At 43.0% G+C, this 72,089-nt stretch overlaps 1 protein-coding gene across 2 annotated transcripts; it reads right to left on the bottom strand.

The window, feature by feature from the left end:
* Positions 1–48,894: 48,894 nt before the first annotated feature.
* LOC142767761 (uncharacterized) lies at positions 48,895–54,985 on the bottom strand. 2 transcript variants are annotated; one of them, XM_075869994.1, is made up of 4 exons: positions 54,898–54,985; positions 52,660–52,748; positions 49,341–49,500; positions 48,895–49,243 (listed from the first exon to the last, which is right to left on the bottom strand). In XM_075869994.1, exons 1-4 carry the CDS (start codon positions 54,899–54,901, stop codon positions 48,981–48,983), a joined length of 516 nt encoding a protein of 171 aa, XP_075726109.1. In that variant the 5' UTR covers positions 54,902–54,985; the 3' UTR covers positions 48,895–48,980. The 2 variants fall into 2 exon arrangements, with proteins under 2 accessions (XP_075726109.1, XP_075726114.1); XM_075869999.1 differs by lacking the exon at positions 49,341–49,500 and having other exon boundaries at positions 54,898–54,979.
* Between the last annotated feature and the right edge of the window lie 17,104 nt (positions 54,986–72,089).

Below are 72,089 nucleotides of genomic sequence, written 5' to 3'. Positions count from 1 at the left end.
GGCATTAATGTCTGTTAGAATTCATTCATATGGTGTCAAAACACGAAAAAACGAGCCCTTAGGTATACACCTCTTTCCCTCATTTCATTTAACGAGGGTCTCGTACTGGCAGACTTGGTGTCACTAGGTTCTATACGAGAGCCTATCAATCAGCTGCCCGCTCGTAATAGGTTCACGTGCTACGTGACGCCAAACATGCGCATAAAAGAGTGGTTCACACTCGTCGCTTGGATTATATATGGCGCTGACTGTTAATCCTACTTCTAAATTCACAGATAAACCCAAAAAAGTGGATGGAGGGAAGGCCGCTGTGGTAGCTCAGGGGTTAGGGCAACGAAAGCGTTATTCGAAGGTCGTACGTTCGATTTCTGCTCACGGCTGGTTATTTTTTCATCCACTTTCGTTTCTTCCTCTTTACATCCCATTAGTTCTAATAACTTCCCCTGTACATTCCTTGGCATTACTGTTCGTTAGATCTCATTATTAGTGTGTCAAAACACGGAAAAACGAGCCCTTAGGTACACACTTCTTTCCCTTATTTCATTTAACGGGGGTCTCGTACTGGGAGACTTGGTGTCATTAGGTTGTATACGAGGGACTATTAATCAGCTGCCCGCTCGTAATAAGTTCACGTGCTTATTAGTGACGCCAAACATGCGCATAAAAGTGTGGTTCACACTCGTCGCTCTGCTTATAGAAGGCGCTGACTGTCACTCCTAATTCTAAATTCACATATAAACCCAAAAAAGTGGATGGAGGGAAAGCCGCTTTGGTAGCTCAGTGGTTAGAGCATCGAACGCGTTACTCCAAGGTCGTGGGTTCGATTCCTGTTCACGGCTGTTTAGTTTTTCATCCACTTTTCTTCTTATTTACATTCCATTGGTTCTAATAACTTCCCCTGTACTATCCTTGGCATTAATGTCTGTTAGAATTCATTCATATGGTGTCAAAACACGGAAAAACGAGCCCTTAGGTATACACCTCTTTTCCTCATTTCATTTAACGAGGGTCTCGTACTGGCAGACTTGGTGTCACTAGGTTCTATACGAGAGACTATTAATCAGCTGCCTGCTCGTAATAGGTTCACGTGCTACGTGACGCCAAACATGCGCATAAAAGAGTGGTTGACACTCGTCGCTTGGATTATATATGGCGCTGAGTGTCACTCCTACTTCTAAATTCACATATAAACCCAAAAAAGTGGATGGAGGGAAGGCCGCTGTGGTAGCTCAGGGGTTAGAGCAACGAAAGCGTTATTCGAAGGTCGTAGGTTCGATTTCTGCTCACGGCTGGTTATTTTTTCATCCACTTTTCTGTCTTCTTATTTACAATCCATTGGTTCTAATAACTTCCCCTGTACAATCCCATGCATTAATGTCTTTTAGATCTCATTCATATGGTGTAAAACACGGAAAAACGAGCCCTTAGGTATACACCTCTTTCCTTCATTTCATTTAACGAGGGTCTCGTACTGGCAGACATGGTGTCATTAGGTTCCATACGAGGGACAATTAATCAGCTGCCCGCTCGTAATAAGTTCACGTGCTACGTGACGCCAAACATGCGCATAAAAGAGTGGTTCACACTCGTCGCTTGGAATATATATGGCGCTGACTGTCACTCCTACTTCTATATTCACATATAAACCCAAAAAAGTGGATGGAGCGAAAGCCGCTGTGGTAGCTCAGTGGATAGAGCATCGAAAGCGTTATTCGAAGGTCGTAGGTTCGATACCTGTTCACGGGTGTTTAATATTTCATCCACTTTTCTTCCTATTTACATGTCGTTGGTTCAAATATCTTCCCCTGTAAATTCCTTGGCATTACCGTCTGTTAGATCTCATTAATATTGTGTCGAAACACGGAAACCCGAGCCCTTTGGTATACACTTCTTCGCCTTATTCCATTCAACGAGGGTCTTGTTTTGGCAGACTTTGTGTCATTAGGTTGTATATGAGGGACTAATAATCAGCTGCCCGCTCGTAATAAGTTCTCGTGCGATGTGACGCGAAACATGCGCATGAAATGGTGGTTCACACTCGTCGCTTGGATTATATATGGCGCTGACTGTCACTCCTTCTTCTAAATTCACATATAAACCCAAAAAAGTGGATGGAAGGAAGGCCGCTGTGGTAGCTCAGGGGTTAGAGCAACGACAGCGTTATTCGAAGGTCGTACGTTCGATTTCTGCTCACGGCTGGTTATTTTTTCATCCACTTTCGTTTCTTCCTATTTACATCCCATTAGTTCTAATAACTTCCCCTGTACATTCCTTGGCATTACTGTCTGTTAGATCTCATTAATAGTGTGTCAAAACACAGAAAAACAAGCCCTTAGGTATACACTTCTTTCCCTTATTTCATTCAACGGGGGTCTCGTACTGGGAGACTTGGTGTCATTAGGTTGTATACGAGGGACTATTAATCAGCTGCCCGCTCGTAATAAGTTCACGTGCTAAGTGACGCCAAACATGCGCATAAAAGTGTGGTTAGCACTCGTCGCTCTGCTTATAGAAGGCGCTGACTGTCACTCCTAATTCTAAATTCACATATAAACCCAAAAAAGTGGATGGAGGGAAGGTCGCGGTAGTAGCTCACTGGTTAGAGCATCGAACGTGTTATTCGAAGGTCCTAGGTTTGATTGCGGCTCACGGCTGGTTATTTTTTCATCCACTTTTCTTCTTCTTTACATTCCATTGGTTCTAATAACTTCCCTGTGCATTCGTTGGCATTACTGTCTGTAAGATCTCATTAATATTGTGTCAAAGCACGGGAAAACTAGCCCTTTTGTATACACTTCTTTGCCTTATTCCATTTAACGAGGGTCTCGTACTGGCAGACTTGGTGGCATTAGGTTGTATACGAGGAACTATAATCAGCTGCCCGCTCGTAATAAGTTCACGTGCTAAGTGACGCCAAACATGCGCATAAACGTGTGGTTCGCACTCGCCGCTTGGCTTATACATGGCGCTGACTGTCACTCCTACTTCTAAATTTGCATATAAACCCAAAAAAGTGGATGAAGGGAAAGCCGCTGTGGTAGCTCAATGGTTAGAGATTCGAACGCGTTAATCGAAGGTCGTAGGTTCAATTCCTGCTCACGGCTGGTTATTTTTCATCCACTTTTTTTTATTTACATTCCATTGGTTATAATAACTTCCCTTGTACATTCCATGGCATTACTGTCTGTTAGATCTCATTAACAGTGTGTCAAAACACGGAAAAACGAGCCCATAGGTATACACTTCTTTCCCTTACTTCATTTAACGAGGGTCTCGTACTGGGAGACTTGGTGTCATTAGGTTGTATACGAGGGACAATTATACAGCTGCCCGCTCGTAATAAATTCACGCGCTAAGTGACGCCAAACATGCGCATAAAAGTGTGGTTTACACTCGTCGCTCTGCTTATAGATGGCGCTGACTGTCACTTCTAATTCTAAATTCACATATAAACCCAAAAAAGTGGATGGAGGGAAGGCCGCGGTAGTAGCTCAATGGTTAGAGCATCGAACGCGTTATTCGAAGGTCCTAGGTTTGATTCCGGCTCACGGCTCGTTATTTTTTCATCCACTTTTCTTCTTCTTTACATTCCATTGGTTCTAATAACTTCCCCTGTGCATTCCTTGGCATTACTGCCTGTTAGATCTCATTATTATTGTGTCAAAACACGGAAAAACGAGCCCTTTAATATACACTTCTTTGCCTTATTCCATTTAACGAGGGTCTCGTACTGGCAGACTTGGTGGCATTAGGTTGTATACGAGGGACTATTAATCAGCTGCCCGCTCGTAATAAGTTCACGTGCTATAGGACGCTAAACATGCGCATCAAAGAGTGGTTCACACTCGTCGCTTGGATTATATATGGCGCTGACTGTCACTCCAACTTCTAAATTCACATATAAACCCAAAAAAGTAGATGGAGGGAAGGCCGCTGTATTAGCTCAGGGGTTAGAGCATCGAACGCGTTATTCGAAGGTCGTAGGTTCGATTTCTGCTCACGGCTGTTTAATTTTTCATCCACTTTTCTTCTTATTTACATTCCATTGGTTTCAATAACTTTCCCTGTACATTCCTTGGCATTACTGTCATATCTCAATATTATTCTGTCAAAACACGGAAAAACGAGCCCTTTGGTATACACTCCTTTTCCTTATTTCATTTAACGAGGGTCTCATACTGGCAGACTCGGGTTCATTAGGTTGTATACGTGAGACTATTAATCAGCTGCCCACTCAAAATAGGTTCACATGCTACGTGACGCCACACATGCGCATAAAGTTGTGGTTCGCACTCATTACTTGGCTTATTGACGACGCTGACTGTCACTCCTACTTCTAAATTCACATATAAACTCAAAAAAGTAGATGGAGGGAAGGCCGCTGTATTAGCTCAGGGGTTAGAGCATCGAACGCGTTATTCGAAGGTCGTAGGTTCGATTTCTGCTCACGGCTGTTTAATTTCTCATCCACTATTCTTCTTATCTACATTCCATTGGTTTCAATAACTTTCCCTGTACATTCCTTTGCATTACTGTCATATCTCAATAATATTCTGTCAAAACACGGAAAAACGAGCCCTTAGGTATACACTCCTTTTCCTTATTTCATTTAACGAGGGTCTCGTACTGGCAGACTCGGTGTCATTAGGTTGTATACGTGGGACTATTAATCGGCTGCCCACTCATAATAGGTTCACATGCTACGTGACGCCACACATGCGCATAAAATTGTGGTTCGCACTCGTTACTTGGCTCATTGACGGCGCTGACTGTCACTCCTACTTCTAAATTCACATTTAAACCCAAAAAAGTGGATGGAGGGAAGGCCGCTGTGGTAGCTCAGTGCTTAGAGAATCGAACACGTTATTCGAAGGTCGTAGGTTATTCCTGCTCATGGCTGGTTATTTCTACATCAACATTTCTTTCTTCTTATTTACATTCCATTGGTTCTAATAACTTCCCCTGTACATTCTTTGGCATTACTGTCTGTTAGATCTCAATAATATCTTGTCAAAACACGGCAATACGAGCCCTTAGGTATACACTCCTTTTCCTTATTTCATTTACCGAGGGTCTCGTACTGGCAGACTCGGTGTCACTAGGTTGTATACGAGGGACTATTATTCAGCTGCCCACTCGTAATAAGTTCACATGCTACGTGACGCCAAACATGCGCATAAAAGAGTGGTTCACACTCGTCGCTTCGCTTATAGATGGCGCTTACTGTCACTCCTACTTCTAAATTCACATATAAACCCAAAAAAAGTGGATGGAGGGAAAGCCGCTGTGGTAGCTCAGTGGATAGAGCATCGAAAGCGTTATTCTGAGGTCGTAGGTTCGATACCTGTTCACGGCTGTTAATAATTTCATCCACTTTTCTGCCTATTTAAATTCCATTGTTTCTAATAACTTCCCCTCTAAATTCCTTGGCATTACCGTCTGTTAGATCTCATTATTATTGTGTCAAAACACGGAAAACTGAGCCCTTTGGTATACACTTCTTTCCCTTATTTCATTTAACGAGGGTCTCGTACTGGGAGACTTGGTGTCATTAGGTTGTATAGGAGGGACAATTAATCAGCTGCCCGCTCGTAATAAATTCACGCGCTAAGTGACGCCAAATATGCGCATAAAAGTGTGGTTTACACTCGTCGCTCTGCTTATAGATGGCGCTGACTGTCACTTCTAATTCTAAATTCACATATAAACCCAAAAAAGTGGATGGAGGGAAGGCCGCGGTAGTAGCTCAACGGTTAGAGCATCGAACGCGTTATTCGAAGGTCCTAGGTTTGATTCCAATCTCACGGCTGGTTATTTTTTCATCCACTTTTCTTCTTCTTTACATTCCATTGGTTCTAATAACTTCCCCTGTGCATTCCTTGGCATTACTGCCTGTTAGATCTCATTAATATTGTGTCAAAACACGGAAAAACGAGCCCTTTATTATACACTTCTTTGCCTTATTCCATTTAACGAGGGTCTCGTACTGGCAGACTTGGTGGCATTAGGTTGTATACGAGGGACTATTAATCAGCTGCCCGCTCGTAATAAGTTCACGTGCTATGTGACGATAACATGCGCATCAAAGAGTGGTTCACACTCGTCGCTTGGATTATATATGGCGCTGACTGTAACTCCTGCTTCCAAATTCACATATAAACCCAAAGAAGTAGATGGAGGGAAGGCCGCTGTATTAGCTCAGGGGTTAGAGCACCGAACGCGTTATTCGAAGGTCGTAGGTTCGATTTCTGCTCACGGCTGTTTAATTTTTCATCCACTTTTCTTCTTATTGACATTCCATTGGTTTCAATAACTTTCCCTGTACATTCCTTTGCATTACTGTCATATCTCAATAATATTCTGTCAAAACACGGAAAAACGAGCCCTTAGGTATACACTCCTTTTCCTTATTTCATTTAACGAGGGTCTCGTACTGGCAGACTCGGTGTCATTAGGTTGTATACGTGGGACTATTAATCGGCTGCCCACTCATAATAGGTTCACATGCTACGTGACGCCACACATGCGCATAAAGTTGTGGTTCGCACTCGTTACTTGGCTCATTGATGGCGCTGACTGTCACTCCTACTTCTAAATTCACATATAAACCCAAAAAAGTGGATGGAGGGAAGGCCGCTGTGGTAGCTCAGTGCTTAGAGAATCGAACACGTTATTCGAAGGTCGTAGGTTATTCCTGCTCATGGCTGGTTATTTCTACATCAACATTTCTTTCTTCTTATTTACCTTCCATTGGTTCTAATAACTTCCCCTGTACATTCTTTGGCATTATTGTCTGTTAGATTTCAATAATAGCTTGTCAAAACACGGCAAAACGAGCCCTTAGGTATACACTCCTTTTCCTTATTTCATTTACCGAGGGTCTCGTACTGGCAGACTCGGTGTCACTAGGTTGTATACGAGGGACTATTATTCAGCTGCCCACTCGTAATAAGTTCACATGCTACGTGACGCCAAACATGCGCATAAAAGAGTGGTTCACACTCGTCGCTTCGCTTATAGATGGCGCTTACTGTCACTCCTACTTCTAAATTCACATATAAACCCAAAAAAAAGTGGATGGAGGGAAAGCCGCTGTGGTAGCTCAGTGGATAGAGCATCGAAAGCGTTATTCTGAGGTCGTAGGTTCGATACCTGTTCACGGCTGTTAATTATTTCATCCACTTTTCTGCCTATTTATATTCCATTGGTTCTAATAACTTCCCCTCTAAATTCCTTAGCATTACCGTCTGTTAGATCTCATTAATATTGTGTCAAAACACGGAAAACTGAGCCCTTTTGTATACACTTCTTTGCCTTATTCCATTTAACGAGGGTCTCGTACTGGCAGACTTGGTGGCATTAGGTTGTATACGAGGGACTATTAATCAGCTGCCCGCTCGTAATAAGTTCACGTGCTATGTGACCCCAAACATGCGCAAAAAAGTGTGGTTCGCACTCGTCGCTTGGCCTATGTATGGCGCTGACTGTCACTCCTACTTCTAAATTTGCATATAAACCCAAAAAAGTGGATGAAGGGAAAGCCGCTGTGGTAGCTCAGTGGTTAGAGATTCGAACGCGTTATTCGAAGGTCGTAGGTTCAATTCCTGCTCACGGCTGGTTATTTTTTCATCCACTTTTTTTCTCTTTTACATTCCATTGGTTATAATCACTTCCCTTGTACATTCCATGGCATTACTGTGTGTTAGATCCCATTAATAGTGTGTCAAAACACGGAAAAACGAGCCCTTAGGTATACACTTCTTTTCCTTATTTCATTTAACGAGGGTCTCGTACTGGGAGAGTTGGTCTCATTAGGTTGTATACGAGGGACTATTAATCAGCTGCCCGCTCGTAATAAGTTCACATGCTAAGTGACGCCAAACATGCGCATAAAAGTGTTGTTCACACTCGTCGCTCTGCTTATGAATGGCGCTGACTGTCACTCTTAATTTTAAATTTACATATAAACCCAAAAAAGTGGATGGAGGGAAGGCCGCGGTAGTAGCTCAGTGGTTAGAGCATCGAACGCGTTATTCGAAGGTCCTAGGTTTGATTCCGGCTCACGGCTGGTTATTTTTTCATCCACTTTTCTTCTTCTTTACATTCCATTGGCTCTAATAACTTCCCCTGTGCATTCCTTGGCATTACTGTCTGTTAGATCTCATTATTATTGTGTCAAAACACGGAAAAACGAGCCCTTTATTATACACTTCTTTGCCTTATTCCATTTACCGAGGGTCTCGTACTGGCAGACTAGGTGGCATTAGGTTGTATACGAGGGACTATTAATCAGCTGCCCGCTCGTAATAAGTTCACGTGCTATGTGACGCTAAACATGGGCATCAAAGAGTGGTTCACACTCGTCGCTTGGATTATATATGGCGCTGACTGTCACTCCTACTTCTAAATTCACATATAAACCCAAAAAAGTAGATGGAGGGAAGGCCGCTGTATTAGCTCAGGGGTTAGAGCATCGAACGCGTTATTCGAAGGTCGTAGGTTCGATTTCTGCTCACGGCTGTTTAATTTTTCATCCACTTTTCTTCTTATCTACATTCCATTGGTTTCAATAACTTTCCCTGTACATTCCTTGGCATTACTGTCATATCTCAATAATATTCTGTCAAAACACGGAAAAACGAGCCCTTAGGTATACACTCCTTTTCCTTATTTCATTTAACGAGGGTCTCGTACTGGCAGACTCGGTGTCATTAGGTTGTATACGTGGGACTATTAATCGGCTGCCCACTCATAATAGGTTCACATGCTACGTGACGCCACACATGCGCATAAAGTTGTGGTTCGCACTCGTTACTTGGCTCATTGATGGCGCTGACTGTCACTCCTACTTCTAAATTCACATATAAACCCAAAAAAGTGGATGGAGGGAAGGCCGCTGTGGTAGCTCAGTGCTTAGAGAATCGAACACGTTATTCGAAGGTCGTAGGTTATTCCTGCTCATGGCTGGTTATTTCTACATCAACATTTCTTTCTTCTTATTTACCTTCCATTGGTTCTAATAACTTCCCCTGTACATTCTTTGGCATTATTGTCTGTTAGATTTCAATAATAGCTTGTCAAAACACGGCAAAACGAGCCCTTAGGTATACACTCCTTTTCCTTATTTCATTTACCGAGGGTCTCGTACTGGCAGACTCGGTGTCACTAGGTTGTATACGAGGGACTATTATTCAGCTGCCCACTCGTAATAAGTTCACATGCTACGTGACGCCAAACATGCGCATAAAAGAGTGGTTCACACTCGTCGCTTCGCTTATAGATGGCGCTTACTGTCACTCCTACTTCTAAATTCACATATAAACCCAAAAAAAAGTGGATGGAGGGAAAGCCGCTGTGGTAGCTCAGTGGATAGAGCATCGAAAGCGTTATTCTGAGGTCGTAGGTTCGATACCTGTTCACGGCTGTTAATTATTTCATCCACTTTTCTGCCTATTTAAATTCCATTGGTTCTAATAACTTCCCCTCTAAATTCCTTAGCATTACCGTCTGTTAGATCTCATTAATATTGTGTCAAAACACGGAAAACTGAGCCCTTTGGTATACACTTCTTTGCCTTATTCCATTTAACGAGGGTCTCGTTTTGGCAGACTTTGTGTCATTAGGTTGTGTACAAGGGACTATTAATCAGCTGCCCACTCGTAATAAGTTCTCGTGCTATGTGACGCCAAACATGCGCATGAAAGAGTGGTTCACACTCGTCGCTTGGATTATATATGGCGCTGACTGTCACTCCTACTTCTAAATTCACATATAAACCCAAAAAAGTGGATGGAGGGAAGGCCGCTATGGTAGCTCAGGTGTTAGAGCAACGAAAGCGTTATTCGAAGGTCGTAGGTTTGATTTCTGCTCACGGCTGGTTATTTTTTCATCCACTTTCGTTTCTTCCTATTTACATCCCATAAGTTCTAATAACTTCCCCTGTACATTCCTTGGCATTACTGTCTGTTAGATCTCATTAATATTGTGTCAAAACACGGAAAAACGAGCCCTTTTGTATACACTTCTTTGCCTTATTCCATTTAACGAGGGTCTCGTACTGGCAGACTTGGTGGCATTAGGTTGTATACGAGGGACTATTAATCAGCTGCCCGCTCGTAATAAGTTCACGTGCTATGTGACCCCAAACATGCGCAAAAAAGTGTGGTTCGCACTCGTCGCTTGGCCTATGTATGGCGCTGACTGTCACACCTACTTCTAAATTTGCATATAAACCCAAAAAAGTGGATGAAGGGAAAGCCGCTGTGGTAGCTCAGTGGTTAGAGATTCGAACGCGTTATTCGAAGGTCGTAGGTTCAATTCCTGCTCACGGCTGGTTATTTTTTCATCCACTTTTTTTCTCTTTTACATTCCATTGGTTATAATCACTTCCCTTGTACATTCCATGGCATTACTGTGTGTTAGATCCCATTAATAGTGTGTCAAAACACGGAAAAACGAGCCCTTAGGTATACACTTCTTTCCCTTATTTCATTTAACGAGGGTCTCGTACTGGGAGAGTTGGTCTCATTAGGTTGTATACGAGGGACTATTAATCAGCTGCCCGCTCGTAATAAGTTCACATGCTAAGTGACGCCAAACATGCGCATAAAAGTGTTGTTCACACTCGTCGCTCTGCTTATGAATGGCGCTGACTGTCACTCTTAATTTTAAATTTACATATAAACCCAAAAAAGTGGATGGAGGGAAGGCCGCGGTAGTAGCTCAGTGGTTAGAGCATCGAACGCGTTATTCGAAGGTCCTAGGTTTGATTCCGGCTCACGGCTGGTTATTTTTTCATCCACTTTTCTTCTTCTTTACATTCCATTGGCTCTAATAACTTCCCCTGTGCATTCCTTGGCATTACTGTCTGTTAGATCTCATTATTATTGTGTCAAAACACGGAAAAACGAGCCCTTTATTATACACTTCTTTGCCTTATTCCATTTACCGAGGGTCTCGTACTGGCAGACTAGGTGGCATTAGGTTGTATACGAGGGACTATTAATCAGCTGCCCGCTCGTAATAAGTTCACGTGCTATGTGACGCTAAACATGGGCATCAAAGAGTGGTTCACACTCGTCGCTTGGATTATATATGGCGCTGACTGTCACTCCTACTTCTAAATTCACATATAAACCCAAAAAAGTAGATGGAGGGAAGGCCGCTGTATTAGCTCAGGGGTTAGAGCATCGAACGCGTTATTCGAAGGTCGTAGGTTCGATTTCTGCTCACGGCTGTTTAATTTTTCATCCACTTTTCTTCTTATCTACATTCCATTGGTTTCAATAACTTTCCCTGTACATTCCTTGGCATTACTGTCATATCTCAATAATAATCTGTCAAAACACGGAAAAACGAGCCCTTAGGTATACACTCCTTTTCCTTATTTCATTTAACGAGGGTCTCGTACTGGCAGACTCGGTGTCATTAGGTTGTATACGTGGGACTATTAATCGGCTGCCCACTCATAATAGGTTCACATGCTACGTGACGCCACACATGCGCATAAAATTGTGGTTCGCACTCGTTACTTGGCTCATTGACGGCGCTGACTGTCACTCCTACTTCTAAATTCACATATAAACCCAAAAAAGTGGATGGAGGGAAGGCCGCTGTGGTAGCTCAGTGCTTAGAGAATCGAACACGTTATTCGAAGGTCGTAGGTTATTCCTGCTCATGGCTGGTTATTTCTACATCAACATTTCTTTCTTCTTATTTACATTCCATTGGTTCTAATAACTTCCCCTGTACATTCTTTGGCATTACTGTCTGTTAGATCTCAATAATATCTTGTCAAAACACGGCAAAACGAGCCCTTAGGTATACACTCCTTTTCCTTATTTCATTTACCGAGGGTCTCGTACTGGCAGACTCGGTGTCACTAGGTTGTATACGAGGGACTATTATTCAGCTGCCCACTCGTAATAAGTTCACATGCTACGTGACGCCAAACATGCGCATAAAAGAGTGGTTCACGCTCGTCGCTTCGCTTATAGATGGCGCTTACTGTCACTCCTACTTCTAAATTCACATATAAACCCAAAAAAAAAGTGGATGGAGGGAAAGCCGCTGTGGTAGCTCAGTGGATAGAGCATCGAAAGCGTTATTCTGAGGTCGTAGGTTCGATACCTGTTCACGGCTGTTAATTATTTCATCCACTTTTCTGCCTATTTAAATTCCATTGTTTCTAATAACTTCCCCTCTAAATTCCTTGGCATTACCGTCTGTTAGATCTCATTATTATTGTGTCAAAACACGGAAAACTGAGCCCTTTGGTATACACTTCTTTGCCTTATTCCATTTAACGAGGGTCTCGTTTTGGCAGACTTTGTGTCATTAGGTTGTGTACGAGGGACTATTAATCAGCTGCCCACTCGTAATAAGTTCTCGTGCTATGTGACGCCAAACATGCGCATGAAAGAGTGGTTCACACTCGTCGCTTGGATTATATATGGCGCTGACTGTCACTCCTACTTCTAAATTCACATATAAACCCAAAAAAGTGGATGGAGGGAAGGCCGCTGTGGTAGCTCAGGGGTTAGAGCAACGAAAGCGTTATTCGAAGGTCGTAGGTTTGATTTCTGCTCACGGCTGGTTATTTTTTCATCCACTTTCGTTTCTTCCTATTTACATCCCATAAGTTCTAATAACTTCCCCTGTACATTCCTTGGCATTACTGTCTGTTAGATCTCATTAATATTGTGTCAAAACACGGAAAAACGAGCCCTTTTGTATACACTTCTTTGCCTTATTCCATTTAACGAGGGTCTCGTACTGGCAGACTTGGTGGCATGAGGTTGTATACGAGGGACTATAATCAGCTGCCCGCTCGTAATAAGTTCACGTGGTATGTGACGCCAAACATGCGCATAAACGTGTGGTTCGCACTCGCCGCTTGGCTTATACATGGCGCTGACTGTCACTCCTACTTCTAAATTTGCATATAAACCCAAATAAGTGGATGAAGGGAAAGCCGCTGTGGTAGCTCAGTGGTTTGAGATTCGAACGCGTTAATCGAAGGTCGTAGGTTCAATTCCTGCTCACGGCTGGTTATTTTTCATCCACTTTTTTTCTTATTTACATTCCATTGGTTATAATAACTTCCCTTGTACATTCCATGGCATTACTGTCTGTTAGATCTCATTAACAGTGTGTCAAAACACGGAAAAACGAGCCCTTAGGTATACACTTCTTTCCCTTATTTCATTTAACGAGGGTCTCGTACTGGGAGACTTGGTGTCATTAGGTTGTATAGGAGGGACAATTAATCAGCTGCCCGCTCGTAATAAATTCACGCGCTAAGTGACGCCAAATATGCGCATAAAAGTGTGGTTTACACTCGTCGCTCTGCTTATAGATGGCGCTGACTGTCACTTCTAATTCTAAATTCACATATAAACCCAAAAAAGTGGATGGAGGGAAGGCCGCGGTAGTAGCTCAATGGTTAGAGCATCGAACGCGTTATTCGAAGGTCCTAGGTTTGATTCCGGCTCACGGCTGGTTATTTTTTCATCCACTTTTCTTCTTCTTTACATTCCATTGGTTCTAATAACTTCCCCTGTGCATTCCTTGGCATTACTGCCTGTTAGATCTCATTAATATTGTGTCAAAACACGGAAAAACGAGCCCTTTATTATACACTTCTTTGCCCTATTCCATATAACGAGGGTCTCGTACTGGCAGACTTGGTGGCATTAGGTTGTATACGAGGGACTATTAATCAGCTGCCCGCTCGTAATAAGTTCACGTGCTATGTGACGATAACATGCGCATCAAAGAGTGGTTCACACTCGTCGCTTGGATTATATATGGCGCTGACTGTAACTCCTGCTTCCAAATTCACATATAAACCCAAAAAAGTAGATGGAGGGAAGGCCGCTGTATTAGCTCAGGGGTTAGAGCATCGAACGCGTTATTCGAAGGTCGTAGGTTCGATTTCTGCTCACGGCTGTTTAATTTTTCATCCACTTTTCTTCTTATTTACATTACATTGGTTTCAATAACTTTCCCTGTACATTCCTTTGCATTACTGTCATATCTCAATAATATTCTGTCAAAACACGGAAAAACGAGCCCTTAGGTATACACTCCTTTTCCTTATTTCATTTAACGAGGGTCTCGTACTGGCAGACTCGGTGTCATTAGGATGTATACGTGGGACTATTAATCGGCTGCCCACTCATAATAGGTTCACATGCTACGTGACGCCACACATGCGCATAAAGTTGTGGTTCGCACTCGTTACTTGGCTCATTGATGGCGCCGACTGTTACTCCTACTTCTAAATTCACATATAAACCCAAAAAAGTGGATGGAGGGAAGGCCGCTGTGGTAGCTCAGTGCTTAGAGAATCGAACACGTTATTCGAAGGTCGTAGGTTATTCCTGCTCATGGCTGGTTATTTCTACATCAACATTTCTTTCTTCTTATTTACCTTCCATTGGTTCTAATAACTTCCCCTGTACATTCTTTGGCATTATTGTCTGTTAGATCTCAATCATAGCTTGTCAAAACACGGCAAAACGAGCCCTTAGGTATACACTCCTTTTCCTTATTTCATTTACCGAGGGTCTCGTACTGGCAGACTCGGTGTCACTAGGTTGTATACGAGGGACTATTATTCAGCTGCCCACTCGTAATAAGTTCACATGCTACGTGACGCCAAACATGCGCATAAAAGAGTGGTTCACACTCGTCGCTTCGCTTATAGATGGCGCTTACTGTTACTCCTACTTCTAAATTCACATATAAACCCAAAAAAAAGTGGATGGAGGGAAAGCCGCTGTGGTAGCTCAGTGGATAGAGCATCGAAAGCGTTATTCTGAGGTCGTAGGTTCGATACCTGTTCACGGCTGTTAATTATTTCATCCACTTTTCTGCCTATTTAAATTCCATTGGTTCTAATAACTTCCCCTCTAAATTCCTTAGCATTACCGCCTGTTAGATCTCATTATTATTGTGTCAAAACACGGAAAACTGAGCCCTTTGGTATACGCTTCTTTGCCTTATTCCATTTAACGAGGGTCTCGTTTTGGCAGACTTTGTGTCATTAGGTTGTGTACGAGGGACTATTAATCAGCTGCCCACTCGTAATAAGTTCTCGTGCTATGTGACGCCAAACATGCGCATGAAAGAGTGGTTCACACTCGTCGCTTGGATTATATATGGCGCTGACTGTCACTCCTACTTCTAAATTCACATATAAACCCAAAAAAGTGGATGGAGGGAAGGCCGCTATGGTAGCTCAGGGGTTAGAGCAACGAAAGCGTTATTCGAAGGTCGTAGGTTTGATTTCTGCTCACGGCTGGTTATTTTTTCATCCACTTTCGTTTCTTCCTATTTACATCCCATAAGTTCTAATAACTTCCCCTGTACATTCCTTGGCATTACTGTCTGTTAGATCTCATTAATATTGTGTCAGAACACGGAAAAACGAGCCCTTTTGTATACACTTCTTTGCCTTATTCCATTTAACGAGGGTCTCGTACTGGCAGACTTGGTGGCATTAGGTTGTATACGAGGGACTATTAATCAGCTGCCCGCTCGTAATAAGTTCACGTGCTATGTGACGCCAAACATGCGCAAAAAAGTGTGGTTCGCACTCGTCGCTTGGCCTATCTATGGCGCTGACTGTCACTCCTACTTCTAAATTTGCATATAAACCCAAAAAAGTGGATGAAGGGAAAGCCGCTGTGGTAGCTCAGTGGTTAGAGATTCGAACGCGTTATTCGAAGGTCGTAGGTTCAATTCCTGCTCACGGCTGGTTATTTTTTCATCCACTTTTTTTCTCTTTTACATTCCATTGGTTATAATCACTTCCCTTGTACATTCCATGGCATTACTGTGTGTTAGATCTCATTAATAGTGTGTCAAAACACGGAAAAACGAGCCCTTAGGTATACACTTCTTTCCCTTATTTCATTTAACGAGGGTCTCGTACTGGGAAAGTTGGTCTCATTAGGTTGTATACGAGGGACTATTAATCAGCTGCCCGCTCGTAATAAGTTCACATGCTAAGTGACGCCAAACATGCGCATAAAAGTGTTGTTCACACTCGTCGCTCTGCTTATGAATGGCGCTGACTGTCACTCTTAATTTTAAATTTACATATAAACCCAAAAAAGTGGATGGAGGGAAGGCCGCGGTAGTAGCTCAGTGGTTAGAGCATCGAACGCGTTATTCGAAGGTCCTAGGTTTGATTCCGGCTCACGGCTGGTTATTTTTTCATCCACTTTTCTTCTTCTTTACATTCCATTGGCTCTAATAACTTCCCCTGTGCATTCCTTGGCATTACTGTCTGTTAGATCTCATTATTATTGTGTCAAAACACGGAAAAACGAGCCCTTTATTATACACTTCTTTGCCTTATTCCATTTACCGAGGGTCTCGTACTGGCAGACTAGGTGGCATTAGGTTGTATACGAGGGACTATTAATCAGCTGCCCGCTCGTAATAAGTTCACGTGCTATGTGACGCTAAACATGCGCATCAAAGAGTGGTTCACACTCGTCGCTTGGATTATATATGGCGCTGACTGTCACTCCTACTTCTAAATTCACATATAAACCCAAAAAAGTAGATGGAGGGAAGGCCGCTGTATTAGCTCAGGGGTTAGAGCATCGAACGCGTTATTCGAAGGTCGTAGGTTCGATTTCTGCTCACGGCTGTTAAATTTTTCATCCACTTTTCTTCTTATCTACATTCCATTGGTTTCAATAACTTTCCCTGTACATTCCTTGGCATTACTGTCATATCTCAATAATAATCTGTCAAAACACGGAAAAACGAGCCCTTAGGTATACACTCCTTTTCCTTATTTCATTTACCGAGGGTCTCGTACTGGCAGACTCGGTGTCATTAGGTTGTTTACGTGGGACTATTAATCGGCTGCCCACTCATAATAGGTTCACATGGTACGTGACGCCACACATGCGCATAAAATTGTGGTTCGCACTCGTTACTTGGCTCATTGACGGCGCTGACTGTCACTCCTACTTCTAAATTCACATATAAACCCAAAAAAGTGGATGGAGGGAAGGCCGCTGTGGTAGCTCAGTGCTTAGAGAATCGAACACGTTATTCGAAGGTCGTAGGTTATTCCTGCTCATGGCTGGTTATTTCTACATCAACATTTCTTTCTTCTTATTTACATTCCATTGGTTCTAATAACTTCCCCTGTACATTCTTTGGCATTACTGTCTGTTAGATCTCAATAATATCTTGTCAAAACACGGCAAAACGAGCCCTTAAGTATACACTCCTTTTCGTTATTTCATTTAACGAGGGTCTCGTACTGGCAGGCTCGGTGTCATTAGGTTGTATACGAGGGACTCTTAATCAGCTGCCCACTCGTAATAAGTTCACGTGCTACGTGACGCCAAACATGCGCATAAAAGAGTGGTTCACACTCGTCGCTTCGCTTATAGATGGCGCTTACTGTCACTCCTACTTCTAAATTCACATATAAACCCAAAAAAAGTGGATGGAGGGAAAGCTGCTGTGGTAGCTCAGTGGTTAGAGCAACGAACGCGTTACTCGAAGGTCGTAGGTTCAATTCCTGCTCACGGCTGGTTATTTTTTCATCCACTTTTTTTCTCTTTTACATTCCATTGGTTATAATCACTTCCCTTGTACATTCCATGGCATTACTGTGTGTTAGATCTCATTATAGTGTGTCAAAACACGGAAAAACGAGCCCTTAGGTATACACTTCTTTCCCTTATTTCATTTAACGAGGGTCTCGTACTGGGAGAGTTGGTCTCATTAGGTTGTATACGAGGGACTATTAATCAGCTGCCCGGTCGTAATAAGTTCACATGCTAAGTGACGCCAAACATGCGCATAAAAGTGTTGTTCACACTCGTCGCTCTGCTTATGAATGGCGCTGACTGTCACTTTTAATTTTAAATTTACATATAAACCCAAAAAAGTGGATGGAGGGAAGACCGCGGTAGTAGCTCAGTGGTTAGAGCATCGAACGCGTTATTCGAAGGTCCTAGGTTTGATTCCGGCTCACGGCTGGTTATTTTTTCATCCACGTTTCTTCTTTACATTCCATTGGCTCTAATAACTTCCCCTGTGCATTCCTTGGCATTACTGTCTGTTAGATCTCATTATTAATGTGTCAAAACACGGAAAAACGAGCCCTTTATTATACACTTCTTTCCCTTATTCCATTTACCGAGGGTCTCGTACTGGCTGACTTGGTGGCATTAGGTTGTACACGAGGGACTATTAATCAGCTGCCCGCTCGTAATAAGTTCACGTGCTATGTGACGCTAAACATGCGCATCAAAGAGTGGTTCACACTCGTCACTTGGATTATATATGGCGCTGACTGTCACTCCTACTTCTAAATTCACATATAAACCCAAAAAAGTAGATGGAGGAAAGGCCGCTGTATTAGCTCAGGGGTTAGAGCATCGAACGCGTTATTCGAAGGTCGTAGGTTCGATTTCTGCTCACGGCTGTTTAATTTTTCATCCACTTTTCTTCTTATCTACATTCCATTGGTTTCAATAACTTTCCCTGTACATTCCTTGGCATTACTGTCATATCTCAATAATAATCTGTCAAAACACGGAAAAACGAGCCCTTAGGTATACACTCCTTTTCCTTATTTCATTTAACGAGGGTCTCGTACTGGCAGACTTGGTGGCATTAGGTTGTATACAAGGGACTATTAATCAGCTGCCCACTCATAATAGGTTCACATGCTACGTGACGCCACACATGCGCTCAAAATTGTGGTTCATACTCGTTACTTGGCTTATTGACGGCGCTGACTGTCACTCCTACTTGTAAATTCACATATTAACCCAAAAAAGTGGATGGAGGGAAGGCCGCTGTGGTAGCTCAGTGGTTAGAGCATCGAACGCGTTATTCGAATGCCGTAGCTTCGATCCCTGTTCACGGTTGGTTATTTTTTCATCCACTTTTCTTTCTTCTTATTTACATTCCATTGGTTCTAATAACTTCCCCTGTACATTCTTTGGCATTACTGTCTGTTAGATCTCAAAAATATCTTGTCAAAACACGGCAAAACGAGCCCTTAAGTATACACTCCTTTTCCTTATTTCATTTAACGAGGGTCTCGTACTGGCAGACTCGGTGTCATTAGGTTGTATACGAGGGACTCTTAATCAGCTGCCCAAACGTAATAAGTTCACGTGCTACGTGACGCCAAACATGCGCATAAAAGAGTGGTTCACACTCGTCGCTTCGCTTATAGATGGCGCTTACTGTCACTCCTACTTTTAAATTCACATATAAACCCAAAAAATGTGGATGGAGGGAAAGCCGCTGTGGTAGCTCAGTGGTTAGAGCAACGAACGCGTTACTCCAAGGTCGTGGGTTCGATTCCTGTTCACGGCTGTTTACTTTTTCATCCACTTTTCATCTTATTTACATTCCATTGGTTCTAATAACTTCCCTTGTACTATCCTTGGCATTAATGTCTGTTAGAATTCATTCATATGGTGTCAAAACACGGAAAAACGAGACCATAGGTATACACCTCTTTCCCTCATTTCATTTAACGAGGGTCTCGTACTGGCAGGCTTTGTGTCACTAGGTTCTATACGAGGGACTAATAATCAGCTGGCCGCTCGTATTAAGATCACGTGCTACGTGACGTCAAACATGCGCATAAAAGAGTGGTTCACACTCGTCGCTTGGCATATACATGGCGCTGACTGTCACTCCTACTTCTAAATTCACATATAAACCCATAAAAGTGGATGGAGGGAAGGCAGCTGTGGTAGCTCAGTGGTTAGAGCATCGAACGCATTATTCGAAGGTCGTAGGTTCGATCCCTGTTCACGGTTGGTTATTTTTTCATCCACTTTTCTTTCTTCTTATTTACATTCCATTGGTTCTAATAACTTCCCCTGTACATTCCTTGGCATTATTGTCTGTTAGATCTCATTATTATTGTATCAAAACATGGAAAAACGAGCCCTTAGGTATACACTTCTTTCCCTTATTTCATTTAACGAGGGTCTCGTACTGGCAGACTTGGTGTCACTAGGTTGTATACGAGGGACTATTATTCAGCTGCCCACTCGTAATAAGTTCACATGCTACGTGACGCCAAACATGCGCATAAAAGAGTGGTTCACACTCGTCGCTTCGCTTATAGATGGCGCTTACTGTCACTCCTACTTCTAAATTCACATATAAACCAAAAAAAGTGGATGGAGGGAAAGCCGCTGTGGTAGCTCAGTGGATAGAGCATGGAAAGCGTTATTCTGAGGTCGTAGGTTCGATACCTGTTCAAGGCTGTTAATTATTTCATCCACTTTTCTGCCTATTTAAATTCCATTGGTTCTAATAACTTCCCCTCTAAATTCCTTAGCATTACCGTCTGTTAGATCTCATTAATATTGTGTCAAAACACGGAAAACTGAGCCCTTTGGTATACACTTCTTTGCCTTATTCCATTTAACCAGGGTCTCGTTTTGGCAGACTTTGTGTCATTAGGTTGTGTACGAGGGACTATTAATCAGCTGCCCACTCGTAATAAGTTCTCGTGCTATGTGACGCCAAACATGCGCATGAAAGAGTGGTTCACACTCGTCGCTTGGATTATATATGGCGCTGACTGTCACTCTTACTTCTAAATTCACATATAAACCCAAAAAAGTGGATGGAGGGAAGGCCGCTGTGGTAGCTCAGGGGTTAGAGCAACGAAAGCGTTATTTGAAGGTCGTAGGTTTGATTTCTGCTCACGGCTGGTTATTTTTTCATCCACTTTCGTTTCTTCCTATTTACATCCCATAAGTTCTAATAACTTCCCCTGTACATTCCTTGGCATTACTGTCTGTTAGATCTCATTAATATTGTGTCAAAACACGGAAAAACGAGCCCTTTTGTATACACTTCTTTGCCTTATTCCATTTAACGAGGGTCTCGTACTGGCAGACTTGGTGGCATTAGGTTGTATACGAGGGACTATTAATCAGCTGCCCGCTCGTAATAAGTTCACGTGCTATGTGACGCCAAACATGCGCATAAAAGTGTGGTTCGCACTCGTCGCTTGGCCTATGTATGGCGCTGACTGTCACTCCTACTTCTAAATTTGCATATAAACCCAAAAAAGTGGATGAAGGGAAAGCCGCTGTGGTAGCTCAGTGGTTAGAGATTCGAACGCGTTATTCGAAGGTCGTAGGTTCAATTCCTGCTCACGGCTAGTTATTTTTTCATCCACTTTTTTTCTCTTTTACAATCCATTGGTTATAATCACTTCCCTTGTACATTCCATGGCATTACTGTGTGTTAGATCTCATTAATAGTGTGTCAAAACACGGAAAAACGAGCCCTTAGGTATACACTTCTTTCCCTTATTTCATTTAACGAGGGTCTCGTACTGGGAGAGTTGGTCTCATTAGGTTGTATACGAGAGACTATTAATCAGCTGCCCGCTCGTAATAAGTTCACATGCTAAGTGACGCCAAACATGCGCATAAAAGTGTTGTTCACACTCGTCGCTCTGCTTATGAATGGCGCTGAGTGTCACTCTTAATTTTAAATTTACATATAAACCCAAAAAAGTGGATGGAGGGAAGGCCGCGGTAGTAGCTCAGTGGTTAGAGCATCGAACGCGTTATTCGAAGGTCCTAGGTTTGATTCCGGCTGACGGCTGGTTATTTTTTCATCCACTTTTCTTCTTCTTTACATTCCATTGGTTCTAATAACTTCCCCTGTGCATTCCTTGGCATTACTGTCTGTTAGATCTCATTATTATTGTGTCAAAACACGGAAAAACGAGCCCTTTATTATACACTTCTTTGCCTATTTCCATTTAACGAGGGTCTCGTACTGGCAGACTTGGTGGCATTAGGTTGTATACGAGGGACTATTAATCAGCTGCCCGCTCGAAATAAGTTCACGTGCTATGTGACGCTAAACATGCGCATCAAAGAGTGGTTCACACTCGTCGCTTGGATTATATATGGCGCTGACTGTCACTCCTACTTCTAAATTCACATATAAACCCAAAAAAGTAGATGAAGGGAAGGCCGCTGTATTAGCTCAGGGGTTAGAGCATCGAACGCTTTATTCGAAGGTCGTAGGTTCGATTTCTGCTCACGGCTGTTTAATTTTTCATCCACTTTTCTTCTTATCTACATTCCATTGGTTTCAATAACTTTCCCTGTACATTCCTTGGCATTACTGTCATATCTCAATAATAATCTGTCAAAACACGGAAAAACGAGCCCTTAGGTATACACTCCTTTTCCTTATTTCATTTAACGAGGGTCTCGTACTGGCAGACTCGGTGTCATTAGGTTGTATACGTGGGACTATTAATCGGCTGCCCACTCATAATAGGTTCACATGCTACGTGACGCCACACATGCGCATAAAATTGTGGTTTGCACTCGTTACTTGGCTCATTGATGGCGCTGACTGTCACTCCTACTTCTAAATTCACATATAAACCCAAAAAAGTGGATGGAGGGAAGGCCGCTGTGGTAGCTCAGTGCTTAGAGAATCGAACACGTTATTCGAAGGTCGTAGGTTATTCCTGCTCATGGCTGGTTATTTCTACATCAACATTTCTTTCTTCTTATTTACATTCCATTGGTTCTAATAACTTCCCCTGTACATTCTTTGGCATTACTGTCTGTTAGATCTCAATAATATCTTGTCAAAACACGGCAAAACGAGCCCTTAGGTACACACTCCTTTTCCTTATTTCATTTACCGAGGGTCTCGTACTGGCAGACTCGGTGTCATTAGGTTGTATACGAGGGACTATTAATTAGCTGCCCACTCGTAATAGGTTCACATGCTACGTGACGCCAAACATGCGCATAAAAGAGTGGTTCACACTCGTCGCTTCGCTTATAGATGGCGCTTACTGTCACTCCTACTTCTAAATTCACATATAAACCCAAAAAAAACTGGATGGAGGGAAAGCCGCTGTGGTAGCTCAGTGGTTAGAGCATCGAACGCGTTACTCCAAGGTCGTGGGTTCGATTCCTGTTCACGGCGTTTACTTTTTCATCCACTTTTCTTCTTATTTACATTCCATTGGTTCTAATAACTTCCCCTGTACTATCCTTGGCATTATTGTCTGTTAGAATTCATTCATATGGTGTCAAAACACGGAAAAACGAGCCCTTAGGTATACACCTGTTTCCCTCATTTCATTTAACGAGGGTCTCGTACTGGCAGACTTGGTGTCACTAGGTTCTGTACGAGGGACTATTAATTAGCTGCCCGCTCGTAATAAGTTCACGTGCTACAAGACGCCAAACATGCGCATAAAAGAGTGGTTCACACTTGTCGCTTGGCATATACATGGCGCTGACTCTCACTCCTACTTCTAAATTCACATATAAACCCAAAAAAAGTGGATGGAGGGAAGGCCGCTGTGGTAGCTCAGTGGTTAGAGCATCAAACGCGTTATTCGAAGGTCGTAGGTTCGATCTCTGTTCACGATTGGTTATTTTTTCATCCATTTTTCTTTCTTCTTATTTACATTCCATTGGTTCTAATAACTTCCCCTGTACAATCCCATGCATTAATGTCTTTTAGATCTCATTCATATGGTGTCAAAACACGGGAAAACGAGCCCTTAGGTATACACCTCTTTCCTTCATTTCATTTAACGAGGGTCTCGTACTGGCAGACATGGTGTCATTAGGTTCCATACGAGGAACTATTAATCAGCTGCCCGCTCGTAATAAGTTCACGTGCTACGTGACGCCAAACATGCGCATAAAAGAGTGGTTCACACTTGTCGCTTTGCATATACATGGCGCTGACTGTCACTCCTACTTCTAAATTCACATATAAACCCAAAAAACTGGATGGAGGGAAGGCCGCTGTGGTAGCTCAGTGGTTAGAGCATCGAACGCGTTATTCGAATGCCGTAGCTTCGATCCCTGTTCACGGTTGGTTATTTTTTCATCCACTTTTCTTTCTTCTTATTTACATTCCATTGGTTCTAATAACTTCCGCTGTACAATTCTTGGCATTACCGTCTGTTAGATCTCATTAATATTGTGACAAAACACGGAAAAACGAGCCCTTTGGTATACACTTTTTTGCCTTATTCCATTTAACGAGGGTCTCGTACTGGCAGACTTGGTGGCATTAGGTTGTATACGAGGGACTATTAATCAGCTGCCCGCTCGTAACAAGTTCACGTGCTATGTGACGCCAAACATGCGCATGAAAGAGTGGTTCACACTCGTCGCTTGGATCATATATGGCGCTGACTGTCACTCCTACTTCTTAATTCACATATAAACCCAAAAAAGGGGATGGAGGGAAGGCCGCAGTGGTAGCTCAGGGGTTAGAGCATCGAACGCGTTATTCGAAGGTCGTAGGTTCGATTTCTGCTCACGGCTGGTTATTTTTTCATCCACTTTTGTTTCTTTTCTATTTACATCCCATTAGTTCTAATAACTTCCCCTGTACATTCTTTGGCATTACTGTCTGTTAGATCTCATTATTATTGTGTCAAAACATGGAAAAACAAGCCCTTAAGTATACACTTCTTTCCCTTATTTCATTTAACGAGGGTCTTGTAGTGGCAGACTTGGTGTCACTAGGTTGTATACGAGGGACTATTAATCAGCTGCCCACTCATAATAGGTTCACATGCTACGTGACGCCACACATGCGCTCAAAATTGTGGTTCGCACTCGTTACTTGGCTTATTGACGGCGCTGACTGTCACTCCTACTTGTAAATTCACATATTAACCCAAAAAAGTGGATGGAGGGAAGGCCGCTGTGAAAGCTCAGTGCTTAGAGAATCGAACACGTTATTCGAAGGTCGTAGGTTTGATTCCTGCTCCCGGCTGGTTATTTCTACATCAACATTTCTTTTTTCTTATTTACATTCCATTGGTTTTTATAACTTCCCCTGTACATTCTTTGGCATTACTGTCTGTTAGATCTCAATAATATCTTGTCAAAACACGGCAAAACGAGCCCTTAAGTATACACTCCTTTTCCTTATTTCATTTAACGAGGGTCTCGTACTGGCAGACTCGGTGTCCTTAGGTTGTATACGAGGGACTCTTAATCAGCTGCCCACTCGTAATAAGTTCACGTGCTACGTGACGCCAAACATGCGCATAAAAGAGTGGTTCACACTCGTCGCTTCGCTTATAGATGGCGCTTACTGTCACTCCTACTTCTAAATTCACATATAAACCCCAAAAAAGTGGATGGAGGGAAAGCCGCTGTGGTAGCTCACTGGTTAGAGCAACGAACGCGTTACTCCAAGGTCGTGGGTTCGATTCCTGTTCACGGCTGTTTACTTTTTCATCCACTTTTCATCTTATTTACATTCCATTGGTTCTAATAACTTCCCTTGTACTATCCTTGGCATTAATGTCTGTTAGAATTCATTTATATGGTGTCAAAACACGGAAAAACGAGACCATAGGTATACACCTCTTTCCCTCATTTCATTTAACGAGGGTCTCGTACTGGCAGGCTTTGTGTCACTAGGTTTTATACGAGGGACTAATAATCAGCTGGCCGCTCGTATTAAGTTCACGTGCTACGTGACGTCAAACATGCGCATAAAAGAGTGGTTCACACTCGTCGCTTGGCATATACATGGCGCTGACTGTTACTCCTACTTCTAAATTCACATATAAACCCAAAAAAGTGGATGGAGGGAAGGCCGCTGTGGTAGCTCAGTGGTTAGAGCATCGAACGCATTATTCGAAGGTCGTAGGTTCGATCCCTGTTCACGGTTGGTTATTTTTTCATCCACTTTTCTTTCTTCTTATTTACATTCCATTGGTTCTAATAACTTCCCCTGTACATTCCTTGGCATTATTGTCTGTTAGATCTCATTATTATTGTGTCAAAACATGGAAAAACGAGCCCTTAGGTATACACTTCTTTCCCTTATTTCATTTAACGAGGGTCTCGTACTGGCAGACTTGGTGTCACTAGGTTGTATACGAGGGACTATTATTCAGCTGCCCACTCGTAATAAGTTCACATGCTACGTGACGCCAAACATGCGCATAAAAGAGTGGTTCACACTCGTCGCTTCGCTTATAGATGGCGCTTACTGTCACTCCTACTTCTAAATTCACATATAAACCCAAAAAAGTGGATGGAGGGAAGGCCGCTGTGGTAGCTCAGTGCTTAGAGAATCGAACACGTTATTCGAAGGTGGTAGGTTTGATTCCTGCTCACGGCAGGTTATTTCTACATCAACATTTCTTTCTTCTTATTTACATTCCATTGGTTCTAATAACTTCCCCTGTACCTTCTTTGGCATTACTGTCTGTTAGATTTCAATATTTTTTCTTGTCAAAACACGGCAAAACGAGCCCGTAGGTATACACTCCTTTTCCCTATTTCATTTAACGAGGGTCTCGTACTGGCAGACTCGGTGTCATTAGGTTGTATACGAGGGACTATTAATCAGCTGCCCACTCGTAATACGTTCACGTGCTACGGCACGCCAAACATGCGCATAAAAGAAAGGTTCACACTCGTCGCTTCGCTTATAGATGGCGCTTACTGTCACTCCTACTTCTAAATTCACATATAAACCCAAAAAAAGTGGATGGAGGGAAAGCCGCTGTGGTGGCTCAGTGGTTAGAGCATCGAACGCGTTACTCCAAGGTCGTGGGTTCGATTCCTGTTCACGGCTGTTTACTTTTTCATCCACTTTTCTTCTTATTTACATTCCATTGGTTCTAATAACTTCCCCTGTACAATCTCATGCATTAATGTCTGTTAGATCTCATTCATAAGGTGTCAAAACACGGAAAAACGAGCCCTTAGGTATACACCTCTTTCCTTCATTTCATTTAACGAGGGTCTCGTACTGGGAGACTTGGTGTCATTAGGTTGTATACGAGGGACTATTAATCAGCTGCCTGCTCGTAATAAGTTCACGTGCTAAGTGACGCCAAACATGCGCATAAAAGTGTGGTTCACACTCGTCGCTCTGCTTATAGATGGCGCTGACTGTCACTCCTAATTCTAAATTCACATATAAACCCAAAAAAGTGGATGGAGGGAAGGCCGCAGTGGTAGCTCAGTGGTTAGATCATCGAACGCGTTATTCGAAGGTCCTAGGTTTGATTCCGGCTCACGGCTGGTTATTTTTTCATCAACTTTTCTTTTTCTTTACATTCCATTGGTTCTAATAACTTCCCCTGTGCATTCCTTGGCATTACTGTCTGTTAGATCTCATTATTATTGTGTCAAAACACGGAAAAACGAGCCCTTAGGTATACACCTCTTTCCCTCATTTCATTTAGCGAGGGTCTCGTACTGGCAGACATGGTGTCATTAGGTTCCATACGAGGGACTATTAATCAGCTGCCCGCTCGTAATAAGTTCACGTGCTATGTGACGCTAATTATGCGCATGAAAGAGTGGTTCACACTCGTCGCTTGGATTATATACGGCGCTGACTGTCACTCCTACTTCTAAATTCACATATAAAACCAAAAAAGGGGATGGAGGGAAAGCCGCTGTGGTAGCTCAGTGGATAGAGCATCGAAAGCGTCATTCGAAGGTCGTAGGTTCGATACCTGTTAAAGGCTGTTTAATATTTCATCCACTTTTCTTCCTATTTACATTCCATTGGTTCTAATAACTTCCCCTGGTAATTCCTTGGCATTACCGTCTGTTAGATCTCATTAACATTGTGTCAAAACACGGAAAAACGAGCCCTTTGGTATACACTTCTTTGCCTTATTCCATTTAACGAGGGTCTCGTTTTGGTAGACTTTGTGTCATTAGGTTGTATACGAGGGACTATTAATCAGCTGCCGGCTCGTAATAAGTTCTCGTGCTATGTGACGCCAGACATGTGCATGAAAGAGTGGTTCACACTCGTCGCTTGGATTATATATGGCGCCGATTGCAACTCCTACTTCTAACTTCACATATAAACCCAAAAAAGTGGATGGAGGGAAGGCCGCTGTGGTAGCTCAGGGGTTAGAGCAACGAAAGCGTTATTCGAAGGTCGTAGGTTCGATTTCAGCTCACGGCTGGTTATTTTTTCATCCACTTTTGTTTCTTCCTTTTTACATCCCATTTTTTCTAATAACTTCCCCTGTACATTCCTTGGCATTACTGTCTGTTAGATCTCAATAATAGTGTGTCAAAACAAGGAAAAACGAGCCCTTAGGCATACACTTCTTCCCCTTATTTCATTTAACGAGGGTCTCGTACTGGGAGACTTGGTGTCATTAGGCTGTATACGAGGGACTATTATTAGGCTGCCCGCTCGTAATAAGTTCACGTGCTAAGTGACGCCAAACATGCGCATAAAAGTGTGGTTCACACTCGTCGCTCTGCTTATAGATGGCGCTGACTGTCACTCCTAATTCTAAATTCAAGTATAAACCCAAAAAAGTGGATGGAGGGAAGGCCGCGGTAGTAGCTGAGTGGTTAGAGCATCGAACTCGTTATTCGAAGGTCCTAGGTTTGATTCCGGCTCACGGCTGGTTATTTTTTCATCCACTTTTCTTCTTCTTTACATTCCATTGCTTCTTATAACTTCCCCTGTGCCTTCCTTGGCATTACTGTCTGTTAGATCTCATTAATATTGTGTCAAAACACGGGAAAATGAGCCCTTTGGTATACACTTCTTTGCCTTATTCCATTTAACGAGAATCTCGTACTGGCAGACTTGGTGGCATTAGGTTGTATACGAGGGACTATTAATCAGCTGCCCGCTCGTAACAAGTTCACGTGCTATGTGACTCCAAACATGCGCATGAAAGAGTGGTTCACACTCGTCGCTTGGATTATATATGGCGCTGACTGTCACTCCTACTTCTAAATTCACATATAAACCCAAAAAAGGGGATGGAGGGAAGGCCGCAGTGGTAGCTCAGGGGTTAGACCATCGAACGCGTTATTCGAAGGTCGTAGGTTCGATTTCTGCTCACGGCTGGTTATTTTTTCATCCACTTTTGTTTCTTTTCTATTTACATCCCATTAGTTCTAATAACTTCCCCTGTACATTCCTTGGCATTACTGTCTGTTAGATCTCATTATTATTGTGTCAAAACATGGAAAAACAAGCCCTTAAGTATACACTTCTTTCCCTTATTTCATTTAACGAGGGTCTTGTAGTGGCAGTCTTTGTGTCACTAGGTTGTATACGAGGGACTATTAATCAGCTGCCCACTCATAATAGGTTCACATGCTACGTGACGCCACACATGCGCTCAAAATTGTGGTTCGCACTCGTTACTTGGCTTATTGACGGCGCTGACTATCACTCCTACTTGTAAATTCACATATTAACCCAAAAAAGTGGATGGAGGGAAGGCCGCTGTGGTAGGTCAGTGCTTAGAGAATCGTACACGTTATTCGAAGGTCGTAGGTTTGATTCCTGCTCCCGGCTGGTTATTTCTACATCAACATTTCTTTTTTCTTATTTACATTCCATTGGTTCTAATAACTTCCCCTGTACATTCTTTGGCATTACTGTCTGTTAGATCTCAATAATATCTTGTCAAAACACGGCAAAACGAGCCCTTAAGTATACACTCCTTTTCCTTATTTCATTTAACGAGGGTCTCGTACTGGCAGACTCGGTGTCATTAGGTTGTATACGAGGGACTCTTAATCAGCTGCCCACTCGTAATAAGTTCACGTGCTACGTGACGCCAAACATGCGCATAAAAGAGTGGTTCACACTCGTCGCTTCGCTTATAGATGGCGCTTACTGTCACTCCTACTTCTAAATTCACATATAAACCCAAAAAAAGTGGATGGAGGGAAAGCTGCTGTGGTAGCTCAGTGGTTAGAGCAACGAACGCGTTACTCGAAGGTCGTAGGTTCAATTCCTGCTCACGGCTGGTTATTTTTTCATCCACTTTTTTTCTCTTTTACATTCCATTGGTTATAATCACTTCCCTTGTACATTCCATGGCATTACTGTGTGTTAGATCTCATTATAGTGTGTCAAAACACGGAAAAACGAGCCCTTAGGTATACACTTTTTTCCCTTATTTCATTTAACGAGGGTCTCGTACTGGGAGAGTTGGTCTCATTAGGTTGTATACGAGGGACTATTAATCAGCTGCCCGCTCGTAATAAGTTCACATGCTAAGTGACGCCAAACATGCGCATAAAAGTGTTGTTCACACTCGTCGCTCTGCTTATGAATGGCGCTGACTGTCACTTTTAATTTTAAATTTACATATAAACCCAAAAAAGTGGATGGAGGGAAGGCCGCGGTAGTAGCTCAGTGGTTAGAGCATCGAACGCGTTATTCGAAAGTCCTAGGTTTGATTCCGGCTCACGGCTGGTTATTTTTTCATCCACGTTTCTTCTTTACATTCTATTGGCTCTAATAACTTCCCCTGTGCATTCCTTGGCATTACTGTCTGTTAGATCTCATTATTATTGTGTCAAAACACGGAAAAACGAGCCCTTTATTATACACTTCTTTCCCTTATTCCATTTACCGAGGGTCTCGTACTGGCTGACTTGGTGGCATTAGGTTGTACACGAGGGACTATTAATCAGCTGCCCGCTCGTAATAAGTTCACGTGCTATGTGACGCTAAACATGCGCATCAAAGAGTGGTTCACACTCGTCGCTTGGATTATATATGGCGCTGACTGTCACTCCTACTTCTAAATTCACATATAAACCCAAAAAAGTAGATGGAGGAAAGGCCGCTGTATTAGCTCAGGGGTTAGAGCATCGAACGCGTTATTCGAAGGTCGTAGGTTCGATTTCTGCTCACGGCTGTTTAATTTTTCATCCACTTTTCTTCTTATCTACATTCCATTGGTTTCAATAACTTTCCCTGTACATTCCTTGGCATTACTGTCATATCTCAATAATAATCTGTCAAAACACGGAAAAACGAGCCCTTAGGTATACACTCCTTTTCCTTATTTCATTTAACGAGGGTCTCGTACTGGCAGACTCGGTGTCATTAGGTTGTATACGTGGGACTATTAATCGGCTGCCCACTCATAATAGGTTCACATGCTACGTGACGCCAAACATGCGCATAAAAGAGTGGTTCACACTCGTCGCTTCGCTTATAGATGGCGCTTACTGTCACTCCTACTTCTAAATTCACATATAAACCCAAAAAAAGTGGATGGAGGGAAGGCCGCTGCGGTAGCTCAGTGGTTAGAGCATCGAACGCGTTATTCGAATGCCGTAGCTTCGATCCCTGTTCACGGTTGGTTATTTTTTCATCCACTTTTCTTTCTTCTTATTTACATTCCATTGGTTCTAATAACTTCCGCTGTACAATTCTTGGCATTACCGTCTGTTAGATCTCATTAATATTGGTTCAAAACACGGAAAAACGAGCCCTTTTGTATACACTTTTTTGCCTTATTCCATTTAACGAGGGTCTCGTACTGGCAGACTTGGTGGCATTAGGTTGTATACAAGGGACTATTAATCAGCTGCCCACTCATAATAGGTTCACATGCTACGTGACGCCACACATGCGCTCAAAATTGTGGTTCATACTCGTTACTTGGCTTATTGACGGCGCTGACTGTCACTCCTACTTGTAAATTCACATATTAACCCAAAAAAGTGGATGGAGGGAAGGCCGCTGTGGTAGCTCAGTGGTTAGAGCATCGAACGCGTTATTCGAATGCCCTAGCTTCGATACTGTTCACGGTTGGTTATTTTTTCATCCACTTTTCTTTCTTCTTATTTACATTCCATTGGTTCTAATAACTTCCCCTGTACATTCTTTGGCATTACTGTCTGTTAGATCTCAATAATATCTTGTCAAAACACGGCAAAACGAGCCCTTAAGTATACACTCCTTTTCCTTATTTCATTTAACGAGGGTCTCGTACTGGCAGACTCGGTGTCATTAGGTTGTATACGAGGGACTATTAATCAGCTGCCCGCTCGTAATAAGTTCACATGCTAAGTGACGCCAAACATGCGCATAAAAGTGTTGTTCACACTCGTCGCTCTGCTTATGAATGGCGCTGACTGTCACTTTTAATTTTAAATTTACATATAAACCCAAAAAAGTGGATGGAGGGAAGGCCGCGGTAGTAGCTCAGTGGTTAGAGCATCGAACGCGTTATTCGAAAGTCCTAGGTTTGATTCCGGCTCACGGCTGGTTATTTTTTCATCCACGTTTCTTCTTTACATTCTATTGGCTCTAATAACTTCCCCTGTGCATTCCTTGGCATTACTGTCTGTTAGATCTCATTATTATTGTGTCAAAACACGGAAAAACGAGCCCTTTATTATACACTTCTTTCCCTTATTCCATTTACCGAGGGTCTCGTACTGGCTGACTTGGTGGCATTAGGTTGTACACGAGGGACTATTAATCAGCTGCCCGCTCGTAATAAGTTCACGTGCTATGTGACGCTAAACATGCGCATCAAAGAGTGGTTCACACTCGTCGCTTGGATTATATATGGCGCTGACTGTCACTCCTACTTCTAAATTCACATATAAACCCAAAAAAGTAGATGGAGGAAAGGCCGCTGTATTAGCTCAGGGGTTAGAGCATCGAACGCGTTATTCGAAGGTCGTAGGTTCGATTTCTGCTCACGGCTGTTTAATTTTTCATCCACTTTTCTTCTTATCTACATTCCATTGGTTTCAATAACTTTCCCTGTACATTCCTTGGCATTACTGTCATATCTCAATAATAATCTGTCAAAACACGGAAAAACGAGCCCTTAGGTATACACTCCTTTTCCTTATTTCATTTAACGAGGGTCTCGTACTGGCAGACTCGGTGTCATTAGGTTGTATACGTGGGACTATTAATCGGCTGCCCACTCATAATAGGTTCACATGCTACGTGACGCCAAACATGCGCATAAAAGAGTGGTTCACACTCGTCGCTTCGCTTATAGATGGCGCTTACTGTCACTCCTACTTCTAAATTCACATATAAACCCAAAAAAAGTGGATGGAGGGAAGGCCGCTGCGGTAGCTCAGTGGTTAGAGCATCGAACGCGTTATTCGAATGCCGTAGCTTCGATCCCTGTTCACGGTTGGTTATTTTTTCATCCACTTTTCTTTCTTCTTATTTACATTCCATTGGTTCTAATAACTTCCGCTGTACAATTCTTGGCATTACCGTCTGTTAGATCTCATTAATATTGGTTCAAAACACGGAAAAACGAGCCCTTTTGTATACACTTTTTTGCCTTATTCCATTTAACGAGGGTCTCGTACTGGCAGACTTGGTGGCATTAGGTTGTATACAAGGGACTATTAATCAGCTGCCCACTCATAATAGGTTCACATGCTACGTGACGCCACACATGCGCTCAAAATTGTGGTTCATACTCGTTACTTGGCTTATTGACGGCGCTGACTGTCACTCCTACTTGTAAATTCACATATTAACCCAAAAAAGTGGATGGAGGGAAGGCCGCTGTGGTAGCTCAGTGGTTAGAGCATCGAACGCGTTATTCGAATGCCCTAGCTTCGATACTGTTCACGGTTGGTTATTTTTTCATCCACTTTTCTTTCTTCTTATTTACATTCCATTGGTTCTAATAACTTCCCCTGTACATTCTTTGGCATTACTGTCTGTTAGATCTCAATAATATCTTGTCAAAACACGGCAAAACGAGCCCTTAAGTATACACTCCTTTTCCTTATTTCATTTAACGAGGGTCTCGTACTGGCAGACTCGGTGTCATTAGGTTGTATACGAGGGACTCTTAATCAGCTGCCCAAACGTAATAAGTTCACGTGCTACGTGACGCCAAACATGCTCATAAAAGAGTGGTTCACACTCGTCGCTTCGCTTATAGATGGCGCTTACTGTCACTCCTACTTCTAAATTCACATATAAACCCAAAAAATGTGGATGGAGGGAAAGCCGCTGTGGTAGCTCTGTGGTTAGAGCAACGAACGCGTTACTCCAAGGTCGTGGGTTCGATTCCTGTTCACGGCTGTTTACTTTTTCATCCACTTTTCATCTTATTTACATTCCATTGGTTCTAATAACTTCCCTTGTACTATCCTTGGCATTAATGTCTGTTAGAATTCATTCATATGGTGTCAAAACACGGAAAAACGAGACCATAGGTATACACCTCTTTCCCTCATTTCATTTAACGAGGGTCTCGTACTGGCAGGGTTTGTGTCACTAGGTTCTATACGAGGGACTAATAATCAGCTGGCCGCTCGTATTAAGATCACGTGCTACGTGACGTCAAACATGCGCATAAAAGAGTGGTTCACACTCGTCGCTTGGCATATACATGGCGCTGACTGTCACTCCTACTTCTAAATTCACATATAAACCCAAAAAAGTGGATGGAGGGAAGGCAGCTGTGGTAGCTCAGTGGTTAGAGCATCGAACGCATTATTCGAAGGTCGTAGGTTCGATCCCTGTTCACGGTTGGTTATTTTTTCATCCACTTTTCTTTCTTCTTATTTACATTCCATTGGTTCTAATAACTTCCCCTGTACATTCCTTGGCATTATTGTCTGTTAGATCTCATTATTATTGTATCAAAACATGGAAAAACGAGCGCTTAGGTATACACTTCTTTCCCTTATTTCATTTAACGAGGGTCTCGTACTGGCAGACTCGGTGTCAGGTTGTATACGAGGGACTCTTAATCAGCTGCCCACTCGTAATAAGTTCACGTGCTACGTGACGCCAAACATGCGCATAAAAGAGTGGTTCACACTCGTCGCTTCGCTTATAGATGGCGCTTACTGTCACTCCTACTTCTAAATTCACATATAAACCCAAAAAAAGTGGATGGAGGGAAAGCTGCTGTGGTAGCTCAGTGGTTAGAGCAACGAACGCGTTACTCGAAGGTCGTAGGTTCAATTCCTGCTCACGGCTGGTTATTTTTTCATCCACTTTTTTTCTCTTTTACATTCCATTGGTTATAATCACTTCCCTTGTACATTCCATGGCATTACTGTGTGTTAGATCTCATTATAGTGTGTCAAAACACGGAAAAACGAGCCCTTAGGTATACACTTCTTTCCCTTATTTCATTTAACGAGGGTCTCGTACTGGGAGAGTTGGTCTCATTAGGTTGTATACGAGGGACTATTAATCAGCTGCCCGCTCGTAATAAGTTCACATGCTAAGTGACGCCAAACATGCGCATAAAAGTGTTGTTCACACTCGTCGCTCTGCTTATGAATGGCGCTGACTGTCACTTTTAATTTTAAATTTACATATAAACCCAAAAAAGTGGATGGAGGGAAGGCCGCGGTAGTAGCTCAGTGGTTAGAGCATCGAACGCGTTATTCGAAGGTCCTAGGTTTGATTCCGGCTCACGGCTGGTTATTTTTTCATCCACGTTTCTTCTTTACATTCTATTGGCTCTAATAACGTCCCCTGTGCATTCCTTGGCATTACTGTCTGTTAGATCTCATTATTATTGTGTCAAAACACGGAAAAACGAGCCCTTTATTATACACTTCTTTCCCTTATTCCATTTACCGAGGGTCTCGTACTGGCTGACTTGGTGGCATTAGGTTGCACACGAGGGACTATTAATCAGCTGCCCGCTCGTAATAAGTTCACGTGCTATGTGACGCTAAACATGCGCATCAAAGAGTGGTTCACACTCGTCGCTTGGATTATATATGGCGCTGACTGTCACTCCTACTTCTAAATTCACATATAAACCCAAAAAAGTAGATGGAGGAAAGGCCGCTGTATTAGCTCAGGGGTTAGAGCATCGAACGCGTTATTCGAAGGTCGTATGTTCGATTTCTGCTCACGGCTGTTTAATTTTTCATCCACTTTTCTTCTTATCTACATTCCATTGGTTTCAATAACTTTCCCTGTACATTCCTTGGCATTACTGTCATATCTCAATAATAATCTGTCAAAACACGGAAAAACGAGCCCTTAGGTATACACTCCTTTTCCTTATTTCATTTAACGAGGGTCTCGTACTGGCAGACTCGGTGTCATTAGGTTGTATACGTGGGACTATTAATCGGCTGCCCACTCATAATAGGTTCACATGCTACGTGACGCCAAACATGCGCATAAAAGAGTGGTTCACACTCGTCGCTCCGCTTATAGATGGCGCTTACTGTCACTCCTACTTCTAAATTCACATATAAACCCAAAAAAGTGGATGGAGGGAAGGCCGCTGTGGTAGCTCAGTGGTTAGAGCATCGAATGCGTTATTCGAATGCCGTAGCTTCGATCCCTGTTCACAGTTGGTTATTTTTTCATCCACTTTTCTTTCTTCTTATTTACATTCCATTGGTTCTAATAACTTCCGCTGTACAATTCTTGGCATTACCGTCTGTTAGATCTCATTAATATTGGTTCAAAACACGGAAAAACGAGCCCTTTGGTATACACTTTTTTGCCTTATTCCATTTAACGAGGGTCTCGTACTGGCAGACTTGGTGGCATTAGGTTGTATACAAGGGACTATTAATCAGCTGCCCACTCATAATAGGTTCACATGCTACGTGACGCCACACATGCGCTCAAAATTGTGGTTCATACTCGTTACTTGGCTTATTGACGGCGCTGACTGTCACTCCTACTTGTAAATTCACATATTAACCCAAAAAAGTGGATGGAGGGAAGGCCGCTGTGGTAGCTCAGTGGTTAGAGCATCGAACGCGTTATTCGAATGCCCTAGCTTCGATCCCTGTTCACGGTTGGTTATTTTTTCATCCACTTTTCTTTCTTCTTATTTACAATCCATTGGTTCTAATAACTTCCCCTGTACATTCTTTGGCATTACTGTCTGTTAGATCTCAATAATATCTTGTCAAAACACGGCAAAACGAGCCCTTAAGTATACACTCCTTTTCCTTATTTCATTTAACGAGGGTCTCGTACTGGCAGACTCGGTGTCATTAGGTTGTATACGAGGGACTCTTAATCAGCTGCCCAAACGTAATAAGTTCACGTGCTACGTGACGCCAAACATGCGCATAAAAGAGTGGTTCACACTCGTCGCTTCGCTTATAGATGGCGCTTACTGTCACTCCTACTTCTAAATTCACATATAAACCCAAAAAATGTGGATGGAGGGAAAGCCGCTGTGGTAGCTCAGTGGTTAGAGCAACGAACGCGTTACTCCAAGGTCGTGGGTTCGATTCCTGTTCACGGCTGTTTACTTTTTCATCCACTTTTCATCTTATTTACATTCCATTGGTTCTAATAACTTCCCTTGTACTATCCTTGGCATTAATGTCTGTTAGAATTCATTCATATGGTGTCAAAACACGGAAAAACGAGACCATAGGTATACACCTCTTTCCCTCATTTCATTTAACGAGGGTCTCGTACTGGCAGGCTTTGTGTCACTAGGTTCTATACGAGGGACTAATAATCAGCTGGCCGCTCGTATTAAGATCACGTGCTACGTGCTGTCAAACATGCGCATAAAAGAGTGGTTCACACTCGTCGCTTGGCATATACATGGCGCTGACTGTCACTCCTACTTCTAAATTCACATATAAACCCAAAAAAGTGGATGGAGGGAAGGCAGCTGTGGTAGCTCAGTGGTTAGAGCATCGAACGCATTATTCGAAGGTCGTAGGTTCGATCCCTGTTCACGGTTGGTTATTTTTTCATCCACTTTTCTTTCTTCTTATTTACATTCCATTGGTTCTAATAACTTCCCCTGTACATTCCTTGGCATTATTGTCTGTTAGATCTCATTATTATTGTATCAAAACATGGAAAAACGAGCCCTTAGGTATACACTTCTTTCCCTTATTTCATTTAACGAGGGTCTCGTACTGGCAGACTTGGTGTCACTAGGTTGTATACGAGGGACTATTATTCAGCTGCCCACTCGTAATAAGTTCACATGCTACGTGACGCCAAACATGCGCATAAAAGAGTGGTTCACACTCGTCGCTTCGCTTATAGATGGCGCTTACTGTCACTCCTACTTCTAAATTCACATATAAACCAAAAAAAGTGGATTGAGGGAAAGCCGCTGTGGTAGCTCAGTGGATAGAGCATGGAAAGCGTTATTCTGAGGTCGTAGGTTCGATACCTGTTCAAGGCTGTTAATTATTTCATCCACTTTTCTGCCTATTTAAATTCCATTGGTTCTAATAACTTCCCCTCTAAATTCCTTAGCATTACCGTCTGTTAGATCTCATTAATATTGTGTCAAAACACGGAAAAACGAGCCCTTTTGTATACACTTCTTTGCCTTATTCCATTTAACGAGGGTCTCGTACTGGCAGACTTGGTGGCATTAGGTTGTATACGAGGGACTATTAATCAGCTGCCCGCTCGTAATAAGTTCACTTGCTATGTGACGCCAAACATGCGCATAAAAGTGTGGTTCGCACTCGTCGCTTGGCCTATGTATGGCGCTGACTGTCACTCCTACTTCTAAATTTGCATATAAACCCAAAAAAGTGGATGAAGGGAAAGCCGCTGTGGTAGCTCAGTGGTTAGAGATTCGAACGCGTTATTCGAAGGTCGTAGGTTCAATTCCTGCTCACGGCTGGTTATTTTTTCATCCACTTTTTTTCTCTTTTACAATCCATTGGTTATAATCACTTCCCTTCTACATTCCATGGCATTACTGTGTGTTAGATCTCATTAATAGTGTGTCAAAACACGGAAAAACGAGCCCTTAGGTATACACTTCTTTCCCTTATTTCATTTAACGAGGGTCTCGTACTGGGAGAGTTGGTCTCATTAGGTTGTATACGAGAGACTATTAATCAGCTGCCCGCTCGTAATAAGTTCACATGCTAAGTGACGCCAAACATGCGCATAAAAGTGTTGTTCACACTCGTCGCTCTGCTTATGAATGGCGCTGAGTGTCACTCTTAATTTTAAATTTACATATAAACCCAAAAAAGTGGATGGAGGGAAGGCCGCGGTAGTAGCTCAGTGGTTAGAGCATCGAACGCGTTATTCAAAGGTCCTAGGTTTGATTCCGGCTGACGGCTGGTTATTTTTTCATCCACTTTTCTTCTTCTTTACATTCCATTGGTTCTAATAACTTCCCCTGTGCATTCCTTGGCATTACTGTCTGTTAGATCTCATTATTATTGTGTCAAAACACGGAAAAACGAGCCCTTTATTATACACTTCTTTGCCTATTTCCATTTAACGAGGGTCTCGTACTGGCAGACTTGGTGGCATTAGGTTGTATACGAGGGACTATTAATCAGCTGCCCGCTCGTAATAAGTTCACGTGCTATGTGACGCTAAACATGCGCATCAAAGAGTGGTTCACACTCGTCGCTTGGATTATATATGGCGCTGACTGTCACTCCTACTTCTAAATTCACATATAAACCCAAAAAAGTAGATGAAGGGAAGGCCGCTGTATTAGCTCAGGGGTTAGAGCATCGAACGCGTTATTCGAAGGTCGTAGGTTCGATTTCTGCTCACGGCTGTTTAATTTTTCATCCACTTTTCTTCTTATCTACATTCCATTGGTTTCAATAACTTTCCCTGTACATTCCTTGGCATTACTGTCATATCTCAATAATAATCTGTCAAAACACGGAAAAACGAGCCCTTAGGTATACACTCCTTTTCCTTATTTCATTTAACGAGGGTCTCGTACTGGCAGACTCGGTGTCATTAGGTTGTATACGTGGGACTATTAATCGGCTGCCCACTCATAATAGGTTCACATGCTACGTGACGCCACACATGCGCATAAAATTGTGGTTTGCACTCGTTACTTGGCTCATTGATGGCGCTGACTGTCACTCCTACTTCTAAATTCACATATAAACCCAAAAAAGTGGATGGAGGGAAGGCCGCTGTGGTAGCTCAGTGCTTAGAGAATCGAACACGTTATTCGAAGGTCGTAGGTTATTCCTGCTCATGGCTGGTTATTTCTACATCAACATTTCTTTCTTCTTATTTACATTCCATTGGTTCTAATAACTTCCCCTGTACATTCTTTGGCATTACTGTCTGTTAGATCTCAATAATATCTTGTCAAAACACGGCAAAACGAGCCCTTAAGTATACACTCCTTTTCCTTATTTCATTTAACGAGGGTCTCGTACTGGCAGACTCGGTGTCATTAGGTTGTATACGAGGGACTCTTAATCAGCTGCCCACTCGTAATAAGTTCACGTGCTACGTGACGCCAAACATGCGCATAAAAGAGTGGTTCACACTCGTCGCTTCGCTTATAGATGGCGCTTACTGTCACTCCTACTTCTAAATTCACATATAAACCCAAAAAAAGTGGATGGAGGGAAAGCCGCTGTGGTAGCTCACTGGTTAGAGCAACGAACGCGTTACTCCAAGGTCGTGGGTTCGATTCCTGTTCACGGCTGTTTACTTTTTCATCCACTTTTCATCTTATTTACATTCCATTGGTTCTAATAACTTCCCTTGTACTATCCTTGGCATTAATGTCTGTTAGAATTCATTTATATGGTGTCAAAACACGGAAAAACGAGACCATAGGTATACACCTCTTTCCCTCATTTCATTTAACGAGGGTCTCGTACTGGCAGGCTTTGTGTCACTAGGTTTTATACGAGGGACTAATAATCAGCTGGCCGCTCGTATTAAGTTCACGTGCTACGTGACGTCAAACATGCGCATAAAAGAGTGGTTCACACTCGTCGCTTGGCATATACATGGCGCTGACTGTTACTCCTACTTCTAAATTCACATATAAACCCAAAAAAGTGGATGGAGGGAAGGCCGCTGTGGTAGCTCAGTGGTTAGAGCATCGAACGCATTATTCGAAGGTCGTAGGTTCGATCCCTGTTCACGGTTGGTTATTTTTTCATCCACTTTTCTTTCTTCTTATTTACATTCCATTGGTTCTAATAACTTCCCCTGTACATTCCTTGGCATTATTGTCTGTTAGATCTCATTATTATTGTGTCAAAACATGGAAAAACGAGCCCTTAGGTATACACTTCTTTCCCTTATTTCATTTAACGAGGGTCTCGTACTGGCAGACTTGGTGTCACTAGGTTGTATACGAGGGACTATTATTCAGCTGCCCACTCGTAATAAGTTCACATGCTACGTGACGCCGAACATGCGCATAAAAGAGTGGTTCACACTCGTCGCTTCGCTTATAGATGGCGCTTACTGTCACTCCTACTTCTAAATTCACATATAAACCCAAAAAAGTGGATGGAGGGAAGGCCGCTGTGGTAGCTCAGTGCTTAGAGAATCGAACACGTTATTCGAAGGTGGTAGGTTTGATTCCTGCTCACGGCAGGTTATTTCTACATCAACATTTCTTTCTTCTTATTTACATTCCATTGGTTCTAATAACTTCCCCTGTACCTTCTTTGGCAATACTGTCTGTTAGATTTCAATATTTTTTCTTGTCAAAACACGGCAAAACGAGCCCGTAGGTATACACTCCTTTTCCCTATTTCATTTAACGAGGGTCTCGTACTGGCAGACTCGGTGTCTTTAGATTGTATACGAGGGACTATTAATCAGCTGCCCACTCGTAATACGTTCACGTGCTACGGCACGCCAAACATGCGCATAAAAGAAAGGTTCACACTCGTCGCTTCGCTTATAGATGGCGCTTACTGTCACTCCTACTTCTAAATTCACATATAAACCCAAAAAAAGTGGATGGAGGGAAAGCCGCTGTGGTGGCTCAGTGGTTAGAGCATCGAACGCGTTACTCCAAGGTCGTGGGTTCGATTCCTGTTCACGGCTGTTTACTTTTTCATCCACTTTTCTTCTTATTTACATTCCATTGGTTCTAATAACTTCCCCTGTACAATCTCATGCATTAATGTCTGTTAGATCTCATTCATAAGGTGTCAAAACACGGAAAAACGAGCCCTTAGGTATACACCTCTTTCCTTCATTTCATTTAACGAGGGTCTCGTACTGGGAGACTTGGTGTCATTAGGTTGTATACGAGGGACTATTAATCAGCTGCCTGCTCGTAATAAGTTCACGTGCTAAGTGACGCCAAACATGCGCATAAAAGTGTGGTTCACACTCGTCGCTCTGCTTATAGATGGCGCTGACTGTCACTCCTAATTCTAAATTCACATATAAACCCAAAAAAGTGGATGGAGGGAAGGCCGCAGTGGTAGCTCAGTGGTTAGATCATCGAACGCGTTATTCGAAGGTCCTAGGTTTGATTCCGGCTCACGGCTGGTTATTTTTTCATCAACTTTTCTTCTTCTTTACATTCCATTGGTTCTAATAACTTCCCCTGTGCATTCCTTGGCATTACTGTCTGTTAGATCTCATTATTATTGTGTCAAAACACGGAAAAACGAGCCCTTAGGTATACACTTCTTTCCCTCATTTCATTTAGCGAGGGTCTCGTACTGGCAGACATGGTGTCATTAGGTTCCAAACGAGGGACTATTAATCAGCTGCCCGCTCGTAATAAGTTCACGTGCTATGTGACGCTAATTATGCGCATGAAAGAGTGGTTCACACTCGTCGCTTGGATTATATACGGCGCTGACTGTCACTCCTACTTCTAAATTCACATATAAAACCAAAAAAGGGGATGGAGGGAAAGCCGCTGTGGTAGCTCAGTGGATAGAGCATCGAAAGCGTCATTCGAAGGTCGTAGGTTCGATACCTGTTAAAGGCTGTTTATTATTTCATCCACTTTTCTTCCTATTTACATTCCATTGGTTCTAATAACTTCCCCTGTTAATTCCTTGGCATTACCGTCTGTTAGATCTCATTAACATTGTGTCAAAACACGGAAAAACGAGCCCTTTGGTATACACTTCTTTGCCTTATTCCATTTAACGAGGGTCTCGTTTTGGCAGACTTTGTGTCATTAGGTTGTATACGAGGGACTATTAATCAGCTGCCGGCTCGTAATAAGTTCTCGTGCTATGTGACGCCAGACATGCGCATGAAAGAGTGGTTCACACTCGTCGCTTGGATTATATATGGCGCCGATTGCAACTCCTACTTCTAACTTCACATATAAACCCAAAAAAGTGGATGGAGGGAAGGCCGCTGTGGTAGCTCAGGGGTTAGAGCAACGAAAGCGTTATTCGAAGGTCGTAGGTTCGATTTCAGCTCACGGCTGGTTATTTTTTCATCCACTTTTGTTTCTTCCTTTTTACATCCCATTTTTTCTAATAACTTCCCCTGTACATTCCTTGGCATTACTGTCTGTTAGATCTCAATAATAGTGTGTCAAAACAAGGAAAAACGAGCCCTTAGGCATACACTTCTTCCCCTTATTTCATTTAACGAGGGTCTCGTACTGGGAGACTTGGTGTCATTAGGTTGTATACGAGGGACTATTATTAAGCTGCCCGCTCGTAATAAGTTCACGTGCTAAGTGACGCCAAACATGCGCATAAAAGTGTGGTTCACACTCGTCGCTCTGCTTATAGATGGCGCTGACTGTCACTCCTAATTCTAAATTCAAGTATAAACCCAAAAAAGTGGATGGAGGGAAGGCCGCGGTAGTAGCTGAGTGGTTAGAGCATCGAACTCGTTATTCGAAGGTCCTAGGTTTGATTCCGGCTCACGGCTGGTTATTTTTTCATCCACTTTTCTTCTTCTTTACATTCCATTGCTTCTTATAACTTCCCCTGTGCCTTCCTTGGCATTACTGTCTGTTAGATCTCATTAATATTGTGTCAAAACACGGGAAAATGAGCCCTTTGGTATACACTTCTTTGCCTTATTCCATTTAACGAGAATCTCGTACTGGCAGACTTGGTGGCATTAGGTTGTATACGAGGGACTGTTAATCAGCTGCCCACTCGTAATAAGTTCACGTGCTATGTGACGCCAAACATGCGCATAAAAGTGTGGTTCGCACTCGTCGCTTGGCTTATGTATGGCGCTGACTGTCACTCCTACTTCTAAATTTGCATATACACCCAAAAATGTAGATGAAGGGAAAGCCGCTGTGGTAGCTTAGTGGTTAGAGAATCGAACGCGTTATTCGAAGGTCGTAGGTTCAATTCCTGCTCACGGCTGGTTATTTTTTCATCCACTTTTTTTCTTATTTACATTCAATTGGTTATAATAACTTCCCCTGTACAATCCTTGGCATTATTGTCTGTTAGATCTCATTCATATGGTGTCAAAACACGGAAAAACGAGCCCTTAGGTATACACTCCTTTTCCTTAATTCATTTAACGAGGGTCTCGTACTGGCGGACTCGGTGTCATTAGGTTGTATACGAGGGACTATTAATCTGCTGCCCACTCGTAATAAGTTCAGGTGCTACGTGACACCAAACATGCGCATAAAAGTGTGGTTCACACTCGTCGCTTCGCTTATAGATGGCGCTGACGTTCACTCCTACTTCTAAATTCACATATAAACCCAAAAAAGTGGATGGAGGGAAGGCCGCTCTGGTAGCTCAGTGGTTAGAGCATCGAACGCGTTATTCGAAGGTCGTAGGTTCGATTCTGTTCACGGTTGGTTCTTTTTCCTCCACTAATCTTTCTTCTTAATTACATTCCATTGGTTCTAATAACTTCCCCTGTACAATCTCATGCATTATTGTCTGTTAGATCTCATTCATATCGTGTCAAAACACGGAAAAACGAGCCCTCAGGTATACACCTCTTTCCTTCATTTCATTTAACGAGGGTCTCGTACTGGGAGACTTGGTGTCATTAGGTTGTATACCAGGGACTATTAATCAGCTGCCTGCTCGTAATAAGTTCACGTGGTAAGTGACGCCAAACATGCGCATAGAAGTGTGGTTCACACTCGTCGCTCTGCTTATAGATGGCGCTGACTGTCACTCCTAATTCTAAATTCGCATATAAACCCAAAAAAGTGGATGGAGGAAAGGCCGCGGTGGTAGCTCAGTGGTTAGAGCATCGAACGCGTTATTCGAAGGTCCTAGGTTTGACTACGGCTCACGGCTGGTTATTTTTTCATCCACTTTTCTTCTTCTTTACATTCCATTGGTTCTTATAACTTCCCCTGTGCATTCCTTGGCATTACTGTCTGTTAGATCTCATTAATATTGTGTCAAAACACAGAAAAACGAGCCCTTTGGTATACACTTCTTTGCCTTATTCCATTTAACGAGGGTCTCGTACTGGCAGACTTGGTGGCATTAGGTTGTATACGAGGGACTATTATTCAGCTGCCCGCTCGTAATACGTTCACGTGCTATGTGACGCCAAACATGCGCATAAAAGTGTGGTTCGCACTCGTCGTTTGGCTTACGTATGGCGCTGACTGTCACTCCTACTTCTAAATTTGCATATAAAACCAAAAAAGTGGATGAAGGGAAAGTCGCTGTGGTAGCTCAGTGGTTAGAGAATCGAACGCGTTATTCGAAGGTCGTAGGTTCAATTCCTGCTCACGGCTGGTTATTTTTTCATCCACTTTTTTTTTATTTACATTCCATTGGTTCTAATAACTTCCCCTGTACAATCCTTGGCATTAATGTCTGTTAGATCTCATTCATATGGTGTCAAAACACGGAAAAACGAGCCCTTATGTATACACCTTTTTCCCTCATTTCATTTAACGAGGGTCTCGTACTGGCAGACATGGTGTCATTAGGTCCCATACGAGGGACTATTAATCAGCTGCCCGCTCGTAATAAGTTCACGTGCTATGTGACGCTAAACATGCGCATGTAAGAGTTGTTCACACTCGTCGCTTGGATTATATATGGCGCTGACTGTCACTCCTACTTCTAAATTCACATATAGCCCGAAAAAGTGGATGGAGGGAAGGCCGCTGTGGTAGCTCAGGGGTTAGAGCATCGAACGCGTTATTCGAAGGTCGTAGGTTCGATTTCTACTCACGGCTGTTCAATTTTTCATCCACTTTTCTTCCTATATACATTCTATTGGTTCTAATAACTTCCCCTGTAAATTCCTTGGCATTACCGTCTGTTAGATCTCATTAATATTGTGTCAAAACACGGAAAAACGAGCCCTTTAGTATACACTTCTTTGCCTTATTCCATTTAACGAGTGTCTCGTTTTGGCAGACTTTGTGTCATTATGTTGTATACGAGGGACTATTAATCAGCTGGCCACTCGTAATAAGTTCTCGTGCTATGTGACGCCAGACATGCGCATGAAATAGTGGTTCACACTCGTCGCTTGGAATATATATGGCGCTGACTGTCACTCCTACTTCTAAATTCACATATAAACCCAAAAAAGTGGATGGAGGGAAGGCCGCTGTGGTAGCTCGGGGGTTAGAGCAACGAAAGTGTTATTCGAAGGTCGTAGGTTCGATTTCTGCTCAAGGCTGGTTATTTTTTCATCCGCTTTTGTTTCTTCCTATTTACATCCCATTAGTTTTAATAACTTCCCCTGTACATTCCTTGGCATTACTGTCTGTTAGATCTCATGACTCTGTGTCATTAGGTTATATATGAGGGACTATTAATCAGCTGCCCGCTCGTAATAAGTTCAAGTGCTACGTGACGCCAAACATGCGCATAAAAGTGTGGTTCGCACTCGTCGCTTGGCTTATGTATGGCGCTGACTGTCATTCCTACTCTAAATTTGCATATAAACCCAAAAAAGTGGATGAAGGGAAAGTCGCTGTGGCAACTCAGTGATTAGAGAATCGAACGCGTTATTCGAAGGTCGTAGGTTCAATTCCTGCTCACGGCTGGTTATTTTTTGATCCACTTTTTTTCTTATTTACATTCCATTGGTTATAATAACTTCCCCTGTACATTCCATGGCATTACTGTCTGTTAGATATCATTAAAAGTGTGTCAAAACACGGAAAATCGAGCCCTTAAGTATGCACTTCCTTCCCTTATTTCATTTAACGAGGGTCTCGTACTGGGAGACATAGTGTCATTAGGTTGTATACGAGGGACTCTTAATCAGCTGCCCGCTCGTAATAAGTTCACGTGCTAAGTGACGCCAAACATGCGCATAAAAGTGTGGTTCACACTCGGCGCTCTGCTTATAGATGGCGCTGACTGTCACTTCTAATTCTAAATTCACATATAAACCCGAAAAAGTGGATGGAGGGAAGGCCGCGGTGGTAGCTCAGGGGTTAGAGCATCCAACGCGTTATTCGAAGGTCGTAGGTTCGATTTGTGCTCACGGCTGTTTATTTTTCATCCACTTTTCTTCCTATTTACATTCCATTGGTTTCAATAGCTTCCCCTGTACATTTCTTGGCATTACTGTCATATCTCAATAATATTGTGTCAAAACACGGAAAAATGAGCCCTTAGGTATACACTCCTTTTCCTTATTTCATTTAACGAGGGTCTCGTACTGGCAGACTCGGTGTCATTAGGTTGTATACGAGGGACTATTATTCTGCTGCCCACTCGTAATAGGTTCAGGTGCTACGTGACGCCAAACATGCGCATAAAAGAGTGGTTCGCACTCGTCGCTTCGCTTATAGATGGTGTTGACTGTCACTCCTACTTCTAAATTCACATATAAACCCAAAAAAAGTGGATGGAGAGAAAGTCGCTGTGGTAGCTCAGTGGTTAGATCATCGAACGCGTTATTCGAAGGTCGTGGGTTCGATGCCTGTTCACAGCTGTTTAATTTTTCATCCACTTTTCTTCTTAGTTACATTCAATTGGTTCTAATAACTTCCCCTGTTCAATCCTTGGCATTAATGTCTGTTAGAACTCATTCATATGGTGTCAAAACACGGAAAAACGAGCCCTTAGGTATACACTTCTTTTCCTTATTTCATTTAACGAGGGTATCGTACTGGCAGACTCCGTGTCATTAGGTTGTATACGAGAGACTATTAATCTGCTGCCCACTCGTAATAAGTTCACGTGCAACGTGACGCCAAACATGCGCATAAAATAGTGGTTCACACTCGTCGCTTCGCTTATATGTTGCGCTGACTGTCACTCCTACTTCTAAATTCACATATAAACCAAAAAACAGTGGATGGAGGGAAAGCCGCTGTGGTAGCTCAGTGGTTAGAGCATCGAACGCGTAATTCGAAGGTCGTGGGTTCGATTCCTGTTCACGGCTGTTTAATTTTTCATCCAATTTTCTTCTTATTTACATCCCATTGGTTCCAAGAACTTCCCCTGTACAATCCTTGGCATTAATGTCTGTTAGATCTCATTCATATGGTGTCAAAACACGGAAAAACGAGCCCTTAGGTATACACCTCTTTCCCTCATTTCATTTAACGAGGGTCTCGTACTAGCAGACATGGTGTCATTACCCAGGCAGCACGCCGCCGTTGGACCAATCTTGGACCAACATCGGCTAACATCGGCACCGACGTCGGGCCGACGTCGGAAGTGCAACTTCTTCCAATGTCGGGCCGACGTTCAAGCCAATGATGGGCCGACGTTTTGCCGATGTTTTAGCCAGTATGCAACCAACATTGGGCCGACGAAGGCCCATCGTATTGCCGACAAAGCTGCCAATGTTCGGCCAACATTGGGCCATATTTCAGCCAATCACATGCCATTTTTACGCCGATGTTTGCTGCACGACGAATATTGGCTACGGATGTACGACCGACATTGGACCAATCCAGGGCCACATTGCAGCCAATCAAATGACGTTATTACACCGATGTTTCCTGCACGACGAATATTGGCTACTGATTGGCTTGCCATTATGTAACCATTATTAGTAGGGAATTTTTCTTACCGGAAGATTTAAACAATATGCCTCGATGACCCGCTCTTGTAGCTTTGCAGCCCTGTATACTTGGGGCAACAGAAAATTGAATGCTGAGAACTGAAAGCAGTTACTCGATCTATTTCATCTTTTATACCTCATTCCCTTTGCTAACACTAGAAGTGTAGTTTACTTTTTTACCAATTTATCTTTTGCAATAGCGAGTGCTTTATTTGGTACTGGTATTTGGTACAGCATATCGAAAAAAGTTGTTAGGAAGTAAATGTTGAAAGCTTATGTCCCCCACTTGCAATCCCCACATATGTCCCCCACATGGTAATCGAGAATATTCATAGTTTAGAGCATTTTTTTGTAACTAAAACATGGTGATGGTGCTTCCGAATCAGCATAAGCTAGCCGAACAGTGCACCACCGACAGTCTGCAGACTATTTATTCTTTGTTTTTTTTATTTATTTGGTACAACAAAAAATGTATACATTGAAAAATATATATACACAACTAAAAAAGGCCCGCTCTACTGCAGGTCAGGTTGCGTTGGGGGCACAGTGACAGTGGTGCTGTCAAGGCCCTGGCTGCTGTGGCTGGGCAGGAAGCCAGCTGCCGCGAGCAGCCGATAATCTGCACTCTGAGAGTGGGGATCATCGGGCTGCTCCACAACAAATGCTTCTCTGAAGCGCCGCTTCCTGCCCCCACAGCGATCACCAGACCCTGGCAGCCACCTCTTAATAAAGTTGAGGGCCTCCGCCTGGTCGCACCCTGCTTTTTGGCGGATGACATCTGCATACAAGAACAAAAATACCATAGCACACATGAAGCACTGCAGTACAGAGAATACACAAGGGTACACACACATAAAACAATGAACAAGTCTAACCTGTCACTAATCTACAGAGCCTCAGGTTCACAAAGGCCCTTTTCTCTTTTCTGCCATGAAGGCTGTACAGCACTTGCACGTCATGTGCCAATACAGCCTTCATGGCATTCACACCAATTTCTCGGAGGCCACGTCCCCCAATCTGCAGGAGGTGCTTGCGCTGTAAAAAAATGCAAGAAGCATAGATGGGATAAACGCAACAGCAGATCGAAATGTTTTCATGATAAAAATCTGCAAGAAGAGGACACTGAAAACAACAGCTTGAATTTTTGGGCATCACAACATTTCGTTGTTTTTTTACACTAACTTCAACTCACTTGACCTAAAATGGTTTCCACATCAGCCCTCTCACACTCAGTGTGAGAACCTTTCAGAGTCCTTCTCTGAATGCAGTTTCGCTGTTATGAAATCAAATACAACACTGTTATAACCCTTAATAAATATTGATTCTAGCTATGAAATAGTATATTTACTTTGTACAGTGCTCAAATTCCAATGCACGTTTCTTCGAGGTTACAATGTCTTTGCCTGAATGTTGACCAGGAGTAGCTTCTACAGGTGAAAAACGATAAAATATGTGGAACTCAAAAAGAAGCTTGGACATGTTTTTAATTAATGCGTTGTAAGCAGACTACAACAAGATAAATGAACATGATCAAGGCGTACCATGAGGCAACCTTAGAGCGACCAAATCTTGGTCATAGATGAAACTGATAGAAAAATAAAGGTCGCACTAGATGGTCGCACCATTTGCTGTTTATATTTTTCTGTGATAGCCAACAAAGAGGCATGTCGCTATAGAAATCTCATCACAATAAACAAAGGTGCATTTTCTTCACACTGCGAAATTGGGTGCATGTTAGATTTTTAAAAAAGTAAGAAATCGGCTAACACAAGGCAGGGTGAACTGTAGCTCAAAGTAGAGAGAGCCGCAGCGGACACGAAATAGGGTGATAAATGAACAAAATTACTGAATGTCTGTTTTAAGCAGGCTATTGCTAGCCACTGCCCATCAAACACACGATGCCGCCTACATCGTCTGCTAGCTTAGGACAGTTCACTCGGACTTCACAGACTACAGTAAATACAGTCGAATTTCATCAATTCCAACACACTTAATTCGAACTGACACTGTGGTCCTATCAAAGCTATACCGCGCTCCGAAAATGCTCTCAGCACCCGGCCCAATCCTGCGGTGGCACTTCAGACACCTCATCGCTGTGCTTGAAGAAGAAAATGAAGAAAAGGAAAAAAAAGACTGCGGTGGAATGTTTGCCAAATGCCAATCTGCGACATTCCTGTGCCCCGCTTCGGCTTTTTCCGTCCCTGCCACGTAGAGACCCTTCTCCTCTTAACACTGCGCATGAAGAGAAAGAGGGGAAAAAAAGCTGTCGCAGAAAGTTGGCTCTCTCATGCCGATCTGCAATGCGCCGGTGTCACGCTTTCCTGTTTTTCATTCCTGCTATGTAGAGACTCTTCTCCTTTTAACACTGCGCAAGAAGAGAGAAAAAAAAAAGCTGCCGCGGAGTGTTTCTCTCTCGAATGCCGATCTGCTTTTCTCCAGGTGGAGACGCTCCTCCATTCTCATCATGTGCTGGCCACGCTCCGGCTGCAGCGCAGATGGTAACAGTGGAAACACAGTTGTCTTCGAAGAGTGTCAGCACTGGACATTGCCGCGCGCAACTTCTTTTGCCAGGAGAATACTGAAGCCGAAGTACAAATGCTTTGCAAACTGCACGCAAAACTTGTTGACTCGTTGCAAGGCCAACGTGTACAGACATGTATTGACTACGTTAATTAATGACGGATGTCCTGTAATTTGTGAATAAAACTTCTCCATGCACATGCATCACTGCATAGTGAGCCCTCCGCTCGTTTACCGTATTTACTCTATTCTACCGCGCCCTCGATTGTAACGCGCGCCCGGTTTCCACGAAAAAAAAAAAAACTAAGACATCGGTTGCAACGCGCACCCTTTTTTCTCGTTGGCCCGCTTGATCACACCACTCGCGAAAACGACTCTTTTTGAGAGCGTCTGCCGTTTAAATATGAAGTACGGGGGAAGCTTATGCCCATCTGACGTGCAACAGAGCATTGCTGTCACTCTAGTTTTACCGTGGCCCGATGTCAGTACACAAACTTGCTTCGCCCCCTTCTCCTAGACGGTTGTGGTGCCAGGCATGTCGAAGTAAAGAGGCGTGTGATCGGCATTCCCGATTTGCCCAAGCAGGTAGCCGTTGTTGTGCCGCAAGTTTAGAAGGAACCTCTGAAGACTCTGAAGCTTTTTTTCGTACTCCTCCGGCAACTTCCGGCATATGCCCGTTTGCCTTCGGAGGGAAAAGCCTTTTCTCTTCATAAAGTTCGTTATCCAGCACCTGCTCGCTTTAAAATGGCTCTGCATTAGCCCTTTTTCTAAGGCTAACTGCATAGCCTGCACTTGGAGCAGTTCTGTCATCACGGGCCGCTGTGCCGCTCACTGCTTAATCACATACTCGCCGAGCAGCTCTTCAATTTGTGGAAACCGACCCTGCTGTGGTCCACTGAAGCCTTTGCGTGAATCTTTGCTGTCGACAATATTCTGCTTTTGTTTCCGCCAGTCCCACACGCACGTTTCGGGAACTCTGAATGACCGCGATGCAGCCCGATTTCTGTCCGTTCCGGCACACGTGACGACTTTTCTTTTAGAAGCAGCATTGTGGTGCACTCGTCGAGTTTTTGGAGTCGGCCCTACCATGCCGTCGATGCTAATGTACTACAAGATGACGAACTCCTCAGCACACGTATGAAGTGCCGCGCATGGGAAACACATAGGCAGAAATGACCGACGCGCCATGCCGACGCACGTAGGGGGCGGCCATTTTGTAAGTGGCGATGGCAATAGAATGACCATATTCATTTTTTTTTCGTACTCGATTCTAACGCACATGCGATTTATGAACTCTCTTAACCGGAAAAAAGGTGCGTGTTAGATTCAAGTAATTACGGTAACTTTCATTATTTCGAACTTCTTTTAATTTGAACAAATTTTCTGGCCTCTTTGAGTACGAATTATTCATATTCGACTGTAGTACAGTGGCTCATGAGATAACCTGACTAGTTTGTTTCCCGAAACACAGTATCTTAAAGCAGTACTAAATTTCTGCATGTTACATAGGCATATTAAAAATCAAGAAATATACACCAAAGCCGCAGCCACAGCTTTACTCTGCACAGCTGCCTCTGCTGCCTCCACTTCTCCAATTGTACCAGCAGGCAGCCGGGGAAGGTCAGAGGGGCGCTGTGCTGGCTGGGCGTGCTGAGGCACGGACAAGAGCCGTACCTTGTGCTTCAGCTGTCGCACCTCCTGCAGAACCTCTCTTTGTTGCTGCCGGATGCCAAGTTGGATCCGCAGGATCCGTAGCAATAGAGCTGAAACATACAAGAGTACATACCATATTTACTCGCACAATTTACATCCTCACATAATTTGCTCATCAGTATAATTAGCCAGCCTGCTTTACTACAAGAAACTTTTTGCTCGCATACTTTGCCCTCCCCAACCAGCCCGAGCCACCTTGCCAGCACACACACAGACACATTTGACTTCATGATGCTCTGGTCAGGCACATCTCTTGTCGAGCAGGCGAGTGCAGTCTTACACAAAATGGACTGAGTGCAAGGTCCCTTCTTCCATGAACTTTTATGCTTTCCCTAGAATATCGAACTTGAAAACTGAAACCTGTTTATGTGTAGTCCGAAATGCCTAAAGGTTTGCCTCATATCTTCCCACCTCTTTCACGGCAAGAATGTATTCTCGAGACACAGCACAGATGTTGAACGCGTGCAAGGACCTGTCACATCAACTAGATGAGGCAGGTTTTCGCACTCTTTTTTTTTCGGTTTCGCCATCTGGCCATTGCGTTTTTACCGTTCCTTGTGATAGGCTACAATAATTATATACGAGGCAGATTGCTGTTATAAAGCTTACCGAAGAAAACTGAAACCGTGCTACCGCTAAGCACATCAGCGTGGAGTTCTTCGACATGCAATATTCAGTATGAGAGCCAGCAGAAGAGTGCGTTGAATAATACTTAGCATAGAAGCTTGGGTGTGTTGGTTAGATATCGGAGGGAACACAACGCAATAGAAGACTGGGACAAGGAATGGACACACACACACATGAAGGGCGACACACACAGCACTGTGTTGGCATCGCGCTTCCTTGTCTGCATCTTACTTTACGTTGGGTTCCTGACAATTATTGGAGAGTACTTATGTTCTCAGGTATAACCCTGTCGTGGGAACTGGTTTTTGTGAGCACTGTTCGGAAGAACTTCAAGAAAATGGGGGCATTTGAACAGGCTTAGCAAACAAATGACAATCCGCTTTGAGACAGCTGTGACAGCGCCTGCAACATATATTCCCAGTTGAGCTTTTAGGCCAGCGATTCCTACTAGCTTCGCACATGACCGGATTGACAAAAAAAGTACACATAATACGCGAGTATATACCGCATTTGACTCTGTAGCTTTGATGAACCAGGCAGATACACAAATTTATCCAAAACTCCATTGATTCTGTTGCAAAATTATTCAACAAACAAATTACGATGTTATCCATGTTACTATACGATTGTGGCACTTTACCGTTGCAGCTTTCCAGGAGGCACACATAGTGCAGCGTTAGTTCACCACTCGCAGTTAATTGTATGCAGTAGGTTGCTCACAGCAACTGACTGCATGCAATGGTGAACATCTTGTATGCTTGCACCGCTGTTTCAGCATGCTGGCTGCTTGCCATACGGCTATCAATTGATGTTCACAAAATTGGGAAGATGAAGAAAAGACTACACAGTGCCCTCTGGCCACCCTATACTCCAAACCTCCAGCCAACAAACAAACAAAAGAAACAGAAGTATGCAAATGAATATTATTCCTAATGCAGCTGGAATGGAGTGTAGTTTTCACCAATTTTGTGTGTTAAGTCAATATGGAGTGAGTTAACTTCATAAAGTAGCTTTTCTCATAACAGTGTTCACTCTATTGTAACACAAGGAGGGACTTCATAACATCTAGAAGGAAAAATAGAATCTTCAGTATTTGATAGAAATGTGAGGCTCTACCATAAAACAACAATAATCTGGAAAAAGAACTCATTACATTCGAAAAAAAAAGGTAGCACAGTTGATCTCCTTTACAAGAGACACTGATGTAACAGACAAACGGGGATAAGAGGCACCAGTGTGCAGGCTGACATTTGGCCCATCATGCATCAGGCACTCCGTAGATGCGCCGGTGCAGCCGGGAGCCCTGCAGTCAAGCATGCTGAGCAAGACTGTTGACCACTGTACAATGACACATTGCCACAAAATTTTAAAACTTCATTTCACAGACTTCTGCAAAAGCTTCTTACACTCTTGCATAATTTTTGCACAAGCTTCTCTCATTCTTGCGTGATTTTCGTCAGAACATATAAGTTTTGGAAGTTGTATGTCCCCAAAAACTTTCACAATACAAATAGCATACATTAAAGTCTATCACTTAATACGTGCATAGTTTAACAATGAAAGGAAACTCACGCATGGTTTGCTCCAAGCCTTCCCTGTGCGGTGCCTCCTTGAGCCTTGGAGGGCACTGTACAGCTAGAGCAAAGTAGCATCAATCCAGCGTTAATGGCAGGTTAACAAGACAACAAAACTAACCCCCATATTTATAAACGCTCCCTGACTCGACTTTCACCCTTCACTTGACAGAGTTGAGCACTGTGCCGCTGCTCGTTTGAAAGCGACGCTGCGCTACTCGAGAATCACAGCAGATTATTGCTGACATGCAGCAATTTTCTCTGCTTAGAGACGGCGCTCCCATCATAGGTTGTGGCGGGCAGCCGGTGTACGCCATGGCTGGTATATGTGTCGCACATCTTGATTATCTGGTCTTGTATCGAGTGAACGAGCGAGGCCTTCCTAATCCAATGAGCTCATTAAAGTAAGACAACAAAAAACCACAATGCTTCCACATCGTTCACAGCAACAGATGACGAGCCCCCAACAAACCGCACTGCAGCACGTGAACTGCCGTAAGTACCCAGGGAGTTACCACGGCATGGCGGGAGAGGGCGACAACGGCAGAAGTGACATCACAAGAACACTATGTATAAAGGGGACATTTAAAGACTTTTTTCCCATTTTTAAACTTCGTGCACTGTTCTGTCACAATTTATAGCTCAGAATAGTTGTATTTTGAAAAGGGCACTAATTCATAAGCCCAATGGTTCAAGGATGGGTGCATTTAGGGGGCCCATTCTACGTTTTACTTATGCCCTTAAAGAACTTGCTTACAAGACCAAAGTCCTGTTTCAGAAAGAACACGCTAGTGCGTGGCCAGCAGTCCGTCAAGCATTAGTGCTGGTGAGATTTGGAAATGCAGCGCATGAGCATCCTCATCTGCTACTTCTCTGCTCATGCTCTCGGGGCTTACTTACGAGGCACGGTCCTTCGCACTTTTCATTTTCACACTGTAAATCAACTGATACCAACTCTGCCTTCCATTATTTATTAAACCAATATTTCATGGTCACGAGGACGAGCTTAAAATGTTTGCTACATCAGACCTGAACAGCATTTTGAGTCATCGAAACTTGCTAGTTGCAGCGAGCATTATGCGAAAAATATGATGTGCTTTACGGTGACAACTTGCAAAACACTGCAGCAACGATTAAAGTCATGCATTTTTTGTGCTCACGGGAAATCCCTGAAGCAGGAGGCACTGGGCTAGATGAATTGCGCAGCTAAAATACGGATGCGCTTTCCAATGCTGTCATGCGTACAGGCGGAGATGGCAGACAAAACTGGGCACACCCCGATTCTATGCGCATGCGTCCCATTCACAAGCTTCGCTGCCAGTTAGCACCACATGGCTCACTGTCCATGAGCTCGCTTGTTTCCTGTAACAGTGGACCATACGGTACACCTATTTAAAAATGAGGATAGAATGTATATAATGCAGCATCTGATGAAGCCATGACGATGTGTTGCTGATGAAATCTGGAACTCTAGTTAGTACCCTTATTGTTAACCAGCCGACCGACTACCAAAAAGATTTGTGACTGAAATGATGGCATCTACACCTGCCCTTAAATGGACACTGAACAAAGTTTTTGCCGCCGAGATTTTCAGCCAAAGCAAAAGATTGGGCCATGAAATTCATAGACAATAATAATTTCAAGCAGAAACTACGAAAGCATACTGAATTTAATGAGCCTTTTACAAAATGCCGCGTCTAGCTCTTAGACACGGCGTTTTTTAAAAGGTCGCGACATTTATTTTTCAAGTTTTTTTTTTGTTATTCAAGACAAATCTACGGTGCATTGTTCACAGAAAACAAAATTGCCTCGGTAAGATTTCTTTGCGAGCAGCTTACTAATTTTAAGGCAGGCGCGTTGATTCGTGAACTGAAGGATGCGAGTGATCGATCTTGCCTGCTAGTGGCTAGGCGACAAAGGCTTTACCTCATGTCCTGGTGTAGCTAAGTCACGCAAATGGAGCAGAAAATGTGCATTATCATTTATTTCACCTAAATATCACACGTATGTGACTTATTGCCGGTGACAGGTGATCAGGATGAAGTCGACAAGTTGCAAATCTGAACAAGAATTCACTCGAATGAAAAACCAACCTATACTCACGTGCACGGTGAAGTCGAACACGTCGTCCGTCAATGTTGTCGCTGATGCCCGAAGGAAAAGAGAAGAGGACAAGCGACGGGGTCGTCTCTTTCTATAAAGTCGGCGGAACTGCCAGAACGGCCAACACAAAAGGCATCGGGTTGACACAAGCAAGTTTTTATATCCTCCTTGGGTTGACATTCCTCCATCTGGGCATCAGTCGCTCCACCCGGGCATGCAGCTGCTACTGGTTCTACTACTATCCTCTTCCCCGTGCCTCTTCCCGACATTGCAGCGTTGCTGCCATACTCGCGAACCTTTTTAAATTAAAGCACGCAATCATGTATTATCGTGCGCCATACTAAACTTAAAAACAGTGCGCCGGTACATGAGATCACGAAGCGCGGTCCACGCCATCACAAGAGCAATTAGAGAAATGAAACAAAGAAAACAAAAATGTATAAAATATTTTGTCTCAATACGATTCGCAATCCAGTTTCCTGCAGCGGCTTTTGGCTCTGTATGAACGGCCAAGCCAGTGCTAAGCCAAGCTTGCGTCCCTGATCAGCTGTTTGTTTCCATCGAGAATTCAACAGTGAACTGGCAATTTGTTTAGATGATATTGCTAAAGGGCGTGAAATTGAATATTTCTCTACGTACTACTGCTGTACTTTTCCTCTCTGTTTCCTGATCACAGTGATGAGATTGAGGAGGTTACAATTTAGAAAACAGCAAGTGCAGCTCAAGCATTGCTAGTATCGCTGTTTCGGTAATAAAATGTTACAAAGATTTTGCCCCGCGACCTGCTTGCCGTGTTCGAGCACCCAGTAGAAACTTACGGTGCCGCGTTTGAAAGAGTTGAATAAAATTGCAATATTACGAAAGAAAGGCTCTGAAGCAACATCGCATTTTATCAGGCCTACACCTCCCACACCTAGACGAGTAAAACTCGTCGATATTATCTTGCAAAGCTGTGTATAATATTTAAAACACATTCTTTAGCCCACGATGAATTGTTCTCTCGTGTGGCTTCTCCATTTGGTACTGTCATGTTAACTTACAAAGGCAACTTTCCATATTTAGTCTCTTTAGATGTTGCAAAAGCTTGACACGTGGTGTGTATGCCATACTGATAATTCTCCTCGTAACCTGGGTCCGCCTCTTTAAACAGCGTCACATTTTATTGTTCGCAATTGTGTTTGTTTTATACTCTAAGCGAGCTGAGTGATTTCATCAATATTCACGAGTGTTCCCTGACTATACAAACACGTGCGTCTTATTTGGTGCGGTGCACGTTTGTATGTAGCAAAAAATGTCATTTCGTCAGCGTGTGTCTGCATACACTTGCATGCCCTGCAGTACGTGTACATAATTAATGCAGTAAGGACTGCAATGCATAGCCTTGCATGGGACATATATTCCATGCACCCTCAGAGAAATGTTGTTTGTTATGAGCCTACTGTTTATCATTACATTTTTTTTTCGTTAAAGTTTCATCTCCATATAAAGCAGCTGTATACAGGCACGAGCTTCAGCAGCTTCCTCGTTGTTCCATTTTAAATAAAAACACCAAGCCTACCCGAATCAATGATCTGTTTGCTATCATTACTGTTATGAGTTCTACGATGTACACAAGGACAGTAGTATACAAAAAATAGGGAGGGAATTGAATGCCCTGCCTGCATGGCTGCGCCGTTTCACAAGATCAGGCGCTGCGCTGTGAAGCTTCCTACCGGCCTGCAGAAATTCAAGGGAGCGTACAATAGTGTGGTTCAAGAGGACTTGTGAGGAATACTAGACACACTGGGTGTAAAAGATGGAGTCACTAATCATTTAAAGGAAATCTATAAAACTAACAAGGTAGTTAAAAAGTGGGAAAAACAGATATCCAAGCCCACAGTGGTGAAACGTGGACTTAGGCAGGCGTGCCCACTGTCACCCTTCTTATTCATGATGTACCTACAAGGATTAGAGGCAAGGGGACTTGGCTTCAACCTCTCTTTAGTCAAACAATGAAAACTCATTGATCAAGCACTACCAGCATTAATCTACGCAGATGATATAGTGCTAATGGCCAACAACAAGGAAGATTTGCAGAGGTTGGTGGACATCTGCGGTAATGAGGGAGACAGGTTAGATTTTAGATTCAGTTAGGAAAAATCAGTAGTCATGATTTTTAATGATAACAAAGGTAGTGAGCTTAGAATACAGGAAGTCACGCTAGAGATAACAGATAAATACAAATAACTGGGCGTATGGATAAGCAATGGGACCGAGTACCTGAGGGAACACGAAATATGCGTGACGACTAAAGATAACAGGAATGCAGCAGTGATGAAAAATAGGGCACTGTGGAATTACAATAGGTATAATGTTGTGAAAGGAATATGGAAAGGGGTCATGGTTCCTGGGCTGACGTTCGGCAACGCGGTCTTGTGCATGAGGTCAGAAGTTCAAGCAAGATTAGAAATTAGGCAACGTGAAATATGAAGGCTTGCTTTAGGAGCTCACGGGAATACACCAAACCAGGGAGTACAAGGTGATATGGGATGGACATCATTTGATGGCAGGGAAGCTAGCAGCAAGATAAAATTTGAGAAGCGATTGAGAGAAATGGGGGAGGAGCGTTGGGCTATGAAGGTTTTCAGCTACTTGTACATGAAGAATGTCAATACAAAATGGAGGAAGCGAACCAGGAAATTGACTGGTAAATACTTAGAAAACAGCAGGTGGCCAAACCAGAAAGAACTATCGGTTAAAAAGGAACTGCAGGAAACGGAGACTGACATGTGGAGAATTGGCATGATTAAGAAGTCCGCACTAGAGATCTATCGAACTTTTAAGCAGGAAATTGCCAAAGAAAGAATCTATGATAATACTCAGGGTAGTTCTCTACTGTTTGAGGCCAGGACGGGAGTATTGCGAACCAAGACATATCGGGCCAAATATGAAGAGATAGACACAATATGCAGTGCGTGAGAAGCGAAAGAAAAAACTGCCGAACACTTGACAATGCTTTGTAAAGGGCTTCACCTTATAGTTCAAGATGATGGCGCAGAGTTTTTCAAAGCACTGGTGTTTAGGGACAGGGAGGGCAAAATAGACTTTAAGCGGGTAGACTTAACTGCAAGGAGGTTATCTGATTGGTGGCTAAAGTCAAGGCACGATTGAAAATTAAACCCTTCACTTCAAAGTACCCGTCCAACTTTACTATTTAAAGGGGAAAAAAATCTAGTGGTTAGTTCACTAAGCATTACGGCTAGGTGATGTTAGCCGCCGCCCAATCTAAAGGGTACGGCCACATCCATCCATCTATCCAGCCAAGAATATGCTCTCTGGCTTGTTGCTCTAGGCCTAGTCCGGTAGATTTTCTGGCCTCACCGTTGAATTGTTTGCTCGGGTTGTGGCTTGCAAACATTGCGGTTTTGGGCTTCGTATCATCTTGTTCCGTCATCATGTCCTCCAAGTGGAGGACATGTCGCAGTGTGAGGAGGAAGTACGACAAGGCGCTGATAGAATGAGCTATCAGTCTTACCAGGCAGGCGGTTGAGAGCGCACCGAGGCAGCTGACGCACACCAGCACTATCCGCTTCCTGTATAATACAGGCTAGGGAATTATAGAAACACAGAGCAGAAATCAACTCTTGTACCTCTCTCATGCACTCACAAGGCGGAACCTGCTTCGAACACTGAGGACCGAGCTAAGCAACACCATGCGTGACGATAAATCATGGTCTCCTATTGCAATAATGATTAAGGCACGCATGCAACTTAAACCATTGTCACGCAAGATGAATTCACAACACCATCGAAGTGAACCCAAGGCACGTGCTGATGATTATGTACGGTACTAGCGCTAAATTCATGCAGACGTTTAGTTGGCGCTGCAGTAGGCCTAGTTGAAGGAATGGCCACAGCTACTGCTGTGATGGAGAACGGGCTCATTAACATCTTCATGTAGATTAAAACGGCTTACCCCGAAATGGCTGAGAGTGTCACGCTATCCCTAGCAGTGGCACATGCAGTTGCATATTTAACGATTACAGAAATGGCGTACCGATTTCCAAAGCACCTATCAATACTTCCGTCAAGGCGTAGCACCCAACACTTTATCGCACATTTCGGGAAACATTCCTTTTTCTCCCAATCTGGTGGCTAGGCATGACTACGCCCAAGAATAAGCATGTTATTATGTATGTCGGAGGTATTTTCATCTGATCCCTGAAAAGTTATTTCCCTAAACCCATGGAAAAAAAAGAAAATGAAATTCGCACCTGTCATCACATTGCACCCCATCACAGGAATGGGATCAGATTGGCCTGGCACTCAATACTCCCTTACGCTTAATCAGAGTTCGGTCTGGCACCAGCTCCAGACAAAACCATTTATAATCTCCTGTCTGGCACATCTGTTTTACTCTGCTCTCTCTCAACCAGAGTGCACCATGTACCTGTGGTTCACCCCTGGTGGATCTTTCACTGTTTGTGAATTGCACACAAAGCCCTTACTGGTAGATCCTATTCCCAATTCTTCACTATTCTCACGGGAGGCCACTCTTTGGGCAGCTTACATCACGACATGTGCGTGTCATGATGCCAGTGCCGTCTTTTTCAGAGTCGGCGCCGTCTTTTCTTTCTCTTTTGCTCCTTCCCTGTCCCGTGTTTCTGGTGTTGCGCTGCAAACAAGTGAAGATGTTAAAGAACACCAGATGTTCAAAATTTGCTTCTCATTAATATATCGTGGTTTTGGGAATTAAAACCCCAGATATATTGAAAGAAGATGCATGAAAAGGGAAGGATGATATTGGAAACTGGCAAAAAAGGGATGACAGACTTCTTAAGCTATGCTGCCATTGAGATTTTCAGCTGTTCACGCAATTCTCACACGTGGCTTTGATGCAGCTATGCACACATCACACAAGCATGCTGACTGTACAGTTAGTATAACTGCAACCTTCATGTACCCAGCCTTCATGTACCCTCTATGACATTTCAGAACATCTGAGTCAGTGTTAGCATCAAGTTATGTTCTTCATGCTGGGGAACCAGTGTGATGAGTTACCATTTCTACAGAATGAAGCCCTGTCTACCTGGAACAAGCTGCAAGATATATAACTAAACAGCCCTTTTCAGGGCCAGTCAATCTCTGTCCGGCTTGGATGCACCAACTGATTCCCTTTATCATCAACCCTCAATAAAACTAGCAAATGTTTGTACATGTGCAGGCAGTGTCATTCAATATCTTAGGAAATGCTTGTGAAGCAATTTCAAGGAGAATCGTTTTTCTGATCTCATAGTGAGGCATTAGGAACACCTTAGTCACACCAAATGCCATTATTCAATGAGAGGAACAAGAGAAATATTTCACTGGGAACTATGAAGTAAACAAAAAAACAAATGTTTTCAGATACTGCGAGATCATTTCATAAAAAAGCTCAGAAGTTGCTATGTGTGGCCACATTTAATCTGTGCAAGCATCGTGTGGTTACAAAATTTTGTACCAAACATAAATTCAGCTTTCTGGAATAGACCGCGCTGCACAAGCTAGCTCAGTGCATGCACTTCTGTACCCTGCCAGAGAATATTTTTACCACCAGTATGTTGTAACGTGAAGTGAAATGGTGATTGCATACTAGGGTGCGTCCTGCAGGACCCCAATAAAGTTGTTTCACTTGATCGGTTGGTGTGCTGTAAGCAAAACATTTCCAAGAAAAATCGTATAGTTTGGAGGAGGACTTAAGCAAGAAAAGGTGTAGATAAAACACTGGATTCACTGGCATTATCCTCACCAAGTATAACATTGTTTTTCTGGTGAAGCTTTGTGTCTGAACAGCGAGCAGGATAAGCTGGTAAAAACATGCAAAATGGGAAGTCTAGCACAGCAATCTGTGCAGTACTGCTCATTTCATGGAGCATTAATTTCACAGGCTTTGCTCATTGTTAGCGTTAAGCCTATATTATGTCCACTGTAGGGTGGAAGCCCAATCAATGTTCCCTGTCCTGTATGAGCCAATTTCATATTATGGCTGATAATTTCTCGATCTCATTGGAACTAATCACCTGCCACCCTCTGCTACATTTCATGTGTCCTAATATAAATTAATTGACATTACTGACCTGTCATCCATCTTTTTTTCTCATTCCCAACTAATGCATTCATTTTTGATAAACTCTGCTTTCTTCCCATGTCTTAATATTATGCTAGCCTTTTTTCATTTTTCTGAAACATTATCTTTGCTCAGAAGCTAGAAGTTATCAGAAAGAACATAACCACATTCTACCTCCTGAGCATATGGCATCATCAATACAAAAATGTAATAAAAGTGAGAAAACATCCTATCTATATAAGAGGCCCTAAAATACTGCAGGAGGCAACAAATAAACTGGTATTTGTATAAAGGCAGTGACAAAAACTTTGACTACTGTCACTTATTCTGATTCTTGGGACATCTTTTTTAGTACATCATAACACATAATTACACATTTACACAATTTAGACAGAGGAATTGCCACCACGTGCATTGAGGCCACCCTTCAGAAGTCATGTGAGCACAAGGATGAGGTAAGCCTTAAAAACCAGATTAAAAGACTAAAGGATGCTGGATATCCCAACAGCACCATCACACCCGTGTGCTAAACCCTCCTGCAAAAAGTCAAGTTAAACAAAACAGGACCAAAATAAAAACAGAATGACCAAAGATCTTTGCATGCTATACCGTACGTACATAAGGTGTTTCACAATATAAAGAAAATAGCGAGCCGATATGATTTTATCTTGTTATTTGCCATCCCTTGCAAGTTTTCAAAAGTGTGTGTACTAAAAAGCAACAGGAATAGCCATTATTTCACCATTCGTCACGAGAATAGGTATACTGAATGCCAATATAACGTTGTGTATGAGATACTATTGACACGTGGAAACGTAAACATAAAACAAACTGGGCAATGCCCCAATGTTTGAGCAAGACAGCATGCTTAAAATGTTAAGAATGGCTATGGTAGTCGCATGGTCATACACTGTAAAGAATGTAAGTGCAGTTCTATGTTTCATAAAACACTGTTTTGAAAAAAGCAAGAACAAGAAATGAAAGAGAGACTGTGAAAGCATTTTCTTGTCAGGAAGCCCATGGATCAGTGCATCAGTATACCTTCACTCATCCATTCGGAGAGAGAGTATTCTTTTCTCAGTTAAGATTATATTATCATGGTCTCACATGTGTCGTTGTGCATGAGCACTGTTCTTGTACTCTGTAAAAAAGTGGGCGTAGTACCTTCAATAAAATTTAGTTGGCAGTCAGCGCTCTTTCCTGTACTTTTTGTCTCTTCCTGAACTTCTCTCACTGTTACTAGAACACAACCACGATGAACCAACTTGCCCAGATTAAGCTATTGTTGACGAAAAGTCAGAGCATGAAAATACTTCAGGGGCTCAGAACCTCCTCACTACCCGTCTAGTTACGGCCCTGGTCTATGTGTTCCGAGAGTGAAGCCCTAGTGGAGCTATCTAACTACCTAACGGTGAGGAGCGTTTGTGTATACTCGAGCTTGTTTCATGACATGGTGAGAGGTGGCAGGTTGTTGAAATAATATGCTGTGTGGGAGGTCAAGATTATGATTGAGAACGCTGAGTATGAGCCAGTCACATTAGGCGTTCAAGACTTTTTGCGATATTCACTCTAGCATAGGACCTTGGTTGGTGGTTGACGTGTGCATTTGATCACATTGTAGTCTTCCATCATAATTTTTTTGCCACTTGGCGTCGACGCTCTTGAGTTGTACCAAAGTAATTAAGCATCCAGGTACAAGTATCTTCTGTCAGTGTTTCAATGAAGAGCTGAATATGAGTAATGGCTTCCATCGATACTTCTGGCATTGGTGTATGCACATTTCTTTTGAAGTTCTCTTGTAAAAAAGGCATTAAAGATATGTTTTTCTGACTTTTTAGTGTTGGCCAGAACTGCTGGTGTGTCCGAGCGGCTCTTCGATTGGTTGTGGTGTTGTCTTGTTCAGGGCCACAGAGCTTTCAGTCTTTTTTTATATTTGCCTTCACAGGAATGCTCTTTGCATGCTTCTTCAGTACTTTGTATTATACCTAAAGCATTGACTTCCAGATTTTGATTGTGGTGCTTTAATCTAGTGTTCAACTTCACGCTAGCTTCATTTGCACGCAAAGCAAGAAGTCAGGAATATGGTAACTTTTGCTATGAGTTTTCCCTTCTTCAGTCTACTGTATTTTTGCCTGTGTTGTCTAAGCGCTGACAGCCTCGTGCGACAGCTTTTTTTTTGTGCACTTATTGTGTGCCAATGGCTTATTTGTCTCCTCAGCTAAAGACTTTTTGTATTATAAGAGAAAGCTCTGTCTGTATTGCTTTTGTCATTTGCTGATGGTGTATCTTCAGTATCTTTTCTCAGTGTACACTATACTTGAATGGAAGAGCAGCATGACTACCTTCAGCTGTTAGCAGGCTTTTAGCTGCTGTAATACTGATTGATGCTCCTTTCTCGGGCATTCTATTTTGGATGGTTGGCATGTCATTGCTTCTTTTAAACTTTAAACTGCAGGTGCACCTTTTTCTGGTTACACCTGGTATATTTTTCCAGTGGTTATATATATATATATATATATATATATATATATATATATATATATATATATATATATATATATATATATATATATATATATATATATATATATATATATATATATATATTGCTAACTTGAGAAACAAGGCCTCTTTACGTTAGGTGCACATCAGGTGGGAAGAGTACTTCTATTACTTGCCAAGATTGTGGCCCCTTATGGTGGGAATCGTAGTGCACTGTTGATGTGTCAAATTCACATAGCATAATTCCAAGGCACTCGATCAATATCCAAGGAAGAAAATTATGTTTTTTTGCGTGAGTTTCAGCAACTCATAGTAATTTGTATGTAAATGAATACTTCATCATTCTTGGCTGTCATGTTTTATGGAAGCACACGTGCTTCGTTAATAACAAAAAAACACGCACGCTCACGCCACTGCAGTGGCGTAAGCGTGCGTGTTTTTTTTTGTTATTAACGATTTGCCCTATGCATTCACGTTTCTTCTTTTTTTTGTGTGTGTGTGTCGTACTTCTCGTATCGCGCAGCCTACGGTTTTGGGCACACGTAAAAAAAGTACATAAAAAAGGTGCGTTCCACGCCGAAATTCGCATTCGCAATGAGCTGGGCATCGACAGGGTGCCCTACGACGCCCACACACTCCGCAACACCTTACCAACCGTTCGCTGCGATGTTGTTGAGAATTCGTGTGGTCGTTGCATGAATATAGCGCGTGCGTGCGTGCGCACGCGCGTCTGTGTGTTAGATCACGGCAACTGCATATGTTGTATGATTCAGTCACCATAACGCAACTGACGACCCCCGCTCTTCCCACACGTCAAGCAGCAGCAAGTGCCGTTAACCGTACTGTGCTGTGAACGCAAAACAGATTCGAATAGGTCGCGTAGATAGCTAGCCCGACACATGATACGATAAGATTTGCGTCAGATATTCGACGTCTACATGCACGCGTAAAACAGCGGTATCCGCAGCAGCTTCGTCATACGTACGGATAGCACCGCATCGGACGTCACGTCTGACAGAGAAACTTGATCGGTAATTTTTCTCACTTAAAAAGTCTACCTTGCACAACTTTAACCAACGATTATGCATTTCAACGAGCTGTGCATGGTTTAATGATTGATTCATTGATATGTGGGGTTTAACGTCCCAAAACCACCACATGATTATGAGAGACGTCGTAGTGGGGGGCTCCGGAAATTTCGACCACCTGGGGTTCTTTAACGTGCACCCAAATCTGAGCACACGGGCCTACAACATTTCCGCCTCCATCGGAAATGCAGCCGCCACAGCAGGGATTCGAACCCGCGACAAGCGGGTCAGCAGCCGAGTACCTTAGCCACTAGACCGCCGTGGCGGGGCATGGTTTAATGACGAAAAGATAGTTCTAATATTGTGCCCGGCACATATATTACTCCCTCTCTAACTTGAAAAATCGGCGCGTGAATTGGGGCCAGAACAGCGCCAAAAAGCAGCACACGCAGATATTGGTTCATATTCTAATATTATGACATCGTAATGTTGACTTTTCAGCTGACGCCGGCAATAACGTTCAAACGGCGGGCCAATAATGCCGGTCTTATTGGATGGCTCCGCCCATATTGGCTGCTACTTGTACAACCTGGCCCAATGTGTCCGTTCTAATAGGCCGGCACAGCCTATATGGGCGGAAAGTTCTGAAAGCTGGCCCAATATAACCAATCTAATAGACTGGCACAGCCATCATTGGCGGAATGTTGTTAATGCTGGTCCAACTTAGCCGTTCTATTCGGCTGGCAGAACCAATATTGGGGGTACGTTGTCAACGCTGGTCCAACGTCGCCGTTCTATTTGGCTGGCATAGCCAATCTTGGCGGTACGTTGTGAAAACTGGGCCATTCATGGGCCAGGCAATGCCGATCTATCCCCAATATTGGGCCAACCTTCTGTGCTGCCTGGGTAGGTTCCATACGAGGGACTAATAATCAGCTGCCCGCTCGTAATAAGCTCACGTGCTATGTGACGCTAAACATGCGCTTGAAAGAGTAGTTCACAATCGTCGCTTGGATTATATATGGCGCTGACTGTCACTCCTACTTCTAAATTCACATATAAACCCAAAAAAGTGGATGGAGGGAAGGCCGCTGTGGTAGCTCAGGAGAAAGAGCATCGAACGCGTTATTCGAAGGTCGTAAGTTCGATTTGTGCTCACGGCTGTTTAATTTTTCAACCACTTTTCTTCTCATTTACATTCTATTGGTTTCAATAAATTCCCCTGTACATTCCTTGGCATTACTGTCATATCTCATTAATGTTGTGTCAAAACACGGAAAAACGAGCCCTTAGGTATACACTCCTTTTCCTTATTTCATTTACCGAGGGTCTCGTACTGGCAGACTTGGTGTCATTAGGTTGTATACGAGGGACTATTAATCAGCTGCCCGCTCGTAATAAGTTCACGTGCCACGTGACGCCAAACATGCGCATAAAAGAGTGGTTCACACTCGTCGCTTCGCTTATAGATGGCGCTGACTGTCACTCCTACTTCTAAATTCACATATAAACCCAAAACTAGTGGATGGAGGGAAAGCTGCGGTGGTAGCTCAGTGGATAGAGCATCGAAAGCGTTATTCGAAGGTCGTAGGTTCGATACCTGTTCACGGCTGTTTATTATTTCATCCACTTTTCTTCCTATTTACATTCAATTGGTTCTAATAACTTCCCTGTATATTCCTTGGCATTACCGTCTGTTAGATCTCATTAATTTTGTGTCAAAACACGGAAAAACGAGCGCTTTGGTATACACTTCTTTGCCTAATTCCATTTAACAAGGGTCTCGTTTTGGCAGACTTTGTGTCATTAGGTTGTATACGAGGGACTATTAATCAGCTGCCCGCTCGCAATAAGTTCACGTGCTATGTGACGCCAAACATGCGCATGAAAGAGTGGTTCACACTCGTGGCTTGGATTTTATATGGCGCTGACTGTCACTCCTACTTCTAAATTCACATATAAACCCAAAAAAGTGGATGGAGGGAAATGTGCTGCGGTAGCTCAGGGGTTAGAGCAACGAAAGCGTTATTCGAAGGTCGTAGGTTCAATTTCTGCTCACGGCTGGTTATTTTTTCATCCACTTTTGTTTCTTCCTATTTACATCCCATTAGTTCTAATAACTTCCCCTGTACATTCCTTGGCTATACTGTCTGTTAGATCTCAATAATAGTGTGTCAAAACACGGAAAAACGAGCCCTTAGGTATACACTTCTTTCCCTTATTTCATTTAACGAGGGCCCAGTACTGGGAGACTTGGTGTCATTAGGTTGTATACGAGGAACTATTAATCAGCTGCCCGCTCGTAATAAGTTCACGTGCTAAGTGACGCCAAACATGCGCATAAAAGTGTGGTTCACAATCGTCGCTCTGCTCATAGATGGCGCTGACTGTCACTCCTAATTCTAAATTCACATATAAACCCAAAAAAGTGGATGGAGGGAAGGCCGCGGTAGTAGCTGAGTGGTTAGAGCATCGAACGCGTTATTCGAAGGTCCTAGGTTTGATTCCGGCTCACGGCTGGTTATTTTTTATCCACTTTTCTTGTTCTTTACATTCCATTGGTTCTAATAACTTCCCCTGTGCATTCCTTGGCATTACTGTCTGTTAGATCTCATTATATTGTGTCAAAACACGGAAAAACGAGCCTTTTGGTATACACTTCTTTGCCTTATTTCATTTAACGAGGGTCTCGTACTGGCAGACTTGGCGGCATTAGGTTTTATATGAAGGAATATTATACAGCAGCCCGCTCGTAATAAGTTCATGTGCTATGTGACGCCAAACATGCGCATAAAAGTGTGGTTCGCACTCGTCGCTTGGCTTATGTATGGCGCTGACTGTCACTCCTACTTCTAAATTTGCATATAAACCCAAAAACGTGGATGAAGGGAAAGCCGCTGTGGTAGATCAGTGGTTAGAGAATCGAACACGTTATTCAAAGGTCGTAGGTTCAATTCCTGCTCACGGCTGATTAATTTTTCATCCACTTTTATTCTCATTTACATTCCAAAGGTTTCAATAACTTCCCCTCTACATTCCTTGGCATTACTGTCATATCTCAATAATAATGTGTCAAAACACGGAAAAACGAGCCCTTAGGTATACACTCCTTTTCCAAATTTCATTTATTGAGGGTCTTGTACTGGCAGACTCGGTGTCATTAGGTTGTATACGAGGAACTATTAATCAGCTGCCCACTCATAATAGGTTCACATGCTACGTGACGCCACACATGCTCATAAAATTGTGGTTCGCACTCGTTACTTGGCTTATTGACGGCGCTGACTGTCACTCCTACTTCTAAATTCACATATAAACCCAAAAAATTACATGGAGGGAAGGCCGCTGTGGTAGCTCAGGGGTTAGAGCATCGAACGCGTTATTCGAAGGTCGTAGGTTCGATTTCTGCTCACGGCTGTTTAATTTTTTATCCACTTTTCTTCTTATTTACATTCCATTGGTTTCAATAACTTCCCCCGTACACTCCTATGCATTACTGTCATATCTCAATAATATTGTGTCAAAACACGGAAAAACGAGCCGTTAGGTATACACTCCTTTTCTTTATTTCATTTAACGAGGGTCTCGTACTGGCAGACTCGGTGTCATTAGGTTGTATACGAGGGACTATTATTCAGCTGCCCACTCGTAATAAGTTCACTTGCTACGTGACGCCAAACATGCGCATCAAAGAGTGGTTCACACTCGTCGCATGGATTATATATGGCGCTGACTGTCACTCCTACTTCTAAATTCACATATAAACCCAAAAAATTACATGGAGGGAAGTCCGCTGTGGTGGCTCAGGGGATAGAGCATCGAACGCGTTATTCGAAGGTCGTAGGTTCGATTTCTGCTCACGGCTGTTTAATTTTTCATGCACTTTTCTTCCTATTTACATTCCATTGGTTTCAATAGCTTCCCCTGTACATTCCTTGGCATTACTGTCATATCTCAATAATATTGTGTCAAAACATAGAAAAACGAGCCCTTAGGTATACACTCCTTTTCCTTATTTCATTTAACGAGGGTCTCGTACTGGCAGATTCGGTGTCATTAGGTTGTATACGAGGGACTATAATTCTGCTGCCCACTCGTAATAAGTTCAGGTGCAACGTTACGCCAAACATGCGCATAAAAGAGTGGTTCGCACTCGTCGCTTCGCTTATAGATGGCGCTGACTGTCACTCCTACTTCTAAATTCACATATAAACCCAGAAAAGTGGATGGAGGGAAAGCCGCTGTGGTAGCTCAGTGGTTAGATCAACGAACGCGTTATTCGAAGGTCGTGGGTTCGATGCCTGTTCACGGCTGTTTAATTTTTCATCCACTTTTCTTCCTATTTACATTCAATTGGTTCTAATAACTTCCCCTGTACAATCCTTGGCATTAATGTCTGTTAGATCTCATTAATTAGGTGTCAAAACACGGAAAAACGAGCCCTTAGGTATACACTCCTTTTCCTTATTTCATTTACCGAGGGTCTCGTACTGGCAGACTCGGTGTCACTAGGTTCATTACGAGGGACTATTAATCAGCTGCCCGCTCGTAATAATTTCACGTGCTACGTGACGCCAAACATGCGCATAAAAAAGTGGTTCACACTCGTTGCTCTGCATATACATGGCGCTTACTGTCACTCCTACTCCTAAATTCACATATAAACCCAAAAAAGTGGATGGAGGGAAAGCTGCGGTGGTAGCTCAGTGGTTAGAGCATCGAACGCGTTATTCGAAGGTCCTAGGTTTGATTCCGGCTCACGGCTGGTTATTTTTTATCCACTTTTCTTGTTCTTTACATTCCATTGGTTCTATTAACTTCCCCTGTGCATTCCTTGGCATTACTGTCTGTTAGATCTCATTATATTGTGTCAAAACACGGAAAAACGAGCCCTTTGGTATACACTTCTTTGCCTTATTTCATTTAACGAGGGTCTCGTACTGGCAGACTTGGTGGCATTAGGTTTTATATGAAGGAATATTAATCAGCAGCCCGCTCGTAATAAGTTCACGTGCTATGTGACGCCAAACATGCGCATAAATGTGTGGTTCGCACTCGTCGATTGGCTTATGTATGGCGCTGACTGTCACTCCTACTTCTAAATTTGCATATAAACCCAAAAACGTGGATGAAGGGAAAGCCGCTGTGGTAGCTCAGTGGTTAGAGCATCGAACACGTTATTCAAAGGTCGTAGGTTCAATTCCTGCTCACGGCTGATTAATTTTTCATCCACTTTTATTCTCATTTACATTCCAAAGGTTTCAATAACTTCCCACATACATTCCTTGGCATTACTGTCATCTCTCAATAATATTGTGTCAAAACACGGAAAAACGAGCCCTTAGGTATACACTCCTTTTCCATATTTCATTTATTGAGGGTCTCGTACTGGCAGACTCGGTGTCATTAGGTTGTATACGAGGAACTATTAATCAGCTGCCCACTCATAATAGTTTCACATGCTACGTGACG

Source organism: Rhipicephalus microplus, chromosome 1 (genome assembly GCF_043290135.1).
Source record: "Rhipicephalus microplus isolate Deutch F79 chromosome 1, USDA_Rmic, whole genome shotgun sequence".
Classification (NCBI taxonomy): Eukaryota; Metazoa; Arthropoda; class Arachnida; order Ixodida; family Ixodidae; genus Rhipicephalus; species Rhipicephalus microplus.
This window is presented reverse-complemented; position numbering and strand designations above follow the sequence as displayed.

Coding starts and splice junctions, on each gene's coding strand:
- LOC142767761 (XM_075869994.1), bottom strand. Junction 49,501..52,659: donor TGCGACAGCTGAAGCACAAG/GTACGGCTCTTG, acceptor ATTTTTTTACAG/CGCAAGCACCTCCTGCAGAT. Junction 49,244..49,340: donor GCTCTGTAGATTAGTGACAG/GTTAGACTTGTT, acceptor TCTTGTATGCAG/ATGTCATCCGCCAAAAAGCA.